Source organism: Piliocolobus tephrosceles, chromosome 13 (genome assembly GCF_002776525.5).
Source record: "Piliocolobus tephrosceles isolate RC106 chromosome 13, ASM277652v3, whole genome shotgun sequence".
In the NCBI taxonomy this organism is placed as follows: Eukaryota; Metazoa; Chordata; class Mammalia; order Primates; family Cercopithecidae; genus Piliocolobus; species Piliocolobus tephrosceles.
In genome coordinates, this window is record NC_045446.1 from 71,800,554 (window position 1) to 71,872,642 (window position 72,089).

A 72,089-nucleotide genomic window follows, 5' to 3' on the forward strand; every position below is an offset into this window, starting at 1 on the left:
CTGATCTTAGTTATTTCTTGCCTTCTGCTAGCTTTTGACTGTGTTTCCTCTTGCTTCTCTAGTTTTTTTAATTGTGATGTTAGGGTGTCAATTTTAGATCTTTCCTGCTTTCTCTTGTGGGCATTTAGTGCTATGAAGTTCCCTCTACACACTGCTTTAAATGTGTCCCAGAGATTCTGGTATGTTGTATCTTTGTTCTCATTGGTTTCAAAGAATATCTTTATTGCTGCCTTCATTTCGTTATGTACCCAGTAGTCATTCAGGAGCAGGTTGTTCAGTTTCCATGTAGTTGAGCAGTTTTGATTGATTTTCTTAGTCCTGAGTTCTAATTTGATTGCACTGTGGTCTGAGAGACAGTTTGTTATAATTTCTGTTCTTTTACATTTGCTGAGGAGTGCGTTACTTCCAACTATGCAGTCAATTTTTGAATAAGTGCGATGTGGTGCTGAGAAGAATGTATATTCTGTTGATTTGGGGTGGAGAGTTCTGTAGATGTCTATTAGGTCCACTTGATGCAGAGGTGAGTTCTATTCCTGAATATCCTTGTTAACTTTCTGTCTCATTGATCTGTCTAATGTTGACAGTGGGGTGTTGAAGTCTCCCATTATTATTGTATGGGAGTCTAAGTCTCTTTGTAAGTCTCTAAGGACTTGCTTTATGAATCTGGGTGCTCCTGTATTGGGTGCATATATATTTAGGATAGTTAGCTCTTCCTGTTGAATTGATCCCTTTACCATTATGTAATGGCCTTCTTTGTCTCTTTTGATCCTTGATGGTTTAAAGTCTGTTTTATCAGAGACTAGGATTGCAACCCCTGCTTTTTTTTGTTCTCCATTTGCTTAGTAGATCTTCCTCCATCCCTTTATTTTGAGCCTATGTATGTCTCTGCATGTGAGATGGGTCTCCTGAAGACAGCAGACTGATGGGTCTTGACTCTTTATCCAGTTTGCCAGTCTGTGTTTTTAATTGGAGCATTTAGTCCATTGACATTTAAGATTAATATTGTTATGTGTGAACTTGATCCTGCCTTATGATATTAACTGGTTATTTTGCTCATTAGTTGATGCAGTTTCTTCCTAGCCTCAATGGTCTTTACATTTTGGCATGTTTTTGCAATGGCTGGTACCGGTTGTTCCTTTCCATGTTTAGTGCTTCCTTCAGGGTCTCTTGTAAGGCAGGCCTGGTGGTGACAAAATCTCTAAGCATTTGCTTATCTGTAAAGGATTTTATTTCTCCTTCACTTATGAAACTTAGTTTGGCTGGATATGAAATTCTGGGTTTAAACTTCTTTTCTTTAAGAATGTTGAATATTGGCCCCCACTCTCTTCTGGCTTGTAGAGTTTCTGCCGAGAGATCTGCTGTTAGTCTGATGGGCTTCCCTTTGTGGGTAACCCGAACTTTCTCTCTGGCTGCCCTTAAGATTTTTTCTTTCATTTCAACTTTGGTGAATCTGGCAATTATGTGGCTTGGAGTTGCTCTTCTCGAGGAGTTATCTTTGTGGCATTCTTTGTATTTCCTGAATTTGAATGTTGGCCTGCCTTACTAGATTAGGGAAGTTCTCCTGGATGATATCCTAAAGAGTGTTTTCCAACTTGGTTCCATTTTCCCCCACACTTTCAGGCACACCAATCAGATGTAGATTTGGTTTTTTCACATAATCCCATATTTCTTGGAGGCTTTGTTCATTTATTTTTCCTTCTTTTTCTCTAGATATCTCTTCTCGCTTCATTTCATTCATTTGATCTTCAATCATTGATACTCTTTCTTCCAGTTGATCGAGTTTGTTACTGAAGCTTGTACATTTGTCACATATTTCTCGTGTCATGGTTTTTATCTCTGTCACCTCGTTTATGGCCCTCTCTGCATTGCTTATTCCAGTTATCCATTCTTCCATTCTTTTTTCAAGATTTTTAGTTTCTTTGCACTGGGTACATAGTTCCTCCTTTAGCACTGAGAAATTTGATTGACTGAAGCCTTCTTCTCTCAACTCATCAAAGTCATTCTCCGTCCAGCTTTGATCCGTTGCTGACGATGAGCTGCATTCCTTTGGAGGGGGAGATGCGCTCTGATTTTTTGAATTTTTTGAATTTCCGGCTTTTCTGCCCTGCTTTGTCCCCATCTTTGTGGTTTTATCTGCCTTTGGTCTTTGATGCTGGTGACATACTGATGGGGTTTTGGTGTGGGTGTCCTTTCTGTTTGTTAGTTTTCCTTCTAACAGTCAGGACCCTCAGCTGTAGGTCTGTTGGAGATTGCTTGAGGTCCATTCCAGACCCTGTTTCCCTGGGTATCAGCAGCGGAGGCTGCAGAAGATAGAATGTTGCTGTACAGCAAGTGCTGCTGTCGGATTCTTGCTCTGGAAGCTTCGTCTCAGGGGTGTACCCCGCTGTGTGAGGTGTGAGGTGTCGGTCTGCACCTAGTGGGGGATGTTCCCCGGTTAGGCTACTCAGGGGTCAGGTACCCACTTGAGCAGGCCGACTGTCCATTCTCAGATCTCAACCTCCGTGCTGGGAGATCCACTGCTCTCTTCAAAGCTGTCAGACAGGGTCATTAACATCTGCAGAAGTTTCTGCTGCTTTTTGTTTTTTCTATGCCCTGTCCACAGAGGTGGAGTCTACAGAGACAGGCAGGTCTCCTTGAGCTGCGGTGGGCTCCACCCAACTCGAGCTTCCTGGTGGCTTTGTTTACCTACTTAAGTCTCAGCAATGGCGGGTGCCCCTCCCCCAGTCTTGCTACTGCCTTGCAGTTAGATCTCAGACTGCTGTGCTAGCAATGAGGGAGGCTCTGTGGGCGTGGGACCCTCCCAGCCAGGTGTGGGATATAATCTCCTGGTGTGCTGTTTGCTAAGACCCTTGGTAAAGGGCAGAATTAGAGTGGGAGTGACCCGATTTTCCAGGTGTTGTGTGTCTCAGTTTCTAAAGGGATTCCTTTCCCCCTTGCACTTCCCAGGTGAGGCAATGCCTTGCCCTGCTTCAGCTCTCACTGGTGTTGACCAGCACCAATTGTCTGGCACTCCCCAGTGAGATGAACCCAGTACCTCAGTTGAAAATGCAGAAATCACCCGTCTTCTGTGTCACTGGCACTGGCAGCTGGAGGCTGAAGCTGTTCCTATTTGGCCATCTTGCTCGCACCCCCTATTTTTTTTTTTTTTGGGGGGGGGGGGAATGCTATCCTAGTTCTCCATCATCATGTTTAGCATATTTGGATGAAATGTCCTATAAACTGAAATCACCTATCTCCCTACTGACTGCAAACTCTGGGTGATTAGAAATCATTATTTACTTCCTTGTTGTTAAATGCCCAACACCTCCACTGTTGCTGACTCATAGTAGGTGTCCAGTATGCTGACAATATGAAAGACAAAGAAGAGAGAAAATGCTTTTAGTTGGCTGAGATTGTGTATGCAGGTAAATTATCAAGGAAATAATATTTGAATGGCCTTCACATGTGATTTTTTTTTCCTTTCCCTAATAAGCAATGTTGTGGGCAATGCAAACATTCATGCTAGATCTTTCCTTCATGTCTAGTTTAGAAATTAGCCTATATTTTGGTTCTCAAACTGAATACTTGCCATATTTCATCTGCATTTGAAAATTTAATTTATTGTAGGATACCTAGGCAAAGTCATTAGGAAAGATTATAAGAATATCCTCATCATTTCCTTTGTGCCTGGGAACATTCGAGTCCCATTACCTGGATTATTTCATGTAACACTTTCAACAACACTGAGAGTTAAGTTTTATCTTCATTTGATAGACACCCATATGTAAGTTAAGAGAGGGTAACTGACTGCTCAAATGTCACATAACTAGTAAGTGGTGAAGCTGGAAGTTGAACCAGGCCTGTCTGAATTTAGAAACTACTTATTCCACTGGAAGATTAAGGTGAATATGAGATAATAACCTCAACTCTTAGCTGTAAGTAAAATTTATATAAAAGTTGGGAACCACATTTCCCCTTGGGGGTAGGGGAAAAGGGTTTCTAATTTACTTAGGTAATTAGTTCACCTATAAATATATACCTTATTTAAGGTAATTCCATTTATAATCTCTTTGCGGATAGATGTCAGATTAATTCATAGAGTTTGCTTCAGTTTCTCAGATTCTATCTACCCTAAATCTTTTAGTTGACAATTTATTGTACAGACCAAAAACATTATTTTCTAAATAAAGGAAAGAAATTTTATATCAATAAAGAGTGTTTACTATACTTTTTCATTAAGTATTAGTATATGTAAGTAACAAAACTGAGATAAATGCATGTGATTAAAATCTTTGGAGAAGCATGTTTTTTTTTTTTTTTTCCTGAAAACTTTGTAATTACAAAAATTACCAATATTTAAGTTGATCCATTTAGTTTATGTTAAACTGACACATTATTTATATTAACTGAGTGCATAATGTTGATAGTTATCTCCAAAAGACATTTGTATACATTCATAAGGAAGTGGACTATGCTTCATTTTCAAAGTATCATTAACTCATTAGAACAAGTGATTTAGAAGAATCTTTGCTAAGCCTAAGGGAGATAATGGTATACCGTTTTCTCACAGGTGAGGGTGAATGCTAATCATCCCATAGACACATTAGCAAAGGTACACATTATCATGTACTCAATATTTTTAAAGGGTAACTTTTGAAATCTTTGATAGGCGGTTGTCCCATTGGATTTTAACTCTTTGCAATTTTGGCCCTCATGTATGGAAACACTTAGTTTAGCTTGCAAAAGGTATCCTGTCAACTTGATGGCTGGAAAAGTAGTTATGTTACTAATATTTTCAATGGTATCTGTCCTGTTGAAGGCTTTCACTTTTCTTGTCCTATGTCTAAATTCTTAAAAGGCCCACAAGTTAAACATGCATGTGAGGAAAGAATCCTCAGTTCACTGCTGTTCACTGTGTCGTCAAAGAATCCACTGTGGCCACCTTTACCTATCAAACTGGTCATCTCCCAGGAGAATGAAAGGAGTAAGACAGGTGGAGAACTGATGACATCAAACAAATATAAAGCTCCAATCAACCATGCATTAATTTTTCAAGCATTTATCTAAAGCTTTTTCTGTACTAAGCACTTCTTAGCTACTGAAGGTAAAGAGTGGAACAGAACACAGTCCCTGTGGTCAAGAGACACTCATATACATAATTAGAAAATGCAGTAAATGTGATTCTAGCAATATATCAGATAATACTTATCAGTTGATTAACACAGTGCATGGCACGTGAAATGCCTTCAATAAATATTAGGGCATCATTATATATACTATTCATATTATAAAATATTTATATGTTCATCTATATTGTATATATCATATGCCATATATATGCTGTATGGCATACATGTACTATTAGTATTAAAAGCAGATTTTTTAAGTTCTGGAAAATGAATGTTTGGTACTTTGCATGTGAAAGAAAGAAGAATCACCAAAATGCTTACAAAATGTTTAAGAAATTTGGTAGATTTTAAGAAATGAATTACATTTATATGAAAATGACTAGACTCTTGAACTAGACAAATAAGCATTAGTTTCCTCACACCTGGGAAAGAGGAGCTTGTGGCCAAAGTCCTGAACTTTACAGGGTCTATCCCCATCCTTCCTCAGGTCATAACACTCCCCATACAGAGCTGACAGTCAACCTGCAAGAACATGCTCTAGATATGAACACCAGAGTTTCTTGAACAGTCTTTTATCTGCCTCCAGAAAATGTACAGTCCTCTTTTCCACCTCTGCTCTAGAAGTGCAGACTGCACCAACATTGTCATAGCTGTACTACTGCATGGTGACGAAGGGGTGGCTGCTTGCAGGGCATGTAACTGGACCTTGGGCATATGACCTGGGTTGTTTAGATGTGTGAGCTGTAGCACCTGGACAAGGGGTGAGAGTTTGGGGTTATTTGTCCCTGTGCTGTCATATTCTTAAATAAAATTCTGATAGAAAAAGATTATAAATTTGGACTGGACCTTCAAAATCATGCTCAAGGTATGTATGTCAGAGTGGGAAGATAGAACCTATTTAACGGTTTGATCTATCTCATGGTGTTTACATGTGTAGACATATGGTAAGTGGACTGCCATTTTGTTGCTTCCCTAGACCCTGAAAAGGTAAGGAGTAGACTTGTGACTTAGCCAAAAAGTAAAATTGGATAGATCATGGCATAATGGTTTATGTGATAAGAAAGCAGAAATGCATAGTGAGGAGGAAAAGGTGAGTAGTAAAATGTCATTACCATCAGATCATAAATTACCAGTGCTGAGTATAGGCTTTCCATATGGCAGGATAGTAATGTCCCCCAAGGATGTTCACTTCCAAATCCTTGGAACCTGTAAATATTTTAAGTTACATGGCAAAAGGGAATTTTTAGATGTTATTAGATTTACAAGGCTTGAGATCGGGAAAGTATCCTGGATTATTTGGAGAGAAATAATCTGATTACATGAGACTTGAAAAAACTAAAAACCTTTCCCAGCTGTGTTCAGAGAGATAGAGATATGTGGAAAGAACAAGCCTGAAAGAGATTCACTTTTGGTGGCTTTGAAGACGGTGGAAGGGGCCATGAGTTAAATGCCAGTTGCCTCTAGGAACTAGAAAGGACAAGAAAACAAAAATCCTTCTTTAGAGACTCCAAAAAGTAACACAGCCCTGCTGATACCTTGGGCTTAGCCCAATGAGACCCATGCCAGACTTCTTACCTCTGGAGCTGTAAGATAATTGATTTTTGTTATTTTAAGCCTCTATGTTTTTGGTAATTTGTTATAGTTGCAATAGAAAACCAAAACAAACAGCATTGCTGAAAATGTTTCCAGAAAATCTTACTTGAGGTTAAAAAGTAACAAATTCCTGTTGTAGCCTTTAAAAATGTTTTCGTCACAAATAGAAGAACACCTGACAATTAGCGACTTTAACAAATGGTCTATTTTTTCTGGCCTAAGAAGTAGTCCAGTGGTAGGAACTCTGGTCTAGACAGCTATGCAAGGATGTGGGATCCTTCACCTTTCTGCTCTCCTATCACAATTCAGGTTGCATGCTCATGGTCACAAGATGACTATTCTAAATGTTTTGTCTGTGTTCCAGATGAGAAGAAAGTATGAGGGAGCATGCTAGGATGAAAATACACGGTGGGACCCTCCTTTCCAAAGCATTTTTTTCCAGAAGCTCTACCCATCAACCATGCTTAAATCTTCTGGGCCAAGACAAACTTACTTGGTGACTTATTAAAAAGAAGTCTAGTATTTTATATGGAAACATTACCAATAATAAGATTTCCAATAACAAGAAAGAAAAATAAGAAGTTTGGGGAAGACAAGACAAGTGCCTGAATTGCATGGCTTCTCACAGCCTCTAAGTTAGTGTGTATCGTGACTCTCCAAGGGAAGGTATTAAGTACAGCATTTCCCAAACTTATCTGAATGTGAAAAATGAGATTTTCATAAGGAAGAAAGTCTTACCAGACTAATGTATAGAACAGTTTGTAAAATGCTGTTAGGCAAAAGGATCCAACAAACGGTTCTGAACAGGAGAATAGCTTGATCCTATATCATTCTAATAGTAGAGTGGCCATGGGTGATAGGCAAACATCTCTTTGTATAGCTTATGCTCCTGCTGCATGCAAGGCACAGATTAAGCCCCAGGTACATCAGGGGGACTAAATATTCTCTAGTATTATGTTGGAACAGCTGAATGTTTTTAAATTCTCAGAATGCTCTCTCTCAAAACATGTACATTTTTTCAAATCCAATTTATTAATTAACCAATTCAATTTCCAAGAGTCTAAAGAAACTAATTTACTTTTGTCTGAGTTATTTAGATATATTAGAAAGCCTTAAAGAGGATAATAACCTAATCATATTTTTCATTTTAAGGTGGAAAATACTGCAGACATCACTGAATCTTTAGTAGCAATGAGGAAAGAACTCACACCCAAAGGTTACAAACGCTATTACACAGCTGTCCAGTGGCAATCTTAGGGTTAGAGCCCAGTTATCTCAGTACTCAGGTTGGTGGTTATACATGGTTCCAAAGCAACACCAGGAAGTAAGATTTTACCTGGTATAAGAATTGTATTTCAAGGATAATATTACTCTGGAGAAAGGACACCCTATCCAACACATGGTGCCAGAAAAACTGGATAGCCATACGCAGAAGAATGAAACTGGACCCATATATCTCACCACATACAAACATTTAACTCAGCATGGATTAAAGACTTAAATATAAGACCTGAAACTATAAAAATCCTAGAAGAAACCCTAGGAAACACTCTTCTGGACATTGGCCTAGGGAAAGAATTTATGTCTAAGTCATCAAAAGCAAATGCAACAAAAACAAAAATAGACAAGACAATCAAATCAAAAAGTTCTGCACAATGAAAAAATCATAGCAGAACAGACAACCTATAAAATAGGAGAAAATATATGCAAACTATGCATCCAACGAAGGGCTAATATCCAGAATCTACAAGAAACTCAAATAGAAAGAAAAAAGACCCCACAAATAACCCATTAAAAAGTAGGCAAAGGACATGAAGACATTTCTCAAAAGAAGACATGCAAGTGGCCAAGAAACATGCAAAAAAATGTTCAACATCACTAATCATCAGACAAATGCAAATCCAAACCACAGTGAGATACCATCTCACACCAGTCAGAATGGTATTATTAAAAGGTCAAAGAATAACAGATATTGGCAAGGATGCAGAGAAAAGGGAACACTTATATACTGTTAGTGAGAATGTAAATCAGTTCAACCGCTATGGAAAACAGCATGGAGATTTCTCAAATACTCAAAATAGAACTACTATTCAATCTTGCAATCCCACTATTAGGTATCTACGCAAAGGAAAATAAATTGTATACAGAAGACACCTGCACTGACATGTTTATCACATCATTATTCGTAATAGAAAAATCATGAAATCAACCTAAGAGTTCATCGACAGATAATTGGATAAAGAAAACATGGCATGTGTATATACACACACACCCAGACACACACACATATATATATATATATATATAAACACACACAAATATTGGCACATCATTTCATGACTTCATGTTATTATTGGATCAACATTTATTGCTGTCTGCCTCCTCCGCCAATTAAAATTCCACTTTACATCCAACCACCACTTTGACTTTGAAGCCGCCACCTGATATTGGCACTTTGTATATGTAGTATGACTATTCTCATACATCTCTATCTACTGATGAGGATCCTACTCTTTTAGTATAAACAGTACCATTGACTTCCAATCAATTAGTTTCAATAATATCCAAAAGAGAGTAATTAACGTGACACTAGCCCTCGTAACCAAAACCTTACTGGCCCTATTACTAACAGTTATATTTTGGCTCCCACAATTTAATACTTATATAGAAAAATCCAGTCCCTATGAATGCGAATTTGACTCAATAACCTCCACCCGCCTCCCCTTCCCCATAAAATTTTTCCTAGTAGCCATGATATTTCTCTTCTTCAACTTAGAAATCACTCTGCTGCTACCCTTGCCTTGAGCTCTTCAAACAAACAACATGACACTAATCATCAGCACAGCCACAACTAACAATGGTATTGCTAGTTACCATTTTAATCCTAGGCTTGACTTATGAATGAACCCAAAAGGGGTCAGATTGAACTGAATTGGTAAATAGCTTAAGTCAAAATAAATAAATTATTTCGACTCATTAGATTATGATAGACCATATTTACCAAGTGCCTTCTATTTACATCAATATTATATTAGCATACACCATGTCACTGCTGGGAATACTATTCTATCGATGCCACCTAATATAATCCCTATTATGCCTAAAAGGCATAATAGTATCATAAACTTATAAACAAATATTATTTATAATAATTTTTTTTTTTTTTTTTTAAGACAGAGTCTTGCTCAATCACCCAGGCTGGAGTGCTGTGGCGCCATCTCGGCTCACTGCAAGCTCCACCTCCCAGGTTCACACCATTCTCCTGCCTCAGCCTCCCGAGTAGCTGGGACTAAAGGCACCTGCCACCATGCCTGGCTAATTTTTTATATTTTTAGTAGAGACAAGGTTTCACCATGTTAGCCAGGATGGTCTCGATATCCTGACCTTCTGATCCGTCTGCCTCAGCCTCCCAAAGTGCTGGAATTACAGGCATGAGCCACCGTGCCTGGCCCATAAATACTCATATAACTTTAAACATATATTTCACTCTAGCAGCCATAATACTCATCATCCTCCTAGTATTTGCTGCCTGTGAAGCCACAGTGGGCCTTTCAATCTCCAGTATATACAGTCTAGATTACATACAAAATCTAAATTTACTTCAATGTTAAAAATCATTATTTATACTGTTACCAATGACATCATTCTCTAAAGATTCTATCATCTGAATCAACATGACTACCCACAGTCTACTCATCAGTCTCATTACCTTATTATTTTTTAAGCAGTTCAACAATAACTCATCCGACTTCTCATTAATCTTCTCTTCTGAGCCGGTGACCTCGCCCCTTCTAATCTTAACAACCTGACTACTACCTCTTATAATCCTAGCAAGCCAATATCACCTGTCCATTGAATCGCCCCCATGAAAAAAGCTCTATATTTCTATATTGATTTCCATGCAGATTTTTAAAATTATAGCATTCACAGTCACAGAACTAATTATATTTTACATCCTCTTTGAAACTAAACTAATTTCTACCCTAATTATCATCACCTGCTGAGGTAACCGACCAGAAAGCCTCAATGCCAGTGCATATTTCTCATTTTATAATTTATACTCTACTTATTACACTTGTTTATACTCAAAATACCTCAGGTTCACTAAATATGCTAGTAATGATACTTACCACCCAAGAGCTATTAGCCTCCTAATCCAATAACCTTATATGAGTATCATGTATTATAGCTTTTAACGTAAAAATACCTCTATATAGATTTCATTTATGACTCCCCAAAGCCCACACAGAAGCTCATATTACCAGCTCAATAGTACTTGCAGCAGTACTCCTAAAACTAGGAGGCTGCAGTATAATACAGCTTACGCTTATCCTCAACCCCCTAACAGAACATATAGCCTTCCCCTTCCTCATACTATTCCTATGAGGGATAGTTATAACAAGCTCTATTTGTCTGCGACAAGCCGATCTAAAATCACTTATTGCCTACTCCTGTGTTAGCCATATAGCACTTATCATGGCTATCCTCATTCAAACCCCTTGAAGCTTTACAGGTGTAGTCACCCTTATAATTGCTCATGGACTCACTTCATCCTTACTGTTGTGCCTAGCAAATTTGAACTACAAACGAATCCATAGCCAAATCACATTACTTACCCGAGTCCTTCAAACACTGCTTCCACTAATGGCCTCTTCGTGACTCCTAGCAAATCTCACAAACCTTTCCTTACCCTCTACCATTAATCTAGTAGGAGAAATCTTTGTGACTATGGCTTCATTCTCCTGATGAAACATACTTTTATGCTTATCGGACTTAATATACTACGTACAACCCTTTATTTCCTAGGTATGCTAATCATGATACAATGAGGGACACTTGCATATTAACAATATTAAACCTTCCTTTACACAAGAAAATACATTAATACTTATACATCTTGCTATTATCCTTGAAGTCTAAAATTATTATGGAGTTTGCATGCTGTAGCTATAGTTTAACCAAAATATTAGATTGTGAACCTAATAAGAGAAGCCTGCAACTTCTTATCTACCAAGAAAGTATGCAGGAACTGCTAACTCATGCCCCCGTGCCTAACAACATGGCTTTCTCAACTTTTAAAGGATTAGAGTTGTCCGTTGGTCTTAGGAACCAAAAACATTTGTGTAACTCCAAATAAAAGTAACAAACATGTATTTCTCCACTACCATAATAGCCCTGATCCTGTTAAGTTTACTATTATTATCTTAACCAACCTCTACAAAAAAGGTTCATACCCAAATTACGTAAAAATATCTATCGCATGCACATTCTTCATTAGTCTCATCCCTACAACAATGTTTATATGTACAGGCCAATAAGTCATCTCAAACTGACATTGAACGACAATCCAAACTCTTAAACTCTCACTAAGCTTCAGACTACACTACTCCTCCACAATGTTTATCCCAGTAGTAGTATTTGTTACCTGACCTATTGTGGAATTCTCAATATGATACATAAACTCAGACCCTAACATTAATCAATTTTTCAAATACTTACTTACTTTCCTCATCACAATACGAATTCTGGTTACCAGCATCAACCTCTTTCAACTCCGTATCAGATAAGAAGGCATAGGAATTATGTTTTTCTTACCAATTGGTTGATGATATGGCTGAGCAGATGCTAATACAGCAGCCCTCCAAGCAGTTCTGAACAACTACACTGGCGACATTGACTTTATTTTAGCTATAGCATGATTCCTCTTATCCTCCAACACATGAGCACTTCAACAAGCATTTATCCTAAGCCCTACCCCCATGCCCTTCCATTAATTAGCCTTCTCTTAGCAGCAGCTGGAAAGTCAGCTCAATTCGGCCTCCATCCCTGACTTCCATCAGCCATAGAAGGCCCAGCCCCAGTCTCGGCCCTCCTCCACTCCAGCACTACAGTTGTAGCAGAAGTTTTCCTGCTCATCCGCTTCTACCCTTTAATAGAAAACAATCTATCAATTCAAACATTTACATTATGTCTAGGGGCTGTTACCACCTTATATACAGCAATCTGCGCTCTAACACAAAATGATATCAAAAAAATCATAGCAGTCGCCACCTCAAGCCAGCTGGGCCTCATAATAGTCACAATTGGCATTAATCAGCCACACCTAGCATTCCTTCACATCTGTACCCAGCCTTGTTTAAAGCTATATAATTTATATGTTCTGGGTCCATCATCCATAATCTCAATGATGAACAAGATATCTGAAAAATAGGAAGACTATTCAAGGCTTTACCCCTCACTTCCTCCTCCCTTATTATTGGCAGCCTCACACCTTTCCTCACAGGCTTTTACTCTAAAGACCTTATTATTGAAACCGCAAACACCTCATACTACAATGTCTGATCCATTTTTATTACTGTTATTGCCACCTCCTTAACAGCAGTCTATAGTGCCCGTATTATTTTCTTCACTCTGATAGGACAACCCCGCTTCACAACTCTGATTATTATTAACGAAAATAATCCCTTCCTGATTAATTCAAGCGCCTAACAATCGGCAGTATCTTCACTAGATTCCTCATCGCCAACAACTATACCCGAAACAACTATACCACTCCCCCTAAAGCTCACAGCGCTAGGTGTGACCACCTTAGGCCTCTTACTAGCCATAGAGCTTAATCTCATAACTAATAACCTTAAACTAAAGTACCCATTACAGACATTCAACTTCTCCAATAGACTAGGTTTTATTTAGCCTCAATACACCGTACAACCCCTTACTCAAGCCCATTCACAAGCCAAAATCTGGCTTCACTTCTACAAGACCTAATTTGACTACAAAAGTCTATACCAAAGACCATTTCACAATCTCAAGTTTCAGCCTCCATTACCACCATATCTACTCAAAAAGACCTAATTAAACTCTACTTTCTCTTTTTTATTCCACCCTTTCTAACCCTACTCTTAATTATCTAATATATTACCCCAAGTAATTTCAATTGCAACATAAACACTAACAAATAATGATCAACCAGCAACTACCACTAATCAACACCCATAACTATACAAGGCAGCCACACCCAGAGAATCCTCACAGAACAACCCTGCCCCTCACCCTCAAAAATTATTCAACTTTCTATGCTATTTAAATCAATCATGACCACCACCCCATCATATTCAACTATCCACCCAACCAACACCAACTCTATTAATAATCCTAATTAACAAAGCCACTCAAATGTCAATACTTGACCCCCATGGTTCAAGGTACTTCTCAAAAGCCATCACCACAGTATAACCAAAGACAACCATCATACCACCCAAATAAATTAAAAAGACCATTAACCCCACAAAAACCCCGCCAAAATTCAACACCAATACCATAACCCACAGCACCACAAATAATTAGCCCTAAACCCCCATAAACAGGAGAAAGTTTCAAAGAAAAACCTACAAATCTCATAACCAAAAGAACACTTAATAAAAATAAAGCATATGCCATTATTCCCACATGGACTATAACCGTGTCTAATGACATGAACAATCATCATTGTACTTCAACTATAAGAATACTAATGACCAACACCCGCAAAACACACTCACTAATAAAAATTATTAACTACTCATTCATTGATCTTCCCACACTATCTAACATTTCTACATGATGAAACTTTGGCTCACTTCTTGGTGCCTGCCTTATTCTCCAGATCATCACAGATTTGGAGAATTTTTTTTATCCATGCACTATATATCAGATACCTCAACTGCCTTCTCTTCAGTTGCTCACATCAGCCGAGATGTAAACTATGGCTAAACAGTCCACTATTTTCATGCTAAAAATGCTTCAATATTTTTCATTTGCCTCTTCTTACATGTTGTCTGAGGCTTATACTATGGGTCATTTATATACCTAGAAACCTGAAATATTGGCGTTAGCCTCTTCCTCACAATTATAGCAAGAGCATTCATAGGCTATGTGCTCCCGTAAGGCCAAATATCATTCTGAGGTGCTACACTAATTATAAACCTAGTATCAGCCATCCTATATATTAGAACTGACCTTGTGCAATGAATCTGAGGTGGCTTCTCAGTTGACAAAGGCACCCTCACACGATTTTTCGCCTTCCATTTCATCTTTCCCTTCATCATTACTGCTCTAGCAACTGTTCACTTTTTATTCTTATATGAAACAGGGTCTAACAACATTTCAGGGGTTTAATCAGACCCTGAGAAAATCACTTGCCACCCCTGCCATACAACCAGAGATATTCTAGGTTTAATTTTTCTCCTCCTCCTCCTAATAACTCCAGTACTATCTTTGCCTGAAGTCCTGAGTGACCCAGATATTTATACTTTGGCCAACCCTCTGAACATCCAATCCCACATTAAGCCAGGGTGATACTTTTTGTTTGCATGTGCAAACAAAATATCTATGTGTGTGTATATATATATGTGTGTGTGTATATATATATGTGTGGGTGTATATATGTGTGTGTGTGTGTATCCTGGAATACTACTCAGCCACACAAAAGAATAAAATCTTGACTTTTTTAGCAACATAGATGAAACTGGAGGCCATTACCCTAAGTGAAATAACTCGGAAACAGAAAGTCTAATACTGCATGTTGTCACTTGTAAGTGGGAGTTAAACAATGTGTACACATAAACATACAGAGTGGAATAATAGACATTGAAGACTAAAAAAGGTGGGGGATGAAAGAGGGTGAGGGATAAGAAATTACCTATTAGGTACAATGCACACTATTCAGGTGATGGGTACACTAAAAGCCCAAACATCACCACTATGCAATATATCTGTGTAACAAAAATGCATTTGTACCCCTTAAATCCATAAAGATACAAATCAAATTTAAACTGTATAGTATAGTAAATACATAATTCAGTAGTGTCATCATTTATTATCACTGTCATTGTCAAGTATTATGTACTATACATATTTCGATGTGCTATACTTTCCTATGAATGGCAGGGCAGTAGGTCTGTTTACATACCAGCATCACCACAAACACATGAAAAAAAAATAGCATTAGAATACAGAGAAGACATACTTTCAGGCTGGTTTTCTTTTTCCTTCTGTGAAATAAAACTACTGCCTCCTACCTGTTTCTGCTTCCAAGAAAGAAGCTTAAGTGGACATGATTTCCAAACTGTCTTTATTATTATAATAGGGTTGTACTTTATTTCAAACATTTTTCTGGTTAGAATTAACTAGAATATTACCTCCTTACAGCAATTCAGTTAACAAGTGTGGGCATAGTTGTAAATTCAGTAACATTTTAATATACCATGCTACATTCATCCCGTTTATTTATTAAGCCCTTTTTAAAGACAGAGCCCTGTGCTGGGCACTGAAGATGCAATATGTGTGACACATGATTCTTCTCTTCAGAGAAATTTTACTTTGGGTAGAGAGATAAAAGCAATTCAGAAACTGGCAAGTAAACCTGCAGGTAATGCCACTTTAGGAAAAGGAATGGCATTTAAGCAGAGGGCAAATCATAAGAAAAACTCTGTTTACTACAGATTTGGGAAGCATTTGAAGGCTAATTAAGCCCCAGAGCTACATCACTGGAACTCAAGGAAATCCACAGAGTATGAGTTTGGATTTCAAAAATATGGAGAAAATGAGACCTTTCCCATAGAAACATTCATTTGTCCCTCCCACGTATTCTCCTAACACCCTCGGCATGTCTCTAACTTTGCCATTGTTTCAACATCCTGTAATACTCCGTTTCTCTGCATGTGTACCCCAAAGTATTTTGAGCTTCTTTAGGTAATTAACCAATAACTTTCAATTATTTACTTCTCAGTGTCAAACACAGTGCTAGGCATATGATAAGTACTGGATTAATGTATATTAGATGAGTATTTTATGCATAAAAACATTTCAGGAGAAGAGATTGTTTCTTCCCATTATTTTTTATTTCTACAAATTGAATACCTGTAGAAATTCAAATCCTTGTTAGCTTTCTAAAAAGCAGCCTTTAGTTGTGAGAACTATATCGGGCATATAGTCAGCACACACGAGTTCAAATTCTATTTTTACTACTTTCTGTTCTTGGGCTTCTAAGCTCGTAACTTAACCTTTCTAAACCTCAGTTTCTAAGAAGATTAAACAAAAATTAAAAAAAGAATAGATGTTCCTTTCCCTGGAAGGTTTTTAAAACATATTTGCTTTCTATAACGATAAAAAGTAGTAATGCAAGTCGTATCAGACACTCATTGTGCCTGCATCACATCCTCTGGCACCATGTGACTTTAGCTGCCAATGACATGGATGTTTCCATGCAAACTCAGGCTCATCTTGATTGTCACCCTACATAGCAGACAGTCTTTCTGCAGTTTTCTCCAGGAACGTCTCTGAACTTCCACAAGCTACTATACAAGCAGAGCCCAGAATTATAGAGTTGAAATTTCCAAGAGAACAGCTTCAACCAATGGAAGTAGCACACTAGTAATTAAAAGCTGCATTCTCTCATCAGCCATATGGGCAATTCTAGGAAGAATTCTGTGGACTTCTCAGGGATTCTGACAGATTGTCATTCGTTGGTTACAGAATTGATTTTTTTCTCACTCTTCCTGCTTCTTCTACTTTCTGAGATTTCCTTCCAAATAAACTACTTGTAAACAAATCCTTGTATCAGAATGTTTTGTGGGAAATTCATACTAGATCTTTGAGAGTTATTTTAAAGTATCTTGCCTTTCAGTGATAAAAATATTTAGTATAATTTATAATGCCAGTATGTCCCAGCAAGTTCTTGCCTTGACTTACAAACCCAGAGACATAGGCTTCTATGTATTCTCCATAAAGTTAAAGAATAAAGGAAATACCTGACAGAACCTTTCAGCATTGCTCCTAATATGTTTTTCAATGACTTTTCTATTTTGTTGTTAAATGATTCAAGAAATAAAGATCTATTCCTTGACCCTTAAGAGAACATGGCAGTTGGGGATCCAGCTATGATAGACTACATAGTCCTTCAGAGTTTGGAGGAATTGGGAAGATATTGCATTTTAAGGAGGCATTTTTCTCTCAGTAGATGAGAACTGATTGCTAAGACTGGTCGTCTTGCGTTTATTTGCCTTGATTAAGCCATTTCCATAATGGAGAATATACTTTGCCTCAGAAATTAACTAATTTTAAGTAAAATAAAAGGTGGAAAAATATAGAATCTCTGAAGCGAAAATCATTCTCTAAAACTCAAGATTATTTTACGCCAACAGCATATTCTTTAACTTGGTTTAGAATGAGTTAAGTTCAGTGCAGTAAATCAGAAGGGAGTTCCTAGTTTATACATAGCACTGTGCCAGGTTCTGGAGAGTCAATGATAAGTAAGATACATTCCCTCACCTTCTAACTTATACTCCTGCAAAGGAAGAACAACTTTCAAAGGTTAATTTTAAGAACACATTTTCAGTTTTAAATTTTAGGTATGCCCAAGAGGTTAAAGATCCCTGGAAGAAAGGCCATTCCCATAACCAGAAAGTTTAGAGAATATTTCAAGGTTAAAACATGAACAAATTGTTGGATGAGAAGTAAGCCAGGAAAATAAAGACGGAAATGATGCTCTAGAAGAGGGAATCACATGAGCAGAGTCTAAAACAGGGCAATGTTGGGTCTATAAGGTTCTATGTGAATTTATGATCATTTCAGCTTGATATAAAATAAAATCCAAGTCAATCTGTGGGCAAAATATCTGAGCAGACACTTCACCAATGAAAGCTGGCAAATAGTGAATATGCATATGAAAAGTAGCACAATATTTTATGTCATCAGGGAATTTCAAGTTTAAAAAACAAGGTATCATTACATTTAGTTTTTGGACTAAAATCCAAAATACAGACAACACCAAATACTGACAAGGATGTGAAGCAACAGGAATTTTCATTATTTGCTGATGGGAATGGAAAATAATAGCAACATTGGAAGACAATTGGGCAGTTTCTTACAGAGCTAAATTTAAATATAGTCTTACCTTATGATTCAGCAATCATTCTACTAGGATTTCACCTAAATGTTTGAAAACTGTCTTAGTCAGTTCTGGTGGCTGTAACAAAATAATATAGACTTAGTGGCTTATAAATAATGACACTGATTCTGAAGGCTGACAAAGTCTGAGATCAGCGTGGCAGCATGGTGAGGAGCCTTGGCTGCATTGCAGTCTGCTGACTTGTATCCTCACGTGGTGAAACGAGAGCTAGACAGCTTATGGTGTCTCTTTTATAAGTGTATTAATCCACTCTTATGACCTAAATTACCTTCTAAAGTCATTACATTACATTGAGGGTAGGATTTCAACATATAAATGTTGGGGGTGGGGGAATATAAACATTCAATCCATTGAAAAACATTATATCCACACAAAAAGTTACATCCACACAAAATATTCCACTCACATATTTATAGTAGCTTTATTCAGAAGAGCCAAAAATTGGAGATGACCAAGATATTCTTCAATGAGTAACGGATAAACTGTGGTGTGTCAATGAAATGGAATATCGTCCGGCAATAAAATGAGTGATCAAATGACAAAAAGACACGGAGGAAATTTGAATGCATATTGTCTACTAAAATAAGCCAATCTGAGAAGGTTACATCGTGTTTGATTCCAATCATAAACGTTCTGGAAAAGGGAAAACCATGGAAAGCATAAAATGATCAGCTAATGCCAGGGGCAGCATGAAGGTGAAGAGGAGAGGGACAAACAAGTGAAACAGGGGACTTTTAGGGCATTGAAACTATCACGTATGAGTATGGTATTATGCATTGGGCAAAACTCAGAAACTGGCATAACGGAAAGACTGATCTTAATATACACTATGGACTTTGGTTTAAAATAATGTATCAATATTTGTTCACCGATTGTAAAAAATGGGCCATACCAATGTGAAATGTTAATAATATGAGAAACCGGGGAAAAGAGAGTGAGTGAGAGAGACAGAGACAGAGAAAGAGAAAGAGAAAGAGAAAGAGAAAGAGAAAGAGAAAGAGAAAGGATGGAAACTGCATTTTTTTGCTCACTTTTCTGTAAACCTACACATGCTCTAAATATAATTTTCAAAAAGAAAAAAAGACATAAAAACCAACTGCACATATGCTTATTTCTGATTTAAAACCTCAACATGTTGAACTCCGTGTTTGTGGTGAATTTCAAGTGCATGTTTCCAAATCCAGCATTAGACATCTTAAAGTCTGACTATATAAAATATATTATGTTGACAATGGTTCATTTTCACTTTGACTAGGATGGTTAAAAAACTAGCAGCTAGTTCAAAATAGTATATATTCTTACTTTATCTTTATAGCTAATGTAGACACTATCGTCCCCCTTTAAAAACTGAGGAGATACGCTGAGTACTGAGGTCAAATGTCAGACAAGGAGCAAACAAGTACAGATCCAAACCTTGTCATTTTCCTTAACTTCCATGCTGCTTTTAATAACACAAACATAAATTACATAGGCATTGGATCAAATAAAATATTTATCTTGACCACTCATAAGAAAGCCCAAGTCTAACTTTTTACTCGACAGGCAGCACTACTTGTACCCATGATGTGCCAATGAACCGTGTACGTCCTCAAGTTTTTACTCACTTATTGAGTAATATTCTGCCAAAAAGTTATCATTTACATAATGAGAGCAATAAAGCAATGGACGAATTTTGGGATCAAATACTGTTTGCTAATTCCCCTTGATTTATTTACAGGCATATCTAATGTTTATAGCAGAGAGAATTCCCTTCCCAAGCAAGCAGCTATGATTCCAGAATTAGCCAGAATCACCCTCCGTTCAGCATAAAGCTTGAAATGTAATATATAGGTGGATGTTCCAGTCAAGTTTGTGACTCTTCCAGAGGGTACAAGACTTTCTTACTCCTAGCTTTAGATATACATGACATTTTTTGGTGGAATGAATTGTTCCCTATGCAGAGTGCTGCCCTACATTACAACATACCTAACCCTGGGTTTCATGTGCACATGCTTTCGCATGTACGCTTTTGAGGACTGGAAATGGCTTCTCTAGTACACAAGTACAAGTGCCTCATAAGAAGTGTTAAGAGTTTCACCACTGAACCAAAAATGTGAAAACAACTGACTGAAAGCAAATAAGAAAACAACACAATAAGGATAATGCTGAGACAGTCCCAAGATAATTAACATTATATTTTCAGATAAATATGTTATACTCAATGCATGAACACTTAAATATTAGTTTATTTATTTGTACTAATTTCTTACCTTTTCGTGACATCATAAATGTATTATATAAAACAATGTAACTATAGATCTAATTTCCAGGTTACAGATCCTGATATGGCCTATATATTTTTATGAATAATACTTACATAGTGTAGTGTATGAGTCCTTCTTTCCCCTTTATTAAAGACAGTATAATGATCTATTGTTATTATTATCATACAAACTGACGCTACCCTGTTGTGTAACCTGAGATCCACAGTAAGAGTTCTGGGATCTACACTGCACAATCTCCCTCATTTCTTAACAAGAATTATTCAGGTAAATCATTTTACTCTTTGACAAGTCAGTCAAACTCAGAGGTATTTTGTGTGTGTGTGTGTGTGTGTTTTAATACTTTAAGTTCTGGGATACATGTACAGAACGTGCTGGTTTGTTAAATAGGTATACACATGCCATGGTGGTTTGCTGCACCCATCAACCCATCATCTACATTAGGTATTTCTCCTAATGCTCTCCCTCCCCTAACCTCCCACCCCTCAACAGGCCCCAGTGTGTGATGTTCCCCTCCCTGTGTCCATGTATTCTCACTGTTCAGCTCCCACTTATGAGAACATGTGGTGTTTGGTTTTCTGTTCCTGTGTTAGTTTGCTGAGAATGATGGTTTACAGTTTTATCCATGTCCCTGTGAAGGACATGAACTCGTCCTTTTTTATGACTTCATAGTATTCCATGGTGTATACATATCACATTTTCTTTATTCAGTCTATCACTGATAGGCATTTGGGTTGGTTCCAACCTTTGCTATTGTAAATAATGCTGCAATAAACATACATGTACATGTGTTTTTATAGTAGAATGATTTGTAATCCTTTGGGTACATACCCAGTAAAGGGATTGCTAGATCAAATGGTATTTTTGGTTCTAGATCCTTCAGGAATTGCCACACCGTCTTCCACAATTGTTGAACTAATTTACACTCCCACCAACAGTGTAAAAGCATTCCTATTTCTCCACATCCTCCCCAGCATCTGTTGTTTCCTGACTTTTTAATGATTGCCATTCTAACTGGCATGAGATGGTATCTCATTGTGGTTTTGATTTGCATTTCTCAAATGACCAGTGATGATGAGCTTTTTTTCATATGTTTGTTGGCTGCATAAATGTCTTCTTTTGAGAAGTGTGTGTTCATATCCTTCACTCACTTTTTGATGGAGTTGTTTGTTTTTTTCTTGTAAATTTAAGTTCCTTGTAGATTCTGAATACAGAATGTTCTCCCATTCTGTAGGTTGCCTGTTCACTCTGATGATAGTTTGTTTTTCTGTGTAGAAGCTCTTTAGTTTAATTAGATCCCATTTGTCAATTTTGGCTTTTTTTCCATTGCTTTTGGTGTTTTAGTCATGAAGTCTTTGCCCATGCATATGTCCTGAATGGTATTGCCTAGGATTTCTTCTAAGATTTTTATGGTTTTAGGTCTAACATATAAGTCTCTAATCCATCTAGAATTAATTTTTGTATAAGGAGTAAGGAAAGGATCCAGTTTTAGCTTTCTACGTATGGCTAGCCAACTTTCCCAGCACCATTTATTAAATAGGGAATCCTTTCCCCATTTCTTGCTTTTGTCAGGTTTGTCAAAGATCAGATTGGCTTTAATTTATCTTGAGTTAATTTTTGTATAAGGTGTAAGGAAGGGGTCCAGTTTCAGTTTTCTGCATATGACTAGCCAGTTTTCCCAACACCATTTATTAAATAGGGAATCCTTTCCCCATGGGCTGTTTTGGTCAGGTTTGTCAAAGATCAGATGGTTGTAGATGTGTGGTGTTGTTTCTGAGGCCTCTGTTATGTGACATTACCTAAAGAAAATATCCAAACCTAGTGATATGGTTTGGCTGTGTCCCCATCCAAATCTCACCTTGAATTGTAATAATCCCCACTTGTCCAGTGCAGGGACAGGTGGAGATAACTGAATCATGGAGGTGGTTTCCCCATACTGTTCTCATGGTAGTAAATAAGTCTTACAAGACCTGATAGTTTTAGAAATGGGATTTCCTCTGCACAAACTCTCGTGCCTACTGCCACGTAAAACTTGACTTTTCTCCTCATTCACCTTCTACCATGACAGTGAGGCCTCCCTAGCCTTGTAGAACTGTGAGTCAATTAAACTTCTTTCCTTTATAAATTACCCAGTCTCTGGTATGTCTTTATTAGCAGCATGAGAACAGACCAATACACCTAGTGTTACAACACTCAAAACCCATTTCTAGTCATCTCCTTCCTCTATACCAACCACATTTCTCTAGGAGTCACTTGAGTCTCTAGTCTTCTGCAGGGCCAAGCAACAGTCAATTGTGCCACACTTTCTCTTCACCCAGGGCCCTGTAGCTCAGCTTCCAATTGTCTCCTCTCACTCCTTGCTCTCTTACCATAAATATTCTCCCTGCTACCCATCATCAGTTCTTCTTAACCATTGACTGACCAAATCATCCCAACTCTTTCGACACTCCCTTAGGAAACACCTTCTCTGTTAACGTTCTCCAGTTTGAGATTTACTTCCTTCCCTCCCTCCTTCTTTCCCTCCCTTCCTCCCTCTCCTTCCTTCCTTCCTTCCTTCCACTTTTTTTCTGTCTTCCTCTTTTTTTATGACAGGGTCTTGCTCTGTTGCCCAGACTGGAGTGCAGTAGTCTGATCACGGCTCACTGCAGCCTTGACCTCCTGGGCGTAATCAATCCTCCCACATCAGCCTCCTGAGTAGCTGGGACTATAGGCATGCACCACCACCCCTGGATGATTTTATTCCTTTTTTGTAGAGACAGGGTCACACTATGTTTTCTAGACTGATCTCTAGCTCCGGGGCTCAAGTGATCCTCTCAGCCTCTCAAAGTGCTGGGATTACAGGTGTGAGCCATTGTGACCAGTAAGATTTATTCTTATAATGTAGACACCTGGGTGCCTTCACAGACTTCATTCTCTGCTTTTGCCTGCCGAACACCACACCAATTTTGTCCTCTTCAAATGCTGGTTTCTCTGACATTCGTTGTTGTTTCAGAGTGAAACTGCTTGAGGAAGAGGCAGAAAAAGAGATCTAAACTGGAAAGGTGGTATTCTACATCTGCTTTCTGTATGAGATATCATGAGGTGTGCTGGTCTGGATAGCTGGAGTCAGGGAGACCTGGGTTCAAATCTAAATTTTTCTGTTTACTAGCTGCATAATCTTTGACAAGTTTACTTTTCTGAGCTCCAGTCTGCTAGTATTACAATGAAAATTACAACGCCACCTCTATAAGATTATTGTAAGGCTTAATTTATGTTAAAGGCCTATAACAGTTCCAGGCACATAGTAGGTACTCAAAAAGACAGAAATCTTTATATGGAGATATAGATAGCTGTTTTTCTGTGCAGAAGACTGGAAGCATTTTCAATGAAACCCCAGTGTCCTTCAGCTGTACTTAATTACAGCAAATACATTGTATAGATAAATAGGGAGACAGAGAAGATGACTATCTGTCTATGTTTCTATGTATGTATCTATCTATCATCTATCATCTATCTATCTATCTATCTATCTATCTACCTACCTACCTACCTATCTACATTCCTCTCTATATCTATCTATCACCAGAAGAAGGAGACAGTAGTGGAGTAGTGGGCAATTCACTGTAGTAAAAGAAGATCCAGCTCTGGAGTCAGATGGATGGGGTGTGAATCACCATTATCTATGGCACCTACTAGTGAGGTAACCTCAGGCAAGTTACTTAACACTTCTAAATCGCATTTACCCTTTTGTAAAATAAAGAAAATAAAATCTCCTAGGATGAGTTGTTTTTAAGATTTAAGAGTATAATCTAGGTGAGATATATATTTTCCCTCTGGGAGCTTCTGTCTTTACTAAGTCAGTGTCTGTGTGACCTTATAGAACATAACTACCATGAATAATGATAATCAACTCTGTGTATATTACATATATAAATTTATATATGACATTTATCTCCTTGAGGATGTTACCTACCCTTGAATAGAATATATCACTGTACCACCACTATGCTTATTATATACAAAGGTGGAAGAATGGAGGAAAGGTGAGAAGAGAGAAAGAAGGATAGCAGGGACTGAAGGAAGAATGATTGCATGAAAGATGGCTTTGAAACTCATCACAAAATTGAGATATGGCTACAGCTAATGCCTGTTTTCCCCTCAAAATTTGACTGCCAGGTTTTCATAGAAATGTTACTCTAATGCCTTTCACGCTTGGCATCCTGACTCACTGTCAGTTCTCCCGAATGCCAAATGTACCTCCACATGCTTTTCATTTTTCTTCTTAAAAGATTTGCCACCATTTATAGCATCACCTTCTTCATCTGGGTCATCTGCTTTTTCAGTTATGACAAGCTCTTGCTAAATGTGTAAATGAGCTCAGAGTATTCCTTCCCTTACCAGGGCTCTTTATCTTCCTCCCTCTGCCCTGCACTTCATGCTGGGATTGCTTGTGCCCTGTCTGCATGCCATTTTTCTTTTCAAGCCAGCTGAGCAAGAGACTGAAAGAGCAATTTAACAAGAAGCAGTAAAGTTATTTTTTGATATATTGGAAACCTTTGACTAAAACTCATAGTGATAATACTTCCATGAGTAAAGTTCCAAACACACACCAGACACCATATTGGGCCTTTTATTTGTTTATTTTTATTTATTTATTTATTTTGGGGGACAGGGTCTCCCTCTGTTGCCTAGGTGGAGTACAGTGGCACAATCATGGCTCACTGCAGCCTTGACCTCCTGGGCTCAGGCAATCCTCTCACTTCAGCCTCCGTAGTAGCTGGGACTACAGATGTTTGTCACCATGTCCAGTTAATTTTTTGTAGAGGCAGGGTTTTGACATGTTGCCCAGGCTGGTTTCAAACTTCTAGGCTCAAACAATCCACGTGTCTCAGCTTCTCAGTGTTGGGATTGCAAGCATGAGCCATCATGCCGGCCTGGGCCTTTTATGTATTGTTACAGGCTGCATATATCTTCCTCTCCAATTCATATGCTGACGTTCTAAACCCCAACAATACGGAATATGTCTGTATTTGGATAAGGCCCTTGTAAGGTAATTAAGGTAAAATAAATTCATATGGGTGGGCCCTATACCAACATGTCTCTTGTCATAAGAAGTGGAGATTAGGTCAGAGGAAACACCATGGGAAGACAGTGGGAGAATATGACCATCTTCAAGCCATAGAGAGAGACCTTAGAAGACATGTACATTGCTGACACCTTGATCTTGGATGTGTAGTCAAAGAATTATGAGGAAATAAATTTATGTTGTTTGCCACCCAGTCTGTGTTGCTTTGTATAGCAGCCTTAGCAAATCAATACATGTATTTCATTCCCTTGGTTTCCTATGATATCATATAAAGAACAAATAAGTGTCACTGTCCCCCTTTTATAGAATGTGAAAATAAAGGCTCAGATATAAAGTTTGACAGTGGGTCATCTGAAGTGGAAAAACAACTCACTGATCAATGAGATTCAATAGTTCAAAGAGCAAAAATAATCTGAGGCCAATGGGTTCACAGTTTGATCCTCATATATTAAATGTGTTTTCTATTTCCTCACAGTATTTAATAAACTGATTTTAATCATCTGTTTTGTGCCAGGAATTGTGATATGTGCCAAAGATACACAGGGAAATAAAATGTAATTCTTTCTCATAGCTCTTGGTCTTTTAGAGAGGATGTAATCAAAACTTTTTTATTCAATAAGTTGTATTGGATATATTAATTACATATATCTTCACCTATTTAATTGTCTCTATAATTGACACGGACATGATTATTCTGTTGGAGATTAAGAAAGGCCTTAGAGATACAATGATGACTAAACTGAGCCTTAAAACATGAGGATGAAGCAATCAGAGCAATGGCCGAAAGCATCTCAAATGGAGAGAAGGACATACGTTATTGTTATGTTACTTATGAGCTGGGTAAATAATCAGATCACCAGAGGCATGTGAACTGAGGTGCTTCAAGCCATTTCAGGTGTTCATCCAGACAAGCCCTGCTCCGACTTGCTGTTCACAGAATATAACATGGCTACTGCTTCTAGTACCTGCAAATGGTGGAAACTCTATCAAGCCTGATGATAGACTGACTGAACAACTGGCCCATTTATTTTTAATCTCGGCTGATAACACTACTATGCTTTTCCCTTGGAATGAAGATAAATGAGGTAATTTATGCCATAAGGTTCTGAACTCCTCGGAAGAAAAATGCTAAAATAAATTCACAGTCATATTATATATTTTTAAATAAATATTTGATCAGATGTGCATAGAATATCCATGATTCCTTAAAAGATTTAACGGAAGATAGCCAAGAAAAAACCTATAAGCCTTAAACTGCCAAAATCCCAGAAGATGATTTAAGCAATGTAATAAGTAAGTAGGTTGACTTATTTCTGATTTTAAGGGCAGAAATAAAATTACCATTCATATGTAGGGAAAGGCCTCCTTCTGTAGTAACTATAAGCCACATTAACACTGAGTTCTTTTTCTTTTCAGAAGTACCTCTAAGTTGAGCTAAGAAAGTATGAAAGAAACTCAGAAAAACACAAAAATACATCCATAAAAAATAATCATAGTATCATGTCCTTGATTAACAAATTCAGTCCCTTTTATGCTGTCCCTGAGAGGTTGGGGCACATTGTGGACAAAACAAAGGCTCTGAAGACAGAATGATCTAGATTTCATTCCTTTCTCTTCGAATTATAAGCCTTGTAACCTGGACAAGTTACTTAACCTGTCTCACTTATAAAATGAAGATATTAATAGTGAATACGCAGATTTATTATAACTGCTCGGTAAGACAATTAAAAAAAAAAAAAAAAAAAAAAAACACCGAGTATTCTAGCCAAGGTATGACAGGTGGTTGCTGAAAGTAATATATTGTTCTTACTATAAAATGTGTAGTTTCTGAAAGACATGGCAATGGGTTAAATTTTAGCACATTAATAATGACATATTAAAAGTTAATTAAGACGCGGTAACCTCCTAGAGCATAGGTATTGGTACTATCACTATTTCTCAGATGGAGACTGGGCTTTAGTGAAGTCAATGGACTTACCAGGGTCAGAATGTTAATAAGCATGGGACTCACACCAAGATCAGCGTAGAAGGATTGTGCCCTTACAGTGACCACCAGGTGGCCTCTGCGGCAAAAGAAAAAGTTACTAGAAAAAAATTAACTCAGGTAAAAATGTAGCCTAGTTCCTGTTAGATGACTATAATGATTATTGATTACATCTCACATTGCACTTGCATATTTATAATTTATAAAGTTTTTATACATAAAATCTTGTGAAGCAGGACTGAAGAAATCAAGCATCCCCACTTTTAAGGTATAAAAGTGATTCTAAGAAATTACAGGTTGAGTATCCCTAATCCTAAATGATTAGGATCAGAGGTGTGTCAGATTTTGGATTTTCTCAGATTTTGGAATATTTGCATTATGCCAGCTGAGCATTCCCAGTGGATAAGTACTTCCTTCAAGCATCATGTTTGTGCTCAAAAACCTTTGGATTTTGAAGCATTTTGGATTTCAGATTTTTTGACTAGCAATACTCAACCTGTATGAATAAATCTGATGTTTACATTTATACACACTCAAATAGTGTAGCTTTGCTTTTGACTAATTAACCTCTTTTTTTGGTGCTGTTGGCATTAATTTATTTACTATATTAATCAACAAATAATAAGTATGTTATTTAACATCTTTTAACTTCCAGATTTCTGTGATGAATTAGTTAAGCAACTATTGGGAGAGTATTATATAATCAGTCCCCCTAGTTACATGTGGGGAAATGCTGCTGGGTTCTGGAACAAAAGTCCTGGCCTATCACCTCACTTATGCTGCTTATTACTCTTATGGACTTAGTACATTACTTATATATGCTTTGTCACCTGCTCAGCTAAAGATGGGCAAAAATTTTCATGTAGGTTTATTACTTTATCAGAGTGGATAAAACTTAGTCCTATTACCAGCAGCTATGACCCCACAGCTTAGAAGCTACCTTGGGCTTCTTCTATAGTTGTTTGGCTCTTTCTCTCTTTCATTCTAGTGCTTTGTATTTGCATTTTAGTGTTCTATCTTTTTGAGTTGATTATCTAGTTGAACTATCTTCATAGTTAGTTTTTGTTTCTACCCAACAACTCTCTCTCTCTCAGAGAGATGTACTAGAGACTTAAGGCACTGCCCATTCCATTTGCAGCCAGTTCTGGCCCTAGGAAGGTATATTGCAGCAAGTTCAGAAGTCTGGGCTCTTTCTGGTCTAGAAGAATGACCTGGACAGAGTATAAGAGACAAAGGAAGTGAAAGACGAAAAATGAGCAAAATTCAAAAGATAATAGGAGAAACTATGAGAAAAATATGGGTATAGGTTGGTTGTGTTCTCCCCTGGGGAGAAGAGTAAGAGAAAAGTTTTCAGGAGGCAAATGTGCTTTCAAAATCTCATGTGACTCAGACACTTTCAACACAAACACCCTTAAAATCACTAACATATTTTGTGGGAACTCTGGAAATACAGATGTTTCATGTCTTATTCTCAACAATGCCTGTGGTAGCTGGCACAACAGGCTGATAGTAGAATAGGGAGATTTGTTGAAAGGGAAACCCATCCCTCCCAAAAAGGTTTTATCATTTAACAAGGAAATTAATTATTATCAAGATCTAAACATTAAAGCTCTAGGTATCTCTATTTTTCACTTGTGTAGGTAGAATAGAAGCAGATTCAAACGATTTAGATTCAGATAATCTACTAGTGAAATAAAAGAGTGGGGCCCGGCGCGGTGGCTCAAGCCTGTAATCCCAGCACTTTGGGAGGCCGAGACGGGCGGATCACGAGGTCAGGAGATAGAGACCATCCTGGCTAACACGGTGAAACCCCGTCTCTACTAAAAAAAAATGCAAAAAACTAGCCGGGCGAGGTGGCGGGCGTCTGTAGTCTCAGCTACTTGGGAGGCTGAGGCGGGAGAATGGCGTAAACCTGGGAGGCGGAGCTTGCAGTGAGCTGAGATCCGACCACTGCACTCCAGCCTGGGCGACAGAGCGAGACTCCATCTCAACAACAACAACAACAACAACAACAACAACAACAACAACAAAACAAAAAAAGAGTGGAAACATGAAGTCTTACTTAAAAACAAAAAAAAAATGGAAATGAATGTAGGTTTTATCTAGTTGTGGGTCAAATTTTGATGAGAAATAAGCTGAGAAATGTGTTGATGTATCTGGGAAACATCTCCATTTTTATTCAGAATAATTTATGGCAGTCAATACAAGATGTTTTATAAATTCTCTAAGATGTACATTTTAATTTGTAACGCTTCTAAAACTGGGATTCATCTTAAATTGATGAATTCACTTAATTGGCAGCATTTTAAAATGATAAATGAGATAGCAGTTCATCTTGAAATCCTCTTAATATCACAGCATCAATGAAATATGTTAATAACAGTATTGTGAATAAGCATATAAATAGCATAAAAGGAGAAACCTTTATAATTAATTAGAAATTTTCAATCACTAGTTCTCAAATGTTGGTGTACATCAGAATCATCTGGAGAGGTTGTTATAACACAAATTGCCACCCTTCCAACTGCTGTCTCCAAAGTTTCACATTCTAAGTCTACATTTGATGATGATACATCTGGGTTTGAAAACCAAACTTCTAGAAAAACTACTCTAAAACATTTGAGAATGTGTTTCGTTTTGCTTTTTATTATGTGTTTTTGAATCTCAGTTTCTACTGCAACTAATGTTAAAACTTCACTTAGACTTTAAAGATATCACACCCAGAAAATTATAATTATCTTCTGATTATCTTCTGAATTATTTTCACACTACCACTCTCACCTCATTCAGAACCATCCTGCATATAAATAGCAAAGTTATTATCTGTTAGTACCGCCCTCCTGAAACACAGGCACACACAGGCGCGTGCGCGCGCGCGCGCACACACACACACACACACACACACACACACACACACACACACACACCTTAGACTATAATTGAAGGCTGTTCACAGGAATGCTGTAATCTTCCTCATCTAAGTCTAGTTTCCTAAACAATTTGATTCTAAATTCAGCACAAAATAATGTTATCAACTAGTTCCCCAATATTTCAACTTCTTTTACAGCTGTATGGCTTTCTACTTGCTGTTGCTTGCTTAGACGATGAAGGCCCACCTCAGTCCAGCACAGATAGTCTTGCAGATTCAGATATAATATCGTTTTCTATTTCTTGTTTTTCCTGAGAATATCATAAAATGATATTTATTTCTTGATTTGAGGTTTAATAACATTAGCTCATAGTGAATATTACATAATGATTTTGTGGGTTTGTTTAGTTCTTCCTTCCTCTAGACTACAAATTTCATGCTGAGCAAATATTTTATTTCATTTAGTTTTTACTTTAATGATTAAGAGAATTCCTGATACATAGTTGGAACTCAATAAATCAAAAGGGAGGATATATGGAATGAAACTGTGTTTTCAACTAAATTAGTACTTTTAGTCTAGCTTGTATACATGTGGGATCAATTACACAGGACATATATTTGTTGAACACCTATAACATGTTAAGTACCTCTAAGAACTTTGTAGACTCAAAGGCTAATAATATCCTACCAAAAGGCAAAATTCTGAAGGAGCCCATGGAAATATTCTATCAAGTTAGAACTTCAATATTACTTCCTTAGTATTCTTCTGGGGTTTGAACAAAGCGCTATCCAAAAAAAAAAAAAAAAAAATTAAATCACACTTACTGGGGCCAGAGGAAAGATGGACCCTTGCTGATGTGAAAGGAGGCAAGTGCAGTTCAGAAATAAATGACTTTACATAGACACAAGGGCCTCTTGAGGGTGGAGTAGACACTCCAGCTTGAAAGCTCTCAGACTAAATCAGACAGTGGAAGGTCATGACTGACAAAAAGGGAATCTCTTCTAATATCACTTTTCAACCTTAATAAGAAACTACTTCAAGCCTTTTAGTGACTTAGTTTCAAGTGTAAATTGAAGAAAGGCAAAGATAACGGTATACTTTAGAAATTTTGCTAAACACATACTTGGTTTCAATAACACTACTCTCAATAAAAAAAATTTAAAGTATTTTATTTGAAACATACCCAGGAAACAAAAAAATATTCTCAGGCATGTTATCTAATATCTATCATGATTCCTAGATAAATTTTACATGGCAGAGGCTCCCAAGCAGCAATAGCAAAGGGGAAAGTTCATGGAGATGGAAAATGTGAGACATAGAGTTTTTCTGATTTATGTTTTGACCTGATTAACCTTTTAGAAAGCACTGCATGTCTAATTTGTCTCAGACAAAATCTTATTTACTAATGAAAAAACTGAATTTATCAGTATCACACAGCTAACAAGTGGAAGTGCGCATACTCAAACCCACTTCCTCCTGCTACCAATTCCCTTCATCTACCTGCCTCCCTCAACCTCTATGAATTGCTAAGCACCACTCTTCTGGATATCTCTAATACTGCTTTAATTATTTTTTAAAACTGTGTTTCTGTGACTAGGCACATTCAATGTTTCCATTGAAGAAATGTATCTTTACCAGGTGATACGGTTTTGCTGTATCCCCACCCAAATCTCATCTTAAATCGTAATCCCCATAACCCCCACATGTGGTGGGTGGGTCCCAGTGAGAGCTAATTGAATCATGGGCTGGTTTTCCCCATGCTATTCTCATAACAGCCAGTAACTTCTCACAAGATTGGATGGTTTTATAAACGTCTGGCATTTCCCCTGCTGACATTCATTCTCTCTCCCGCCACCCTGTGAAGGGGTCCCTCCCACCATGATTATAAGTCTCCTGAGGTCTCTCCAGCCATGTGGAACTGTGAATCAATTAAACCTCTTTCCTTTATAAATTACCCAGTCTTGGGTAATCTTCATGGCAGTGTGAGAATGAACTAATTAATACATCAGGTTTTCAGAATATATCTTTCTGAGAATGTTTGTATATATATTTAGAGGCTATACTAATTCTGCATTCAATTACTTAAATCACTGTTCCAAATCTATACACTTAGTACATAGGCCTGTGCTAAAGAGAATTTTAAGTCAAATAAATCTGAATATAAAATGGTATTGTTAAAGATTTCACATGGGAAACATATCAAAGTTAGAAAAAAATTAATATTTCTTCATCCTTCCAACTTAGCCCTCCTTGCGAAATTAAATGGAACTATAAGTTGTTCCAGGTAAAGCCAATGTTTTATTCTCCTCTAAAGTACAAAGTGAGAAGTGTGAAATAAAAATTAATTCAGCTGAAAAGTCATCACTTCTCTTTGGCTTTCTCACTTAGAAATGACAGATTTTCAGTGGTAAAGTGAATTGCTCTATAATCTTCTGATTGAAAAAGCAATATCATTTGAATTTTAGACATGGTTTCTAGAACCACTTAAATTTTCACGTATTACAAAATATGAAAAAATGAACTTAAAAGACCAGTATTTTCTATTTATGTCAAGAACAGAATAAAATTCAATGAGTTTATTCCTTGTGGGTGTTTTAATCTTCCACAGTAGGAGGTCTTTTACTGTACAGCTCTGAACATAGTGCAGAGTGAAGGTAAATGTCACTTTCTCTGGTGTCTGATAACTAGGGTTCAAATCCAGTTCTACCACTTCCTGGTTGTGTGACCATTGCAGTAAGATACTAATCGCTCTGTGCCTTAGTTTCCCAATATGTAAAATAGAGATTGATGTAATAGTGTCTATCATAGGATTTTAAAAGGTAACCAATTATTTTTAATATAATTTCAAAGTGTTACATATAAAACAAAGTACTTAGAATTATCTAATTCAGTATAAGCCCTTAATACCTGTTCTCCATTTTTAGTAGAATTTGCGTTTATCTGAAAGTCTGAGATTCTGATATCATCCAGATCTCTACCTCTGTAAATGTGAAAAAGTTTCTTCATTCATTCAGCAAATATGAATGTATCCTTGGCTAGGTAGTGACGATATAATGTTCGGCAAAATGCAGTTCCTGACCTCAGAGAGTTTATAAATGTTTTGGAATGGCAGACTAGAGTCAATAACTCAGTTTGTGAGCTCTTATTTCTCCATGTATAAAACAAAGGACTGACCTATATTATTTTAGTTTTCTTTCTTCTCTAAAAGGCTAAATCTTAAGAACACAGTTCATGTGTAGAGAACAGTTAGTTGTAACTGTATAGCATCAATCTGATATCTGAGAAGAATTGGAAGCACGAGTATCAAAATATTTTCAGATATTCCTTTGTATAATTATAGTAGAGAATAATCACCACAAAATAATTTTTCTCTTTTTATGGTTTTCATTTTAAATCCACAATAATTATTGAAATTTAAATAGATATATCACTAAGTAAAGTTAACAATGCAAAGCATTTATACAAAAGATTAAATTCCACATTATTTAAATGAAGATATACTACAATATAAAACTATTATGTTGGTGACAATATTGAATATGCATTGAAGTTGGACATAATTAATCTAACAAGACTATTATAAGACCATTCCAATAATAAAATGAAATTAACAAAAATTAATTATCAGCATGGCAATAGGATTAGAATAAGGTGGATATATTAGAAATATATTAATTAGATTGTGTTGACCAGACTCAGAAGCTGACTGAACGAGAAGAGTTAAAATAAAATAAGGAGGTTTCATAGAATTAATCTCTACTATTTCAGCTTAAGTAACTGCCTCCATGACAATGTAATTTATGGATTCCAGAATTTTTTCAGGAATGGAAATTGCTGATTTTAGATACAAAAGATAGAAGTTTTGCATAAAGCAATATCCTATAACCATTTGCGTCTAAAATTCAGCAAGAATGTTGTACATTAGACATCAGTAAGAGGACTCTTTTTTAGTTGTGGAAATTTGAATAGTTGATGACATATCTAGGCTGTTTTGATCAAGATAGATACAACCATAGCTATAGTGCATGCTAAGAGAGCCAAAATAACAAAAAGCTCATAAAGTTTATGTTCATCCTTGTAGAGGCTTCAAAGCTTGAACCCAAGTCAAGCAAGATATTGTACTGAGAGAAAGGCTGAATAGGGGACTGGATAGGCTGGCTGGAGACTCAAGTTGAACAGTCATAGTTAACCATTCTTAAATGTCCTTGGCACCCTGTTAATATCTAACATATAGATCATTCTAAACAACAAAAGATTTTCTTCATCCCCATTTTAGTCTCAAGTACAAAAGAAATTTCTCCAGTATGGTCATGCTTGGATTGTATTGATTGAGGGCTTGAAGTGGAAGGAGACTGATAGCAGGTCAATACTGTATCTGTGGTTAGGGGCTGAAGGAGACAGGTGCTGACTCACATAGGAGTCATATGTTCACTCTTTTCTAAAGGGCATTTTGAAGGGGAAAACTGCGATTTTCTCAAAGCTCTAGAGAAACATTTGTCTATTGGAAAGGGAGAAGAAAAAAAGAATAGCTAATAAATACAAAACAAAAACATTCCTTGGAAATCCTTATGAAAAAGTCAGATTTCTTGAAGAATTGTGCCTTTCAGCCCTTATAAATGTTCTACAGTGTGTGACTGACTGTATCAGATAGAATCTGTAAGGAGTAAAGCAAATTACATGGCAGCAGCTGTTAAATTGGTGTGGGAGGGAAGGGTCTTCATGCATCATTCACAGCCTTCTCTAAAGTATTAATAAAAGCAGAAAAACAAACCAAGAAATAGAGCTTCTGCTTTAGGATGATAATTTGTGCATGCATGTGATTTGAGTAAAGCCTTTATATTGTATAACTCTCATCATCGTTTCCCTTATTTACAAAGCAATATACATTCACCACAGCTATATAATTTAGAAAGAACAGACACAAAATATAAACAACCATGAAAATTAAACATTATTAGATAATCTCACCATATAGAAATAACAGCTGTTAAGATATTGATTTTCCCCCTTCCAGTTACATATTAGAAATAATATAAATTGTAAGTGGAATTATATGGTGAATATGCTTTCATACTTTTCCAAACTAAATATATCATAAATATATTTACACATTATTAGATATTGTATATATGTTTATTGCAGAACTTTGAATAATGCATAATTTTATTCTCTGACCATGTAATCTCAGAAGCTAGTTCTTTGTCTTTGGACATTTAAGTTGACTCTCATTTTCCAGCTACAATATGCTAATAATATTATTTTTAAACTGTGCTAATATCCATGATTATTTCCTAAAAATAATTTGGTATAAATTAGGCTTTTTGTCTTACCATCAGCTATTGTATGACCATAATTTTTCATCAATTCAAATGCTATCTGTAATGCTATCTTTACCATATACTAAACCAAAATCTAGTCTTTTTTTTTTTATATACTTTATGTTCTAGGGTACATGTGCACAACATGCAGGTTTGTTACATATGTATACATGTGCCATCTTGGTGTGCTGTACCCATCAACTTGTCATTTACATTAGATATATCTCCCAATGCTATCCCTCCCACCTACCCCCTCCCCACAATAGGACCCGGTGTGTGATGTTCCCCTTCCCGAGTCCAAGTGATCTCACTGTTCAGTTCCCACCTATGAGTGAGAACATGCGGTATTTGGTTTTCTGTTCTTGTGATAGTTTGCTCAGAATGATGGTTTCCAGCTGCATCCATGTCCCTACAAAGGACACGAACTCATCCATTTTTATGGCTGCATAGTATTCCATGGTGTATATGTGCCACATTTTCTTAATCTATTCTGGCACTGATGGACATTTGGGTTGATTCCAAGTCTTTGCTATTGTGAATAGTGCCGCAATAAACATATGTGTGCATGTGTCTTTACAGCAGCATGACTTATAATCCTTTGGGTATATACCCAGTAATGAGATGGCTGGGTCAAATAGTATTTCTATTTCTAGATCCTTGAGGAATCACCACACTGTCTTCCACAATGGTTGAACTAGTTTACATTCCCACCAACATGTAAAAGTGTTCCTATTTCTCCACATCCTCTCCAGCACCTGTTGTTTCCTGACTTTTTAATGGTTGCCATTCTAACTGGTGTGAGATGGTATCTTATTGTGTTTTGATTTGCATTTCTCTGATGGCGAGTGATGATGAGCATTTTTTCATGTGTCTGTTGGCTGTATGAATGTCTTCTTTTGAGAAGTGTCTGTTCATATCCTTTGCCCACTTTTGGATGGGGTTGTTTGTAAATCTAGTCTTTTATCTGTATGTTTCTGCAGGAGGCCGTGGTGTTCTAGATATTAAATAACATTTTATCTGTGTGGTATAATTGTCCATACTTATCACATATCTTCAAACTAAATCTGCCCAAATATAAGTATTCCAAAATTGGTGATTTGAAATGATGAAAACATAATTCTGGGAATCAATGATTCCATTATAAAATTCATTCTTCACATTCATATTTTTAATAGATTTTAGAAAAGGTTTATAATTTGTCCTCTTCATAGTATTTTACACATTTCCTTGTAAGCTAGTTTCTAGATATCTTTCTGATGCTATTGAGAATAGCATATTTTATTTTCCAATTGATTATTTCTAATATTATAATCATTTAAATGTTCTAATGACTTCAGTTAATTCTCAAGTTTATTTAGGGAAATACTATCAGAAAAGGATAATTTTTATCTCTTCTAGTAAGTATACGGTGATGGTTGATTTTAGGTGTCAAGTAGACTGGATTAATTAAGGGTTATTTAGATAGCTGATAAAACATTATTTCTGCCTGTGTCTGTGAGGGTGTTTCTGGAGAAGATTGGCTGGTAGTTGGTGGACTGAGTGGGGAAGATCCACCCTCAACGTGGGCAGGCACAATCTAATCAGCTGGGAACACGGATAGAACAAAAAGGAAGAAAGGCAAATTTTCTGTCTTTGTCTCTTCTTCTCCCTGTCTCTGTTTCTCTCTCTTGGTTTCTCTCTGTCTCTCTGCCTCTCTCTCTCTCTGTCTCTGTCTCTGTCTCTCTCTCTCTCCTGAAACTGGGACACTCTTCTCTTGCTCTTAGATATCAGAACTCCCTGTACTTCAGGCCCTTGGCTTCCGGGACTTGTACCGGCATCCTCCTAACCCTATACCCACAGCACCAGGTTCCTAAACTTTCAGCCTTACACTGACAATCACACCATCAGTTCCCGGTTCTGAGGCTTTTATATTTGACCTGAGCCATGCTACTGTCATCCCTGAATCTCCAGCTTGCGAAAGACCTATGGTGGAACTTCTCAATCTCAATAATTATACAAGCCAATTTCCCTAATAAATCCCATCTTATCGATCATCTGCGTGATCTCCTATTTGTTATGCCTCTCTAGAGAACCATGACTAATACATATACATTTTATTATTATTCTTATATTAGTATATGTAGATCATCTACTTTAAAGGACTGCAAGCGTAGTTGTAGTTCTTTGATAATCAAAGTTCCAATCTCAATTTTGGCAGACTAATTATATAAAGTTTATATTAATCCAGTTATCTTTAGATGGTGGAGTTACACACTAATTACTTATAATCAGTTTTATTCCTCTACTTTTAGCAGTGCTTTCTGAAACAATTTCAGATAAACAGAGTAACCTAAATGTCTCCAAAACATATTAACATGTTTCAGCTAACATAACACAAACAAAAGATTGGGAGACATAGTGAAGTTCAGGTTTTAATTTTAACACACATCATTTTGTGGCAGGCACCAACAGTTTATGGTAGAATTATCACACTTTGAATTATCCCACTGTGTTGTGATTGCGTATCTGCCTCTCCCTATATAAATACTCTTTGGCATCATCTATCCCAAATCGGTAAAAAAAAAAAAAAAAAAAAAAAAGGCCCCTGATAAATATTAGCTTCTTTATACTCAATTTACAAGTAATAGAGGGTGTAATTTCAACTGGAAAGAAGAATGGGAGAAATAATGACATTGCATGTCATGGAAATTGTCTCTTTGGAAGAGAGTGGGGGAAGAACTGGAGGTGCTTCAAGACATTGCAGCACAGAGGCCAGTTAAAGTAGTCTCAGTATACAAGGAAGAAATGAGAAAAAACTGAACCAGAGGCTTGTAAGAATTATTGCAAAACAACATGAAAATTTGGGAACACAATGATTTCCAATCAGACATAAAGAGAAGCTAGAGTTGGATTTTGTTGTTTGCTTACTTCTGATTGCACATATATTAGTTAATCTGCCCAAATCTGTATCTTCGCAATATGAAGTGAGCAAAGTCATATTTTAGAATACCTTTACTGTAGAAGTTTTTAGGGGGTTTATTGTTTGTGTTTTTTTAAAATTATTTTTGCATGAAATATTAAGTTAGAAGTTTTAGCAGAAAACAATTCAGAATGTCAAAAGTAAGTAAAAACAATGAAAATAAATTAATTGATCCTATTTATTCCCTTAGATTCCAATCAACCTGTTTTACAAAATACCTTCAAACATTAAAAGAAAAAAATACACAGTAATGTTCTTCTATACTCAAATATTTCTCTCTGAATGGATATTCTTCCACCTTCTCCATCCCAATTGCCACCTCCAAATCATCATATATATGTATCTGTTTATAATTTTTCTAAAACACAGTTCTGCTAAGGTGATGAATGCACTTGCTCAGAAACATGCAAAATCCCCCCTTTGTCTATGCAGTCAAATCTAAACTACGCAGTCTGTATAATCTGTCTGCAATCCAATTTTTCAACCTCATTTCCTCATGAGTCTTTCTATTGCCCCAGGACTTGACAAACAGTCCTTAGTTCTCTCTGCCCTTCTTTGCCTTTCTCATTTCCACACCTCTGTTCAAACAACAAATGCCTTTCTCTTTATTTTCCCAGCCAATGAAGTCCACTCAACTGATGGTTTCTCCATTCTTTCTTGATTTAGTTGTTCAAAAGTAAACCCTTCCTCCACTGAGTTTACATATATTACTTTTTGTGTATCACTTAAGTATTTTTTATATTTCGGCTTTAGTTTTCTATTACACATGTTCTGTCTATCCTACAACATGGAAAGGAATAAAAAGAAAAAGGAATAAAAGGTAAATACATATGGCTGGGCTTATTTAATTCTCAAAAATAAAATAGGAAGGTGTAAAATCATTACTCCAATTTACAGATAAGGAAACTTAAATATAAATCGTGAAATAATCTGGCCAGGGTCTTGTAACTAAAAAATACTAAATTCTAACTTGAAATCAACATGCCCAAATCTATTACACTACACAATTTTACCTCTGGAAAATGGACATAAAACTTGCTATACAGGCTTAAAGAGCTATCCAAACTGAACTATTACCAGTCTTTTTATCATTTCCATTTTCATCTCCATTGCTCTTTACCTCCATCCACTTTATTTCCCCACCCTCCATATCTCCCTTTACTATTCTGTAGTTGAACATGGATCTCTTAAGACCATCATCTTTTCTTTCCCAACCATTATAGGCTACCTTGAGTTTAAACTCTGAGGCATACACATGAAAATCTTTTCTTTCTCCGCCCCATTTACAGACTGACCATTTCTTTCTAATTCTATTGCAGCCTTGGCAGGATTAGACATCCAATTGGAGCCTCAGTACTGCTGGAATTCTCAGGGGGACACACTGCTTAGGTCCCGTGAAGACTCTGATCAGAGTAGCATTCTGTGTGAGCAAGAGCAAGAGTTATTATATGTAACTTATTATTATATACAATAAGTAATATGAGAAATGGTTCTTTAGTTCCAGGAATATGTCTCCTTCACATTTCTTGTAAGATTATTCTGTCATTTGATTTTCCTTTTCTCTGTTTTTTTCTTTATTCCTCCAACTTGTATGTCTCCTCTGCCACCTCTTGTATCTGCCATTCATTCACCAACCAAATTTGTTGATTCATCCCTTTTCTTGTTCATATTTGTTAATCTAAGACAAGGACTTGCATTCAACTGATCTTCAATAACTTCCTAATATTTTCTTCTCTCTAAATTCATCTTCCAACAGTTCTGATAATACAGAGAAGACTCTTGACATTTTCTGAATGACTATATATTTATTTGTGTGTTTGTTTTTCTTCTACTGCTCACAGGAAGCGTTGAACTTATCTGATGGAAACATTGTTGTAAATTTCTCTGATATTGGACATCTTGCCAGTATAAGCAGTAATCCCTGCTCTATGATGTTCCTATTGGGGCTTTAAGGTAGATGGATTCGGGCTAAATTTCCCTTTCTTATTGTGAAGTTTGAAATAATAACTGATGGCAGTTTCCTTCTCTCTGTCTAGAATAACTTACTTTAATCAGATGGGTAAATGCCCAGAGTACTGTAAGAGAAGCAAGACCCATTACCAAAAACACAAAGCCATAAGCTCACTGGTGTACTTACCTTCATCCCCCACTAGAGAAAGAGATGTATAAAAGTGATATGCTTAAGAGTAAGGTCTCTGATGACATTACTAGATTTTAGTCTTGCACCTGTTGTTGGCTAGCTCTGTGAACTTGAACAAGATACTGTATTGAATAGAGATAATAATGACTACCTTAAGCATTAAATGCAATACAGTGGGTAAAATTCATTGTGTCTATAATATTCAATCCATGTTTTCTTGGTGTAACGTGAACTTTTAACAGATCAGGGATGGGTTTCTTATTTATTTTGCTAGTTCCTGGCACATATAGATTTTCAATGACGTGATAGGATGGAAAGTACAAAAAATAGGGAAGGAAAGGAAAAAGAATGAAATTGTCAGATCAGACATCATAATAAATGTACTGCAGAACTTAAATGCCAGGTTGAGAAATTGCAGCCTTATTCTGTAAACGTTATATAATTTTTCCCATTGTAGTTACTAGGCTGTCATCTGCAGCAACTACAGGAAAAGCTCACTTTATACCATGAGCTTTGGGAAGTTCATACTTTAGTCATCTGTCCTTACTTAAATAAATTAATGAGATGTAGAAGAGCCATAAGCAGGGACAGATAATCAATTGCTATACATCCAAACTCATAACAATTAATACGAGTCATTATATGAGTTTCACTCACTACATTCTTAGCAATATTTTTTTCTTTAGCCAACATTTACTGTTCCTGTTTTGTATCTATCTCCTATACTACTCACATATCTTTTATTCCATGCCCATATGGCGGGCCTCCTATTGCTACATTAAGACACTGCTTAATCCTGCAGGGCTTCCTCAGGGCTCATGCTGCTCCCTTCAACTGGATTTTTTTTTTTCTTGTGCATTTAGACACAGAGTGAATAATAAAGCAAACACAGATGTTTGCTGAGTTATTTCTATGTGTCAGGCATGCAACTGAGCTCCTTATGCCTCATTTGGTTTTACACTTCACAACAACCTATGCAGCAGCTATAACTATTATAATCATTTTACACTTAGAACAACCAAGGCAAAGAGACATGTACCAACTTTCTTAAGAACATAGAATTTGTTGTTATGATTGGAGTCACTGTTCTGCCTGACATTATTTAATGGTAATTAATAGATTAAATATCCAGATTCTCATTATACCTCCACTCATTATTCTTTGTGTCTATCTCTCTCTTCATGTTTTAGATAGCTCTCCTGATGCTTTTAGATATCTCTCTTGATTTGTTTTGAAATTTTGTTTCAATGATATATAGTGCTGAATCACAGTTCATATGGATGATATGAGGATGAGAATACCTCCCAGATATAATGTTCCTTTCTAATGCAATGTTGACGTCTTAGTCTTTCTTTGGTTCTGAATCTGTGCCGAATCAGTTGCTGAAGATACAGTAGTGAACAAGTCACAAAAATACCCCATCTAGGAGGTGAGAAAGATAATAAACAGACGACTGCAATGCTATTAATACATAGAACATAGTATGGTGAAGATACACAGAATGTGATGGGGGCACACAGAGAAGGAAGTTGCTTACTGGGGCAAGGGTATCCAGGAAAGACTTTTCTAGGAAAATCAACATCTAAGCTTAGCTTTAAAAAACTATCCAGGCAAAATAATGTAGAGGACCTTACAAGCCAATGAACAATCTCAGTAAGGGTCTAGAGATGATAGATCTTGACAGAAGCTCCAAATGGTCCCTGATACTTGGGGTGAATGATTTGAAGGAGACACTAATAAGAGGTAAAGCAAGATAGGTAAAGCCTTCTAATAAGTAAATGCCCTTTAATAACAGCTTAAGAAAGCTAGACTTTCTCCTGATTGCATTAAGGATTATTATTTGGGAACTAGTCATCAGAAACAAGTATGAAGGAAAATACATAATACAAGCAATAACTCACCAGTACAAGCATGAATATGCAAAGATCCTGAAATGGTCTATTGATAATCTGAATTATGAAATATTTTAAATTTATTCCTTCTGGTTTATCTGAAAGTCAATCTAGTCTCACTAAGTTTTTAAAGAGTATTTCAAGTATCAAGATTTTTCAATGTATTTTAATTTTATATAATAAGTAATATGATCAATAAACTGGAAGGTTAGAGGCCTGAGTTCTAGTTCCTGATATACCATTAACAAACTATGTGTCCTTGCAAAGGTCATATAACTTCTAGTGGTGTCAGTTTCTATAAAAGGAAGATACGTAACTAATTTAACACTAAAGTAATTTTCAACACTGTGATTATGAATACTTACACCTGAATAATATGATCTATGGATTTGACCTTTTGTTTATTTGTAACTGAAGGCTTTCAAATGCTCAAGGAATTGAGAACTTATTTTTAACTGACCTGGATCAGTCATCTTGATCAAATCACCAAAATCTCTTTACCTCATCATTTTATTTGCCAATTGGACTTAATGGCAATATACACTAATTAATAATGCTAATCCATTATAGCCTAAAAATTCAGTGTACATATGACAATTTAAGGATTAAGACAATACTGTCTCTTCTCCTCCCTCAGTCTATTTGATTTTTTTCTGGCATCACCATTGTTAATAATATTTATTAGAACCTAAATATTTTTATACTCATTTATTTATGTCATGTATTTCTCACCTTGGAAGCATATTTTAACAAGAGATTGCCGAATCAAACTGGGAATTATAATTTTCATAAATGTCAACATTCATTCTCATGAAAAATAAAGAATTAAGTCAAGATTCTACATATTGTACCAGAAAGAGAATAAGATGATTAGATCTTAAACCTAGTAAAGTTGGCTAGATAATTAAGTTAATTTTCCCAAAGAAGATCCAATTTTATTTATATTCTCACAAACAGCCACATTTTCCAAGAGTTTAGATTTAATTGATAACCAACATTTAGTGATTTAGAAGAGGACATCCATTTCAAATACTTCGTAGGACACATTCTAAGGCCACCATTCACTGATGCACGATCCTGCCAAACTTTACTCTTTATAGTGAAAGTTATAATGTTATTTTTTCTTCTCCATGAGTTTAACATAGACAAAGTATTTTTAATATTCTTTTACCCAACTTTGATTTAAAAACCACTGATCTTATCTCATCTCTGATAAGCTTTATTTGCAAAGTGATTAAGGCACCTGGGATATTGTCATTAAAAATAAATTCTTAACATGGAGATGAGTGAAACAAGAAAACAGAGTCAGCAAAATCATTTAAGTAATTTTTAAAAAATATCAGTGTTAATAAAAATTTAAAATTGATGAAGTGCTTCTATACAATAACAACTCCCACAGAAGGGTACAGAACATGTACATAAATTGTTGTTATACAATAGAAACCATCCATTTAGGGAGTAGAATTAATTATTTCACATAGATACAAAGTTCATTTTAATAGGAAATATAATATTACTAAAAATAATAAATCAGGTTTTTTTGTTTGTTTGTTTTTTCTCAAAGTTATTTATTTATTTATTTTTGAGATGGATCTCGCTCTGTCACCCAGGCTAGAGTGCAGTGGCATCATCTTGGCTCACTGTGATTTCTGTTTCCTGGGCTCAAGTGATTCTCCTGCTTCAGCCTCCCGAGTAGCTGGGATTACAGGCACGTGCCACCACGCTTGGCTGATTTTTTGTATTTTTAGTAGAGACAGGGTTTCACCATGTTGGCCAGGCTGGTCTCGAACTCCTGACCTCAGGTAATCCGCCTGCTTCAGCCTCCCACAGTGCTAGGATTACAGGCATGAGCCACTGTGCCAGGCCAGTAAATCAGTTTTAAACATATATTGAGCACCTATACTATTTATACGCTAGCTATTCAGGTATATCATCTGTAATCATCATGCAGCCCTATATGGTATGTATTTTCATGCTTGTACTATAAGTGAGTAAACTGAGATAAGATGTGATTACAGTACTTGTTCAGAGCCACACAGTTAAGAAGAGAAATTGCCAGACTTAAGGCCCAATTCTACTCATCTCCAAAGCCTATTATTTTTTATTACCATCTGGCCCCTCCCATTTTATGGATTATCCTATAATGTCTAAAAATTAAAGCATATTTATTATGCTGTCATTGTCACTTCAACTTCTCCACTCTAGTCATGATGCCCAAATTACCAGCATCAAGCCCAGCCTCTTCTATTAGAGATGATAATTTTTTTTCATGCTTGAATTCTCATAAATCTGACAACTGACCTAGGTTGGCCAGTCCAAAGATAGCCCCAGATTCAAGAAACTATTAGTGTCCTTGCGACTTAAGAAATTAATATGGCCACTCATGTTTCACTTTTATTTTGTGCTCGTAAGTTTTGGGCTTCTTTAGTACCTTTTGAGTGAAAAGGGACAAAGCTGAGCTCTTCAACAGAATCTCTAGGCTACAATAACTCCCTGCCCATATACATATATTATATATATATATGAGAATTGGAATGGGTACAAGAGCTTTGTGCAACATATGGCATATATTTTCCATAGAATGAAAGACATGCAACATTCTGATTTCTCAGAAGTGGTTATCCAGAGTCTCTGACATTTATGAAACTGGCTATTGCCTAAATTCGTTGTTGCAACATTAGTCATATCCTCATATTTGCACTTATATTTTGGGCATCACAAACATGACACACAGGTACACACACTACGTAGATTATGCTCAGCAGTCAATATCAGCAGCTTAATGTGCAAAGCAAAGTTAATTACATTAAAATGTGGTCTGTATCCAGTTCCGTATAAAGGTAAATGGGCCATTTAGCCCAATTTCTGGCTCTATCCTTAATGAGGTATGTTAATTTGGGTAAATTAAATATCGTCCCTGAGCCTATCATGTTGGGTGTTACATGGGCATAATACTGTTGCCCGTGGTATGTCTGGTGTGAAAATTAAAGAAGAATATATAGAAAGAGCATTTGGCACATACATAATACAGTCCAGTGATGAACATGCACCAGTGAATAAAATGACTAAAGTGTGTGGTAGAATTAAACTGTTGGATCCCTGCTGTACCACGACCTAGGCTGGGCACTGAAGTCTGGCACATCTTGTGATTAATACAGGTGGTGATTTCCATAAAATGATCATTACTGGAGAAGCTGACACCATGAACTTAAAAGCACATGTATATGTGTACAGGGAGCAGAGAACAAAAATAACTTAAATTTTTAGATTTTGAAGAATAAGGTAAAACACATAAAGCAATAAATATAGAAAAAAGGCAAACCTCAGTTTCTGAGGACATTTTAGTTTATTCTAAAACAAAGTCAACTTACCTGTTGTTTTCCTCTTTTATCCCTCACATGCCATAGTATGCTTATGTTCAGAAGTCACTTATAAATATTATTGAAATAAAATATTCTAATTATCTAAATTCTAACTACAAATGCATTTTTGAACATAGAGTATTTCTTCTTTATGACATTAAACACATTTAACTAAGAAATAGATATTAAAAGCTACTATGTGCAGAATATTCCATGAAATCCTCGAACAAATGATGGAGACTGAAAAAGACACAGGAAAGCTGACTGCTAAAAAGGAAACATTAAGTGTTTAGAACATTAAACAGGGAATCAAAAGAGGGAGGGTTTAGTTCTAGCTTGGCCCCATAAAGGGTAATATTGGCTACAAAATTAGGAATAAGTTGCTTTACTTTTGAGGCTACTTCTTTTCAAAATAGAAATAAAAATTCTTAATTTGTCAGGGTTATTTTAATTTGTAACTATGACAAAGGATGTGAGAGTCCTTACTATAGAGTAAAGCTCATATACTTAGAAAAACAATGTAGTTATCAATAGAAAAACAACATAGTTATTAAACACCTGCTCTGAGCTGTTGAAACATTTTACATACCTTACCTCATTTAACTATCACACACACGCACACAAAAAAAAAAACACTCTAGGAAGTAGATATTATTATTATTACTCTCTTAATTTTGAAGATGTGAGAAAGAGATGCTCAAAGAGTTTAAACAACATCCCCAAAATTCACATAGGTAAAATGTCATAGAGTTACGATTCAAGCCTAGAAAATATGATTTCATTATATTAAAACCATCTCATCTTAAATTTCACAGTCTGTCTCCTTGTCTACATTTTACAAACTGAAAATGCTATAAGCCTACTCACAAAACCAGGGGCAGATGAAAGCAAGTAAGGTGAAATGACAAACACACACATTCAACATCAGCATCATGAAGAGTACAGTTGGGTAAGAAACAAAATATGCCAGAATTTTGTTAAAGCTTGACAACACCAGGAAATGTTACCTGGACAGATGGTATCCCAGGCCTCCAAGGAGCACTGACATGATGAAAAACAGATGAAAGGGAAGAGCAGTCAGGCAAGCATTCATCAGCCAGAGTCGACTCTGCAACTCGCCTGGCCTGCATGCATCAAGAACAGGTATGCAAGCAAAGAGAACTACCCTGTAAGAACAGAAAGGCCCAGCACACCTGGTGAGAAGAGAGGAAACGGCCCAGGAGGCAAAGGCACCAAGAAAGTATGCCAAAAGAGCCCCCAGAGAGGGCTAAGGGAGGAAGAGGACTTTAATTATCCTATTACAGGCCATTGGAAAGGCCTCTGAAAGTGAGGGCTCAGCTTGCTGCATGTGGCTATGGAAAAACTTGATGCATTCAAACTGTATGCTGCTCAGGAAGGGAGTTTTGTTCTCTACAGGGTTTTTTACTGTAGGGACTAAGAAAATATATTTTATCAAAATAGGTTTGTAGGACATATTTGTTTTATTCTGTGACAGTTCCAAAACCAACTCTTGGAGGCCAAATGAAAAGAAAGTAGGGAAGGAAGGAAGAAAGGAAGGGAGGAGAGGAGAGAGGGAGGGAGGGAGGGAGAGAGGGAGGGGGAGAGAGAAGGAAGGGAAGGAAGGGAACGAAGGGAAGGAAGGGAAGGAAGGAAGGAGGGAAAGGAAGGTGGGGAAAACATGAAAAATTGCAGGAGAAAATAATATGACAGGACAATAAATAAAATTATCCTCATGTATGACAAATAACTGAAGCTAAAAATAGGTTTAAGAAAAAAAAGTAGAGCATTTAGCTCTAGGGAAGAAAAATCATGTGAAACCTAGATATGATCTGAGTCAGTGTCAATGCCTGACATGTGCAAACCTCCACTTCCAACCCTCTTCCCTGTGTAGGTCCTAGCGTCTCAGGAATTCCTCTGACTCTGCAATAACTCTTCCATTCTCAGTCATGTGGTCATGTGACAGTACGATAAAAGTCAAAAAGTCCTGGGGTTTTTCATTCAATTTCTTAAAAGATACTAGCAACACCCAGAAATGAATGACTCATTGGATTTAGCAAAAGTGTTAAAAATGTAAGTGTTTAAAGTGCCATGCTCAGATAGACCAGGAAAAGAGGGGTATTTCTGTGACTATAAATATGGGCTAGGGCCTACTGTGGATCTGAATTCAAATCCTTGCTTACCTACTTTTTAGTTTTGTCAAAGATTGACACATTAATTATGCTCTCTGAGCTTCAGTTTATTTATCTATGATGATATACTACCCCATGTTTTTGTGCAGACTAAGTTACATTTTATGAGCTTTTTCCTTTTTTTTTTCCTTTACCTGGTACAATAGGTATCCAAGTACTGTTAGTTCTCTTTCTAGGAATGAGGCATGGTGGCTCACACCTGTAATCTCAGCCTCTTCTGAGGCTGGGTTGGGGGAATGATTTGAACCCGGCACTTTGAGGCTACTGTGAGCTATGACTGTGCCACTGAACTCCAGCCTAACTATAGAATACTAATTTTAGTGTTCTTTGCTTTGAATTCCAATGCTGTTTCTGCCTGAAACCTTTCCTCATGAACCTCTAAGGAATTACACTAGAATTTTTTTTTTTTAATTATTTTTTGAGACACGATCTCACTCTGTTGCCCAGGCTAGAGTGTAGTGGCATGAATGTGGTTCACTGCAGCCTCAATCTCCTGGGCTCTAGGGATACTCCTGCCTCAGCTTCCAATGTAGCTGGGACCACAAGGCACATGCCAACATGCCAGCTATTTTATTTTATTTTATTTTATTTTTTGGAGAGCTGAGGTGTCACTTTGTTGCCTAGGCTGGTCTTGAACTTCTGGACTCAAGCAATCCTCCTGCCTCAGCTTCCCAAAGTGCTGGGATTACAGGCATGAGCCACGCACCCAGCTTCAGAATCCATTTTAAATAAATACGTGTTTGAAAGATAGATATGAAATATTGCTTTAAAAATACCAAATAATCCTTTTCAATTGTACAGAGTTGTGTGTATATGTGTGTGTGTGTGTGTGTGTGTGTGTGTGTCTTTTTGCCTCTTTTTTCACTACAGAACCACAAAATGAGATATTCCATAACCGTGACACTAAGGTAGAACCTGATTTGAGTAATAAAATAATCAAACATTACTGTCCATTAGAGTATATTTACAGAGGCAAAGAAAGAGAAAACAGACATTTTAAGGGAGAAAAAAGACACAAGACATAAACCTTATTTTGCCAGATTATTCAATTTCGTACCAGTCCAGTTTATGAATTAATGTTTTATAGATTTTGCGAAAGTTCTTAGCCTTCTTCTTAGAGAAGCATAGATTTAGAGACTGGAAATGATCTGTAGCGATGCCTTTGTCATACATACAACATTTATTTCATTAACAGTAGATGTTATTGTGGGGATTTATTGACTTGGGGTTCTTTAAACCTTATTTATTAATCTTTTTTTAAACGTGTTTATGAACCTGTAGAGAATCTACATCTCCCCTGAGATTATTTGCAAAATGGTCTGTGAAAATCCATGTTTGCATTTTCTAAGAAAAGGATCTGTGGGGTTTTGTAAGATTCTTTAAGAAGCATGTGAACTTCTTAAGAAAAACATTGGCTAATTCAACATAACAAATGCTAATTTATTTTCAAATATTTTTTGAAGTTTGGCGTTCGACGTTTTTGTATTCCCACTATGATTTTGGTAGAATTGTTTTGTTTGTTTTTTATTCATTGTTTTGGGATCCCTCAGTTAAATTGGGGTCTTAGTACCAGAGCAGCTAGGAAACTATCCCAAAGGGGAAGTGAAAGAGAGCTGGACATGGATATTTACAGCACACTTGATGGGATACTTATTTTATCTGGCAGATGGCCTATCGCCTTGTCATGCAACCCTCACATGGCAAATATCTTTAAGGCTCCTCTCTGACCTGTGTCCAGTTGATGCCTGCCTGACCATAGCTCAAGGCACTGGCAACTTGACTTTTTTCCCCATGTCCCAGAAAGAACTTGGCCTGGGGAAGCCCCTGGATCATCAGCTGGAAGGCACAAATTCCATACACCACAATAACAGGAAACAAATTCCAAGATTTTTACTTACAGATCCTTGACCTCTGTCCTGGGTCACACAAGGGAGGAATGAAGAATGAAGAATCAGGTAGAGAGACAAGAACATATGACTACTAACAGTATATATACAGAAATAGAGTGGACCATTTAAAATTCATGGGCAAATGCCTAAATGACCCATGTAAAGCAGAGATCCTTATCTGCTAGGCAGGAGAGTGCTTCTAAGTTCTTATTTATTTGGGGCCACTGGCTTGAGCCACTTTGGTGTGATGTAGAATTGGCAACTGAATCAAGGCTGACTGAGACCTTCTTATAGTATGAGAAAGTTAAACCTGTATTCAAAATGGGTGCAACATGTCTTAGTCTATTTTGTGTTGCTATACAGAAATACCCGAGGCTGAGTCATTCATAAAGTAAAAAGGGTTATTTGGCTCGTGATTCTGAAAGCTGAAAAATCCAATGAACACCTACAGTTGGTGAGGGTTTCAGGTTGTTTCTACTCATGGTGGAAGGTGAAGGGATGCCCTTGTGCACAGATCACGTAGTGAAAGATGATGTAAGAGAGAGGAGGGATGGGCCAGGTTCTTTTCGACAACCTCCTCTTGGTTAAGGCTGTAGTGAGCTGTGATTGCACCACTGCACTCCAGCCCAAGCGATAGAGTGAGACCCTGTCTCAAAACAAACAGCAACAACAATAACACAACAATAACAATAATTTAAAAACTGACTCTCGCAGGAACGAATAGAATGAAAACTTTCGCCATAGGGAGGGCATTCACCTATATGCGACCCAAACACCCCCCATTAGACCCCATCTCCAACAATGGGGATCAAATTTCAACATGAGGTTTGTAGGGGGCAGATATCCAAAACATAGCATGGAGGCAATATGAAATTGTAAGAATTCACTCTGTAACACAGTAAGTAAAAATACTCGCAATACCTATTTGAAACTTTGCCTATTTAGAAAATATCATAACATGAGATGGAAAGAAAAAAAAAACTGGATGGACACTGGTCTTTTCCCATTGAGGTAAGCTGAAGTTTTATTTTATAATAATGAAATGATACAATGGATATAGCTTGGTGTGTCACGTGGAGAGGTATCAAATTATGTTGCATCAGCTATGTAACCACTTTGGGCATAATATCCAGAAAATAGAAGAAACAACATGTTTATGAATCTCCTATACAACTTTAATAAAGCAACATCTAGCAAAGGTACATAATTGGACAACAGAGACTAAAGCCTTTGCACTAAAATTCACAGGGTAAGTAAATCAAACATTCTAGACATGAGAAATATAAAATCAATTAAAGACAAACTGATGCCTTAATAGATTCTGCCATTGGTATCAACCTATGAAAAAATGGTGGAACTCCTTACAGAGTTTCTCCAAAGTCCAACTGATGTCATCATATGTAAGTTTAGTTGACATTCAGCAGCATTTTAATTGGCTATATTTTTATTTCTAAAGGGCAATTTTATGCACGATATCTGAGTGTTCTGTGTTTTCTATTGCATTGACCTTTAGAGATTCTTAGAAATAGTCTTTGAGGTTTTATTTCATTTTTTTCAGATTAAAAATAGCTTATTACATTGCATCTTTTGAGGTAATAACCATTTATAGAAGTTGTATATGGACCTACTAAGGCTGCATCAATTATATCCAAAGCAAATACCAATACTACTGAATTTAGGCCATTTAAACTTTAGTTTAAATGACTTTAGTTTAAATGGACTTTTTGTTTGTTCACTTAGTTTCAGCTTTCCATTGTGTTCCCTTGTCTTGCTTCATAAATGGCCAATTATGGTGGGAATATTTAATGGCAAATAATGTTTAAAATAGCAAATGAAATAAAATTGTTTTTATAAAGGGTATGGAGATCTCATGGGATAAAAATGATGTTTGTTTGGAATCTATGTTGTGCCAGGTCTTTATCATATTTTCACCTAAAAAAGTCATTTATGATTGGGGGAAAATCAAGCCTTATTAAAGAGCACAGCAACCTGGAAAGATCACACAAGTATTTAGTGATGAATCTGGCTTAAATCCAGTGCCATGGGTTCCACAAAGTGTTTTTTGTTTGTTTTTTCTCTTATTTAGTAATATCACCTCAGCAAAGTATCATTGCCTCTGTAATTACTATTATTTCCTACTACCAAACTATGAAATCAGATTGTTTTATGATTTGAAATAATCAGTGCATGTTATTAATTAGCCCAGTAGTAAAATTTAGACAAAAATAATTAACTCCTGAAGAGCCTTTAAAGATAAGGTCTCTGACCTTCAAGGTATCAGCATATTCCTCCCTGAATTGTCTCAGATGCTAAAGGATAGTTGAAAGTTTGCTGATACATGGCTGGAGAGTGTGTAAAGTCTGCATTGATGACAAGATAGGAAAACAGGCTTCTGAATCAGATTAAAAGGTTTGGTAGTACCGGTTCCTTCAGTACTAATTGTATGAAGTCGGGTAAATCATTTAACTTATTTAAATTTTCTAATTTATATATTTAAGGTAATAATATTATCTACATTTTCAAGGTTTTGTTCTAGTATGCATAAAACTTGTACCACAAGCTGGAATATGGTAATTACTAAAACCAAACAAATAAACAAAACTAGTATGTGAAAGAATTTCTTCATTTTAAAAGGACAAAAATTAAAACCATCTTAATGTAAAAGTAAACCTGTGGCATGTATAACTAGGAATTCCAAAGAGCAGAACTAGCTTTAGGCATGGATGGATCCAGGGGTTTAAATAATATAATCAGAATTATGTTTTTCCCTCTCTCAGATCTGTGTGCTTCTGCCTGGGTTTTGTAGACAAGTTCCTTCTATGGCTCTTTAATATGGCTATGATGAGGCTGAATCTACCAATGGTTCTCTACTACTTCACAATTCCAGAGAGAATATGAACAAGCCAACATAATGGAGACCTGACTGGTCTAACTTAAGTTGCATGTTACGACTGCAATAATCACTGGCTAGAGAGATGAAGCTCTGTTAGCCAGTCTGAGCCATGCATCCCACCCATAAGCTCCTGCAGTCAAAGCTAGTGGGGTAATAGTAAGAAAAAAAGAGAGAAGAATGCTGGGTAAACACATAGATACATACACACACACACCCCACCACCACCACCACCTCCACAACAACAACAATAAATATCCAGCATAGTTGTCTATTATGCTATGCATTTGCTTATTTGGAACTAAATATAATTTGTAGTTAACTTTATTCTAGGCTGGCCAAATCTGTGCATAGACATTATTTACTTAATTCTTGTTCATTAATGGACTGTTCTTCATTCCATAGGAAAATATTTGTCTAGTGCAAATTAATACCATTCTAATGTAAACATTAGTCTAAGGGAAAATTAATTCTTCTGGAAAGTAAAATAACATTAGAAAACAATTTTAAAAACATATTTGCTTTCAACTTTTAATTAGTAGCTTTATTAATTATGAAAAATATTCCTAACCTCTTTGTGCACTTTTACCATCTATAAAATGGGTACAGTTTTGCATATAAAAGTATATAGAGTAATGTACCAAAGAGTTTAACAAATCTTCTTTTAGTAAACTTTTCACAAACATCAGCTTGTTAATGACATGATGTGTTAAGAGACGCTACATAAGTTACAGAGCATCAATATATTTTTCAAAGTTGTTTAAAAAATATGTTTCAGCTTCACATTATTAATGTCTCTTAGAACCTTTATGAGCCCTGGTTTCTCCATCTTTGTAACTTGTGGCAATGATAACACCTGTTTTATAATGAAATCAATAGAAAGTATCCTTGTCTAGCTCAACAAATAATTATTTGAGATCTTACAGATAATTATTGAGCTTCTACAAATGTACAACAAACTAGATTAGCTGAAAATGCAAATAAAAAATGGTCCTTGCTTTTGAGTAAATTAAAGGATGACAGGTAAGACAGTGAGAATAACTATTAATTTTTATTTGTTATTTTTATTGTTAATTTTGGCTTCAGAGACACGTAGTTCTACCACCTATTGTTTAATCTTAATATCATGAAAATAAATTAGAAAACACAGGACATTATTCTCTTTGAATTAAAATATCAGCAAATATCTTCTTACTTACTGAAACGGATAATAAATTATAATATATTAAATGCCTTGTATATATAAAGAAAAAATTTAAAGCTTAGAGATATATAATGGAAGCATGTACACATTCCTGCATAGATATCAGAGAATACACTTTGGTTTTGTTTTTGTTGTTGTTGTTGTTGTTGTTAAAGAAAGTCCTTACTCACAATTACTAGGTGGGTTGAAGGTAGGGAAAAAAATGAAATAACTAAGATAGGGTAAATGAGTAGCCATATTAGTGCTAACTCACAAGCAGGGGATGGAATTATTTATGTAGTTGTATAGATGAAATGGGTTCAACAAATAACTTTTGAGTGTGGGGACCAATCCTGCTGCTTAATGAGGTGGAACAGAAGCAGTGGTTTATGGAAGCTCATCCAAAAAATCAAGACCAAGTGTGTAAAGGACAACTCTGGTTGAATTCTTAGAGGAATTTAAGATCCAAGGAGGAAAATATATACCAGACAATCAAATAATAACCAATGAAAATTGGTGTAGTAATATCAACATGAGCCAGAAAGGAATCTTAAATACAATTAAAAATAAGGTATTTTTACCTTATTAAAAAAGAAGCAGGAATACTATATAATAAACAAAGTTAGATTTATCTAGGTAATTTCATTTCAAATAAAGACCGTCAGTCACAGAAACTGGAAATCATAAAAATAATGATAATAGGTAAAAATACCTTATTTTTTTTTTTGGTATCAAAAAAACTGGAAATCATAAAAATAATGATAATAGGTAAAAATACCTCATATGTTGGAATTAAAACTCAAATTGATTTTATCAATTTAAAGTAATGAAAATAAAATTTTTTGAGGTACTTACTATGGACTGTACAAAGCAATAGGAGCATGTGGTAAACATTATTTTGTTTCTATTTTATAATTTAGGATATTGAGGCCCAGGAATCTTGAATAACTTGGCCCACATTTTCTATTAATAAGAGATTAAAACAGGTCTTGAACTCAGTTACCTTTGCTCCAGAATCCTTACACGTAACCACTGGGCTACAGAGTAGGAATGGGATGAAAATGCAGATCTTGGCTGGGCATGGTGGCTCACGCCTGTAATCCCAGCACTTTGGGAGGCTGAGGCGGGTGGATCACCTGAGGTCAGGAGTTCGAGACCAGCCTGACCACCATGGTGAAACCTTGTCTTTACTTAAAATACTATATATATATACACATACACACACATATATATGTGTGTATATATACACACACACATACACATATATATATATATATAGTCTAGTGCTAATTAATACCATTCTAATGGTGCATATATATATATGCTGGGTATGGTAGTGAACATCTGTAATCCCAGCTACTCAGGAGACTGAGGCAGGAGAATCACTGGAACCCGGGAGACAGAGGTTGCAGTGAGCCAAGACCTAGCCATTGCACTCCAACCTGGGCAACAAGAGCGAAATTCTGTCTCAAAGAAAATAAAAAGAAAGAAAATGCAGATCTCAACACACTCTCTGGAGGACAGAGCAGCTTTCCATTGGAATCAAAGACCTAGAAAAGAGGAAGTCTTAAAACCTCAAATGCATATGCAGAAAGAGACATGTAAAGGCATAAATCTGACCTGTCTTGTTGCTTGATCCCATGTGTAACACATAGGAGGTTCTCAATACAAATGTTTAAATGTGAATTGATGCAGACTGTCCTCCCCAAAGGGGATGGAAAGGTATGTTGCCATCCAAAACTTTTCTGAAGTATCTGTGTGTCCCACTGGCTCCAGTGGTTCCAGCCTCTAAACAAAAATGTTTAACATACTGCTTCTGAACCAAATCTACTAATGTAAAAGGAGCAGCTACCCTATGAAAATTCTGCTGGATTCGGGTCATTGGGCTCTTCTTCAAGGGCTAGAGGACCATTGTAAGAAAGTGAGGTGATGGGACCCCAGAGTTGTACCAGGCTTTAATTTCCACCACAGCTTATAATTTAATTTTAGTTATCCATTGAATTTATCATTTTGAGTAATGTAGAGAAATAACATATGCCTTTGGACTGAATGATCTTATTCTAAATATGACAAATGGAAAATCGAAACATTAAAAAGTATTATGATTCTTTCAGAATAAAAATACACTGTTTTCTAATAGGACATTAGGCTACAAATCTGCCATTTAGTAGGATTATAAGACTGGATTTATTATTTAAAAGCTTTATTTAATTACTAAGGTTTGTTGAAATTTGGGTTTTTCTTCTGTGAATTGAGGTTGGTGAAGCTCATAAATTCCTTAATCCTATTGTTTTTAAGTTGGAGTCTACCATTTTATTGCAGCCTTTTTATGGGCAAACAGTCTTCTCTCTCTTATTCATTTATGTATTCTTTTGTTCATTATCTAACCAACAAAGGACAGTGTTGCTATATTTAGAAACTATGCTAAGAAACAAGGATACAGGAAGGAACTACAATAGTGCTATTAAACTCACACTACTATTCCTTTTCTACATACCTCCAGACACTAAATAAAGCCAATGGCAAAAAGTATATGACGATAAAGCCGATCAATAGTGAGGAATAAATTAGAAATAGTAGACTCCTAGAAGAAGCATGCACTCAGAATCAGCCCATCATCTCCTAATATAAGGGAGAAAAGATTGCCGCATTAGAATGATGGTTGGGCTTCAAGAGTGGCTGCTTACTTTTGCTGATATTCAGGCATGACCAGAAAACCCGTAAAAATATAGAGAGGACTGTTAAGACAAACATTAAAATAAATAAATTTAAGGTTTTCATGTTCCTCATTGGATCTCCGGGAAATGAAAGAAAAGAGATATGTAAGTTGATGTGGGGAACAATGAATAACTAAATGTTCCTTTCTGAAAGAGTAGTCAGTGGAAATATTTCTTCTTTAGTTGGATACCATACAGAACAATGTGTCTCTAGTTGAATCACTGATAGATTGAAAGATTTTTAAAGACACAGACTTGGACAGATGCATCTTTGCATTTCTTCCACCCTACCCCAGTGCAACAGATTTCTGTTTACTAAAAGAGTACACTTTTATAAAATGTGTTATATTATATTCAGATATTACTGATACTTGATTCCTGAAATGTTATTTCATCTTTCCTTTATGTCTACTTTGCCTCCTCAACTGCTTCGCAACCTCCTTGATGATAGAAAACGCATGTTTGTTGTCTCCTTGCTCTTGGTTGTGTGGATCATCAATGGATCACTGTCTATTATGAAATACACTGTTTATGTGTCACAGTCTCCATCAGATCCCATAAAGCACTTTCTCCATCATATTAATATCTATTCTGATGTCTAAGCAAATGTTACTAAAGAGAAAAAATAATCCTGATAGAGTTTGAAATCCCAAAAATAATATGCCTGTAATGACAGCAATGTTTATAAATAATGAACTCTCTATCAGCAGAAAGATTTAATAATAATATAATATTTGGAATATAAGTGGAGAAAAGCAGGGATACTTAAGGCTATCATAAGACTGTACATGGTACATGAGATGGCAAACAAAATTTACTTTTAAGTTATGTTAAAAAACCTTTACTCAAACTTATTTGAAACTTTGACATTTTATTTTTAAAAAATAATGTTTTGAGATCTGTAATGAGCATATTAAATATCTAATTTTGTAGTGTCAACAACTGAAGTCAGTAGCAGTGAATACAAACGTAGAACTATTTTGAGAAACATACGTTTGCTTTTAATGAAGCTGTTTATGGATGGGTTCAACAAGTAGAATCATTAATTTTATTGGGTGCAACTTTAAATTAATTATGAGGATTAACAGCATATTTATAGTCAACTTTAAAATGAGTGGGAAGTCTCTCATATGTTGGAATTAAAACTCAAATTGATTTTATCAATTTAAAGTAATGAAAATAAAATCTTATATTTGTGAGATAATTGTGAAGCCGCAATATAAAACTTCATCAAAATCATCTGTAAAGATCCACCATGATGATAACTGTGTCTGTTCTACTAATCCTCAAGTTTAACATTATACACACACACATACTCTCTCAGTCTCTCTTTCCCTCTAACACACACACACACGCACAAACACACATACAATAGTCAAAACTTAATGCATACTTTTTGCTTATTCTATGATTAGTTATTGGTCTATGTATTTTAATTTCCTAATATGTTAGTTTAAAAAAAATGTATATACATGTTTTTAAACCTTGGCTTTTCTCTTTATTCATTTTTATTTGCCTATTCATTTCTGATTCTTTTAAGAATGTCTTATTACAGAAGGACTTGCTATATTTAAATATTTCCTATGCAATATCTTTTTAAAAGATATTTTAAAACATTTTTAAAAAACTATTGCAATCAATTTTTCTGTATGATTTAGGCTCTAGGAATATTTAGAATATTTTAAATGAAGGAGAAAATTTTTTTTCTCTGATTTTTTCCCCAAGTTCCTCTTGAATATTTTTAATAGCATTTTATTCAGGGAAACTTCATGGAGAAGAGAGTTATTGAATATCTATATATAGTGTTAAATATTAGGCAGTCAACAATTAACATTAAGACTTCTATACTGTGGGAAGTAAAATTGTCAGTATCTATTTATTCTGTACCTTAGCCATTATATTTTATTATTTTAAGTAAGAAATGGGGAAGACCCTCACTATGTACTTAGAAATGGAGGCAAAAGATTTTTTAAAAAATTAAATTCAGGGACACATATGGAGGTTTATTACATAGGTAAACTTGTGTCATCGGGGTTTGCTATACAGATTATTTTATTTTATTTTATCACCCAGGTATTAAGCTTAGTACCCATAAGTTATTTTTCCTGATCCTCTCGCTCCTCCCACCCTCTACCTTCTAATAGGCCCCACTGTGTGTTGTTCCCCTCAATGTGTCCATTTTACTTGGACATTATCATGTAAAACTTGCAACTATCTACTAAGGTTTTTATGATAACTGTAATAAGCAACCTACATAAATTCTTTAAATTTGCTCAGACTCCCTATAGATGGGGTCATTGTTCACATTATATTTATTCTGAAAGTCTTCTACTTGTTCTCTTCTCTGGGCAAAACTGAAGCACACAGTGACTAGCTCAGTTCTTTTTCAGGCCCTACACTCTACAGACAACGGTCTAATCCTGTCCACTTTCTTCTATCCATCTTTTAATAGGAAAAACAAAAACTAAGAAAATCAGGCACTTAAACTTTCTAGCTGTTACAATCTCATTCTTTAACAGTTCAGGGAAACCCTTAGTCTTCTGAGACTTAGTTTCTTTCCCTATATATTGAGATGGTAAGTTTAGCTGAAGTTAGTTTTTTCAACTTCGGCATTCTCCAATGCCATGGCTAACGTCACAGAAAGCACTCCGGTTACCCTAAATTTTCTTCTGCTGCCCTTTCCAGTGAACAATGCTGTCTCCCATCAGAGGTACTTCCTGTAGTGTTTCCCGGAGAGATTTTTTTTTAGCATGATTTGCAGAGAATACAAAAGACAATGTTTTCTCATGCTTATTGTTTCGTGAGCAAATTTCACTCCTTTGCATTGGCATTTCCCACATCCTGCAGAATCAACATGATACTCTGAACTTCATATGTGAATAGGAGCAATGAAGGTATACTATTTTCTAAGAAAAGAATCACCATGGGTCTGTGCTTTGTTTGGAACTTTGAGTTTAATATCTCTCAGAAAAGGTTTCCCTGTAGTAAAATGTTAACAACAATTTTCTCTGGGAAGAGAAGGAAGAGGAGGATTGTGGGTGATCCTTTTTTTAATCATGATTATTATCTGTTACCCTATACTTGTCTTCAGTCCACAGTGATTGCATTTCTGTTATAAATATACAAGTTTTATTTTTTTAATTAAATTTATCATGTAATCAGCAAAAAATAAATAAAATTACTTTCTCAGGAAGATAGCATTTGCATTTGTTTTAATATCTTTCATAATTGCTAATAATGCAATTTGTTTATATTTCTCTATACATGTTATTATAAAACAGCATTAACAGTCGTAATAGACCTAAAATGAGTTTAGGCCTATTGATTTCCTAAAACATATTTGCATCTTATCTCTCTTTCTATATTCACAGAATTTATACCACGTGGTTAGGCTCATTATTATTCTGGATATATTAAACATTTTAAAAAGAGGCAGAGAGAAAGAGATCCAAAATAATTACGAGCACTATATATTTCTACACTGAACAGTTGGTTCAAAATAAACAATGATAGCACAGTGATTATAAAGGTATAGAAATACAACTTGAGTTAGTTTAGTTCTAGCATTCTATGTGACTACTTGGAATTTCACTTTCTGTTTAAATTATTTCAATCATAAGGCTACTTGAAAACTTCTGGATCTATCATAAAGAAACACACAGACAGTATGAAAATTTCTAGAATTTGTTTTAAAACGGGATTTGTTGTGACTCTTACACTCTATCTCAATCTCTGACTGCATATAAATATACACGTAAAATAAACTTCTAAAAATAAAATTAATAAAAAGCATTTCTGATCATCTATAAGCAGAGGCAGATTAAGAGTTGACGGATTTAATTATAATGGTTATTGTCGGTGAATATTGGAGCAAATCAATTTTGATGCACCCATTGACAACTTTGCAGAAGTTGGGGCTTGATAACTAATATTGCAATGTTAATTCATTGCTAAGATAGTAATATACTGATACAAGATTTCATTTTTTTAAATACATTATTTTAATTTGAAAGTACAAATCAATTGTCTTTTTTTGAGTTGTACATTTTAATTTTTTGTTTATACTGGCAGGATTTTAATTTATGTAAAATTTCAAAGAAAGAAAATTTTCACTAAACATCTTTTCTGTCCATCATTATTAGTTATTTCATTACTTGAAAATATATTCGTTAAAAAATTATCAGTTCTGCACCTTAAATATACAAGGTGAAGCCTGGCAACAGATGTTTTCTTGATGTGTTTGATATCAGTAATCAGAAACACTGTGCCCATTGAAAACAAACAAACATCCATCAAGGAAACAACTGCAAATTGCAGTACCGTTGAATCAGCTCACTCTGCATCTTCAGGAACCTGCAATTCCATTTCCTCGTCCTTGATATAATATAATGGATTTGAATGTGTTTAAAAGTCAAATAAATACTACTCCCCTGTCTTATTTCAAAAGCATTCTCTATGTGATATCTTATCTTCATTAAATCATTCTGTCTGTTTTTGTTTTTGTATTTTTTTCCTTGTCACCTAAATGAATTAACACTGTTTTTCCTTTGATACTGTTTTGGGGATATCTAGATGCCTTTTTTGAGATTGGTATATTTTCTGTTAGGCATGTGCACACATTCATCATTTTATATGGAGATTAAACAATTGGCAGTTAATGTTCATACCTGAGATGAAAATAATATTAAATTTATAAATTTTACCTCTGAGTAAATTTCCTTCTCAAAAGTACTTTAAAAAATTAAGTCATACCACTTTGATTAGAACCACTTATTTGAAAAAACATATTTGTCAAATCAGACTTTCTGATGTCAAAGAGTGAAAACCAGATAGAAAAACACAAACAATATCATACGGTTTCTACATTTCAGTCTAAATTAAGCAGAAAGTAATTAACTCACAATTACAGATCTGCAGGGACAAGGTATCTAAATAATTCAAATTGGCAAATTAAAAGTAATTTAGATGATCAACACAGAGTTTTGTATGTGGGTTTTAAGGTAGATGTTTCATAGTCTGTGCATATGCTTTATAACTAATAAAGACAAATTATCTAATTCAAAAACAAACATCTCAGGTAAAAATATAGAAATTCTTCTTGAGTCTAGAAGAAATCAATGATTACATAATAAAAATACATCAGAACAATAAAACTAACTTCAGAAATGTTTTATAAATCAAAACCCATCCTTCCTCCAAAAAGTTTAAGAAGGATGTTTTGAAATCCGAAAAGAATCTGTTTTGGTTTGTCTATGTATTTTTTCCCCTCAAAATTAACTTGGAGACATAGAGCCCAGTGGATCGGAGACAGTATTCATTACAGTGACACAATTATGTCTCCAGATTAGATGATAAGATCATTGGATTCACCTCACTCCTGGGGGCTATCCCTACTCTGAAAGCCAAAGGGATAATTTTATTGCACTTACATACAGTATCATTCCCTCCTCCATGTTCATTCATGCTCAGTACTTATTCCTAGATGAATCATTGAGGTCCAGATATGTGAAGTAAGTTACTTAAGGTCAAAATCAAAGTCAAGGCAAGACAGTAACAACTCCCATCAATATACCTGGTCTTTAGCACTTTCCATCACCCTTAATTTTTGCAATCACCCAAAACCAAAGACAGAAGCGAAGGCAGTTCTTGCAGAACTATTGCCACTGAGCAAACAACCTCCCTCTGTATATATTTGCTTTGATTGTACTAGAAAACAAATCTTCAGATTTTGAGAAATGCATATAGAAACTCTTCCACTCTAAGCAGTCCCTGTGTGCTATGGCTTGAAAAGATGAGTCTTCAGGGCACTGTTGACAAACCATTGATTTCATGAGGTATGTTGTTGTAGGTTTTCTTTGAGTCTTTCTAACTTAGAAAGACTACAAGCTACATGCTTTAATCTCCTAGTTACCTGAATTTTCTTGACAGTGATCTTTTAAATAACCAAACTGAATACTAGGGCTGACAGATGTTCTAAGGATGATGACAGAAAAATTAGAAAGGAAACTACTAACGAACTAAACATTTGCTTCCTGAAGTTATAAGACATTTTTTAACATATACTGGTCCTTCAACTTTCACAAGAATTCTCCAAGACATATATCATTCCCATTTTATCAAAAAGGAAACTAAAGCTCAGAGATATGCCACAGTTTGCCCATTGTTAGGCAGTCACAAAAATAGAGTTAGGACCTAGTTGTGGCTGATTTGAAAAGCCATTCCCAATCTTTACATTGCACTGATCCATGTATTTTCATTTGAGGTGTATGTTAAGTCCAAACACAACTGATGTAGAATCTGTGGGTAACAGAATAGTCACCAAAGCAGCACTCATCTGGGACCTGCCTCAGCCTCATCACCTTTCCTTTGTAGTCCTTGAGTTGAAGCACTTCTGTCTCAGAATGCTTAAGTTTGTGGCTTTGAGATCAAAATTGGTGATTAGCTCTGGCTGACTTAACCCCACTCCCTTACTTAGCACTTTCCTGAAGGGTATTGACTTCTAGAAATAAAACTCACTCTCAGCAAGATGCAGTACCTGTTCTCTCTCATATTTTTCCTGAACAGCACATTGGCAAGGTTGGCCTCGTGGGTATGCAACCAGAGCAGTCAAAGTCCCACACCCAGAAGGGTCTTATGCTTGGGGTTTAATGTTCTACACTCACTGTTTCTAAATTCTTAATAAGTTATATTTTAATTTGCATTTTGGCAGTGAATTCCAATGGGTCAATGGAGCATGCTCTGGGAGCTTTGAGGTTAAGCTCTTTGGCAGCCTCACTATTTTCCCACCTCCCTGAGATGAGTTTTCCACTGCATGCTTCACTGCCACCTGGCATTTTGGGTCCCAGGTGGCCTGCTCCTCCCATGCTATCCAGGAACCAATGCTGCCTTGCAACCCTGGAAGGGGCCTGTGCATGTTACAGGTCAAGATTAGGTAACTGAGGACTCCAGCTGGGTATAAGGCAGTCTTCTCCGTCTTGGGCTGGCCATGTTGTTTAACAAGTGAGCCTAGAACAGAGGTTACCATCACTTGGATGTGGTCTATCCCTCATGGGTTCAGGAAGGCCAACTCATGGGAAAGGAAGATGCCTCACTTTACTTCCCCATCCTGGCTGGTGGGACGGAGAATCTTCCAGCCGGTGGGTCATGGTGCTTTCATGCAGATTTGCAGAGTAGGACTGGTGAACCTGTGAGGGTCTACACATGCCAGGGAGTAACCCCTGCCTGAAAGAGTGAGACATTAAATAGCAAATAAAAAATGACCATGACAGGTCAAGAAAGAGACCCTGAGAGAGAGATAAAAACTTTTATATTCTTGAACAAAAGTAAGTCCCCATATTTTTATTATGCATCAGGCATCATAAATAATGTAGCCAGCCTTGACACTAGTATAAAGGGATTTGGGTTTCTCTGAATAGCAAGTTAATCAGTGAGCATGCCTGAGCCAGTTTGTTATCTTTTTCCTGCTCCCTTGCCTGATGAAATCCTGGGGAAAAAAGTCTCACCCCTCTGTAGCTCTCTACTGCATTTACTTTTTCAACTTTATGACACATGTTTTGTATATTAAAAGGTGATGTTCTATATTATAATTTGGGTTCTTCAAAGGAAAGAGCCACATTTTCTTCCTTTTTTTCATTTTTTGAATGTGTGTTATCCCTGTTCTAAAAATGAAATGTAATAAAATGAATGCATAGTATATATTAGCATTCTGAAACCTGATTAAGGCAATGCTGTTTAGTTCCACCTTTCCTCTATGTGACACACTCAAAATAAGTCTTCTAAAACTAAACTAAGCAAATAATAACTAAACAGAATGGACTCAGGTGTAGAATTGTGCAAGTTTGAGACCATTATTTCCCTTTTGAATGTAACTGTGTGATGGTCAGATGAGCCATTCACTCCAGAAGCAGTTACTGACTGTGTACTGTACACCTGTCTCATACTAGTTGCAAGGAAAAGGAGAATGACATGAACTCACACTTACTGTGCTAGACACCTTGTGCACTCTCAGTCATCTCCTCCTCACAACAAATTAAGAAATAGATATTGTTGGCCTGGCTTTCTAAACAAAAACATCAAGGTTCAATTTGTTAAGGTAAAAAAGTCAATTTTCAGTTAGAAAATGGGAAGGTCATTCAATGGTGATGTTAATGAGAAATCTACCACTGACAGTGACTGATTTTTTTGTTTGGTATTAATATGAAGACTCCACATTTAGGTTAACCTAACACACCCTCCCCTGCCATGTTTATTCTGTACTCCTAGCAGGAGAAGCAGAATACAGCGCTTAGCACCTTTACGTGGTTATCTTTAAAATAAATGATGATGCTGAATGTGCACATCTCAGTATTATTCTCAGCAACTTGTAATTGAAGCCCTTCCTGTTTCTATTAGAATTTGTCAACTGAAGGGCAGTGTTTCTAACACCAGGAAGAAACAGCCATTGAGAACGCACTTTCAGTTAGTAAAGAACTGGCTGTGTTTGTCCCAGAGAAGAAGAAAGATGTTTCTTACTTATCTAACACCTAGCCACTCCAGTGTTGGTCATGTTACGTCCTGCTTGGAAAAATAACATTCTGCCCATGTCCAAGTTCAAGCTCTTAAGGAGGTCTCTTGTGCTCTCTTCCTTAACAAGTGTGGCTGATGTGTTTTCCCTCAGAAATTACTTAGTATTTTACAGAGCCTTTGAGGAGAAAATCTTGTAATGCTAATTAGCTAATTTACAAATATTAATTAACCAATTCTCAAAAGAGATATGGATAGAAAGTAGGCTACTCTGTGCTAGTCTAGCAATGAGAAAGTTCTAGTTAAATAATTCACCCTATCAAGGTCATATTCTGTGTCAAAGAACAAGGATGGATGGATGAAAGAGAAAAGACCAAACTGGCTGATGTCTTAATTGAGCAAAAATCCATTTCCCCTTAAATTCCAAGTAGAGGTCTTATTTTTCTTCTCACTCTTTCCTTGTTCCAATCTATGTAACTCTATCCCTGAAGTTGCACCTTATGCTCTAACTCATATGGTTATCTCCTTTCTCCAGTACATTTTTATCTATGCTACTCAAATCAGTTTGCAAGTGTGTTTAATTGTATAATGCACATACTTGTTATTTTCCCAGAATAATCTTTTAGAGGACAGAGAAAAAGGCCACCCCGGATTGGGAACTCCTCCAATCTCAGTACACAGTGGGAAAACTACTTAACAATTTCCAGTTTGATTTTACAGACTCCATTTTGCTTTCACTAGACATGAGAACTAATTATTGTTACTCCACCATGCACATGTGAAAATTGAGGCTTTGTGTGGCTAAAATGTTTCCTCAGATCATGCAAATAATACGTGACAGAGTAGGGTTACATCTCTTATTATTCTTAGGCAAAAATAGATAATATTAGTATGCTTCGAAGTTTACAAATGAGAAAACCTAGGCTCAGAAGAAAATACTGCTTGCTGAAGATGAAAAATCATGTTACAGAGAAAGTAGTATGGTATTATAAGAAAGAGAAGACATGAGCAATTAACTACTAAAGGGAAGCCTGCATAAAATGGGTTGACATTCCAGGGACAGTTGCCCTTGTATGAATCTCAAAGCAGTTGAACAACAGCCTTTTTGGACCCTGTGTGCCGCTACCTTCAAAATAAGCTTAGAGGCTTGAGTTGCAGTACAGAGCTGTAGATTGTATGAACAGGTATGGCAGATATGGCGGGATGAAATACTTAGGAATAGTCACCATTGGTAACTCTTCCACTTTACTACACCTGTGAAGTTAAACATTTTAATCTTATCATATGGACCTTATCCAATGGACAACCACCACCATGTTTTTGAGAGCCTACCAAGTTCTAATTCCAGATAAGTGCTTTACAAGCATTAACTTAATTCTTGAATTACTATAAGAGTTGTTTTCCTCATTTTACAGTTTGAGAAAAGAAGCTTACACATGCATTTATTCATTAATTCATTAGACAGATAATTAATTTCCATTGTGTGCCAAAAACAGTGCTCAGTGCTGGCTAAGAGTTATGGACCTAGTAGACAAGACACCTGCTTTCCTCACAGAGCTTATAATACAATAGTTAAAGACAAACAAGGAGGTAAACATAGATATTCGTGATTTTTATTTGAGAAAGTAACAGATTGCTATTATGGGAGAAAATTTGGATCATGACTGGAAAACTATGTGTGAATGCCTAGAAAAGGTGGTCAGGAAAGGTCACATTCTAACTTGAAATCTAAAGCATGCGGCGACTTCTTTTCCAAGAGCTGATGGCAGGGCCATTTAAACTCACTTGACAGTAAAGATTAAAGTTCTGACACAGAAGAGATTTGCGTGTTTTTAAAAGTTGAATGTGGCCTGGGTGGCTAGATCAGTTCAAATATAGAGAAAATGATGGCATAAGATGACACTTTAGAACAGGTGAAGGAAGAGAAATGAGAAACTATTTAAGAGACTTGGTAAGTTGGTGAGGAATGAAGGAAGAAGGAGCATTGATAGTGTCCCATAGATAGAAGAGAAGCAGCTAGAATTTGTGGCCAAATCTATTGGACCTCAAATCCATGTGCTTGACCATCTAATTCCTACACCTTTACCACTAAATTCCCAGCTTGACAAAATTGACTGACCTAGTCTTGTGACTGTATGGGAGTCAGAGACCATGATGTTTATCCTGGAGAAATTGAAGCCCAGAGATGCTGCGTTCTAGAGCACAAGACTAGTGTGGGTGTTAGGAAGTAGAGTGGGAAGAAAAAAGCTTGGTCCAACATACTGGTTTTGGGAGTCCAAGAGACAGAGAGTAGAACAGAAACAACAGAAGAGAGAAAAGAGAATGCAAGTGAATTAAATTATCACATCTTATAGCTAAAACAGATCCTTGACTCCACTTAGACTAAGTCATCCTGTCACTGAATCTGAGAGTTCAGTGACTGGCTAAGATTTTACAAGAAATATGAGCATGACTACACTAGAATCCACTTGCCCAGATGCTTGAGAATGAATGTAAACAAGTGACAAACAACAAAACAGCAAATGTTGAAAATACATACACATTTTGTAATGAGTCTGGTTAACATGTGACTACAGGGTAGGTGAGAACACAGAGAATGACTACGTTTGAAATTAAGGTGAAGATAGTTTTAATTATCTCCACTGTGAAATGATTTGCAGGTAATTTATAAGAGCTTGAAGCAGAAAGCAAACACTTATCTCCCAATGCAGGTGATATGTTGTTCCATATGTTTGATTTTCACTGCACTCTATAATGTAATAGCTTTTGGATTTGAGAATTTAGTCGTTACAAAGAAATTGCTCTAAAATTAATAAATCCATATTGTGAGGGTAGAGAAAGCACTTTTAATCCCTCTTTTTCCAACTTTTCTTCTGAAAAATGACTGCTCTTACTATAAAATAGTTGTTTTATTTGATCAGGTCATTATTTTTCCAAGTATTTTCATCACCTCATCATTTAGTGGGCTATCAATCTCCTTTCTACCCTCTTTCTCTTTGGGGAAAGACTTATACACCACTCTCCAAACTATGGAAAAACCAGAAGCATCTTTAAAGGGAAATATAAGAGATACCTCAAAAGATTTATGGAAGCATTTAAAATTGTTTAAAAGTGTTACCAAAAAATGGCTGAAGAAACCCAGCATAGTACTTTACATAGAGTAAATGTCTTCCTGTGAGGAAGCTCCTCCCCCTGTTTTCATGCCTAATTCATCTCAACATCAACTTCCCCTGTGTATGTTCCACTACAATCTAGTCTGTTTTTTCAGTAAGTTCAACTATCAAGTAATCTAGAATGCCCTGCAATTCGCAGTCAAAGTTAAATGGCAGATTTGTTTGAAAAGGCAGCCAGTTAATTCAGTACTTTTAAAAAAATAAGCTCTTTTGTTAAGTGCAAGTTAATAATGATTCCAAGTTAGTATTGGATCTGATTTCCAGGAATGATTATGCTTAATGCAACTTGCATCTAAAACACCATCAGCTATGTGTCTATAAGAAAAGCAACTCATCTAAAAGACTTCATATACTTACAGTTTGTCTGATTATTTTAGATACGGTAGAATTATATTTAACGTGACTCATTTACTAAAAAAAAAATCCTTTGGCCACTTATTGGTCCATCCTAGGTTTTCAGGGTGAAGAAAGAAATAAAGAAATGCTACTGTCTTTTAGTTGCTAATACTTTTTTGTTTTATGGATTTATTGGATGGATGGGGAATAATGTGGATTATCATTTTGATATGGGCTGAAATATGTCTCCACTAAAAACATCAAACAGAATTCAAGATCGATATTGTTCAGTCACTTAATATTAATATTATAAAAATAATTAATAAAATTTAGAAGTATATATTATTCCCATATTCACTATACATCATTTTATTTCTATTTCTTATCAAGTATATTTAGCAATTATTTAACTAGTTCCTATAATTTTCATAGGTGCATCAAAAATGAATAAGGATAAATAAGTAAACACCTAGTATGAGTTAGGTACTTAACATATGGCATTTAATCCTTATAACTCACAAGAAACAAAATAAGCAAAATGGAGAAAGTGGCAATTGAACTGATTCTTCAATACACAATAGCCTCTGGCTTACAGGAAAGAAGAGGTCATGTGTGTATGTCTGTGTGTGTGCATGTATGAGTGTGTGCGTGTGTGTGTGTGTGTGTGTGTGTGTGTAGGTGACTGAGGCCATGATAGGGAGTACAAGTATTTGAGAATCTCAAAACGAAGGGTAAACAGAAACAAAAACCTTCACACAGAAAACTATTCAGAGCATGGTTATTTAAGAATAAGGCACACCGCTAAATGATTGGAGCATAAGGCATGTGTAAAGCAAGGCAAATGTCCTGACCCCTTTGGCTATTATACCTGAAAAAAAAAAAAAAAAAAGACCAAGATGGTGAAACAGAAGGTAACCTGCTCATGTTCCCCTCAAAAATAAGAACTCTACACCCATTTACAGTTTCATGACTCACGTAAGAATTTGTGAAACTCAAGTGGAGCCAAAGACCTTGAAGGATCATTTCGAGAGTGCAGACTGATACTCAGGTAGCTTATCCTCTATGCTTGCTCCCTAGTTCACATCTGGAAATGGCCCAGTCTTCCCAGAGGTTTGGTTATAGCTCAGTTTGTTCTCGAGCCTGCAACCAAAACCATCTGTCAAGGAGTCCAGGAGTTGTGCACTCCAGTGCATTGGTGGACATGCTTGTCTGCCCAGTGATATCACTCTAGAAAGTGAACCTGAGAGTGGCCCTGTGGCTTCACTCCAGTTCCACTCAGCAGAAGTCGCAGCTCAGAGCTGTGTGCACAAGGACCCAGAGGGAGATTCACTTATATCTTTCAGCCCAGGAGTCTGAGCCTCCTAGGTGAGTTCACTAACCTCCTTCTGACAGCAAATCTAGGGAACACGGTTTCAGCTCCAGCCCCTTCTGCTGCAGTCAAGGAACTATCCTGTCTTTGCAGGGTCCTCCTGGAAGATGCACGTCCCTCTGAACCAATGAGATCGGGCTCTTCGACCTCTGTCCCACAATAGGTGATGAAGGGATGCAGACCTAGCTCCAGTCCTTCTACTGCAGAGAGCTATCCTGCCTGCACAGGGACTTGCTGGGAGACTCGTGCTCCTCTGAACCAAACAGATGAGGATCTCCAGCTTCCTCCTACAGTAGATCCTGAGGGCACCCACTCTCAGCTCCAGTGCCTGCCTGCTGTAGTCAGGAAACTATGCTATCTGTTTAGAAACTTGCTAGGTAAAATGCACCCTTCTGAGTAGAGACAAGACTTCCCATCTTCTATCCCATAGCAGATACCAAGGGGGCTCAGTCTCAGTTCTGGCCTCTCCTGTTACAATAGAGGAAATATCCAACTTGTGCAGGTACCTGCTTGGTAATGTATACCCATCAGAGCCAATCATACAGGCCTATTAGCCTCTTTCCCAAAGCAGATCCTGAAGGGGCCCAGTCTCAACTCCAGCACCTTTCACTATAGTCAGGGAACCATCCAACCCATGTGGAGACTTGCTGGAAAACATGCTTACTTAGGTCACCAGGAAAGTCTGCTGGTCTCTGATCCCTGGACAGCATTCCCACACAACTCAGGTGCTTCATTGGTCTTCCCCAGGTCCATCTGAGCCCGAAAGATACATCAGTCTTGGAGTCCTCGTGAGAATCACAGCCAGCCTGGGCTTATGAAATGTCTTTTAGTGCTGAAACAGTTGCAGTGGTCACAAGTTCAGGAAACTTGCCAGTCTGCTTAGAATCTCTGGAAGGCCCTCTGAAGATGTACAAACACAAAGTCAGAATACAAACACTAAAATAAATATCTAATCCCTCAATGCACAGATATCATTGCTTGTCCAAAGCACCAGGAACATTCAGGGGCATATGACCTCACCAAATGAACAAAATGAGGTGCCAGAGACCACACCTAAAGGGGTGGAGATGTGTGATCTCTCAAATAAAGGCTTCAAAATAGTTGTTTTAAGGAAGCTCATTGAGCTGAAACAATACACAGAGAATTAATTCAGAACTTCATCAGAGAAATTTAACACAGAGATTGAAATGATTTTTTTAAAAATCAACAGAAATCTTAGAGATGAAAAATACAATGGATGAATTAAAAATGCAATAGAGCATTATCAATACAATTGATCAAACAGGAGAAACAATCTGTGAGCTCCAAGACAGACTATTTGAAAATATACAGTCAGAGG